General features: G+C 33.9%; 1 protein-coding gene across 2 annotated transcripts; it reads right to left on the reverse strand.

Annotated features, from left to right (window-relative positions):
• Positions 1 to 1,109: 1,109 nt before the first annotated feature.
• On the reverse strand, positions 1,110 to 28,425 carry APOH (apolipoprotein H). Of its 2 annotated transcripts, none has more exons than XM_051995252.1 (8): positions 28,331 to 28,425; positions 16,120 to 16,296; positions 15,323 to 15,419; positions 14,691 to 14,767; positions 10,642 to 10,830; positions 7,139 to 7,318; positions 4,697 to 4,894; positions 1,110 to 1,225 (listed from the first exon to the last, which is right to left on the reverse strand). In XM_051995252.1, the coding sequence occupies exons 1-8, from the start codon at positions 28,392 to 28,394 to the stop codon at positions 1,170 to 1,172; spliced, it is 1,038 nt and encodes a 345-aa protein (XP_051851212.1). In that variant the 5' UTR covers positions 28,395 to 28,425; the 3' UTR covers positions 1,110 to 1,169. The 2 variants fall into 2 exon arrangements, with proteins under 2 accessions (XP_051851212.1, XP_051851213.1); XM_051995253.1 differs by lacking the exon at positions 28,331 to 28,425 and adding an exon at positions 26,010 to 26,335.
• Between the last annotated feature and the right edge of the window lie 40,858 nt (positions 28,426 to 69,283).

Genomic DNA, 69,283 nt, shown 5'->3' on the forward strand with positions numbered 1-69,283 from the left:
GTCCACAGCATCTTACAAACCCAACTAACTCCCCCCTTCCCCCAACCTTTGCCTCCTCCTGGAACTATCCTGGAAGCTCTATTTACCTATTGAAGCACTTTTTTCCCATCAAAGAAGAGAGAAAGAGTTTCAAACCCACCCACTGAAGTCATCACAAGCAGCAAGTGAAAACCTGTATTTTAAATGCGTATTTGTATTCCTGTGTTGTTACAGCAACTCTTAAAGTATTTGGGCATTAACAATGATTTTAGTCCAAGGTGATAAGTGCTCTGAGATTGGAAGTGGGAAAACTAACCCAAAAAAGAAAAGAGAATTTCCTTGGATCAGGCAGAAGTGATGATGAGTTAAATAGAAAATTTCTTCAATTTTACTCATCTCTGAGCCTAGCCATATGCCTGACTACTCTTTAACCTGGAGAAAAACTTAACCTATAAACAAACCATCAGCAGTGACAGCATGGTGTTCTTTGTCCAATAACCACTCTGTACTTAGCAACCAACCATCTCCAACCTGGTTACATACAAAATAATCCCCAAATTTGTTCAATCTCATTATAGAGTAGGCCTTCTGTGAAGATGACAGAGTAGAGGACTATAACAAAGAATACAATTTAATTCTATTAAAAGTAACTCAAACACTGTCATTGTCCTTTTCAAGAACAAAAGACAAATAGTAACAACAAAGCCAGACTAACTTGTTTGGTTGGTTATAAGTTAATATATCTTAACGATAATTATTTCTATTACCTCATAGTAATTGAAATATAAACTCTACAAAAGAAAAGAATAATTCTTTCAATTTGGATTTAATCAAGGCCTAGCCATCCTATTTACTATTTACTAGATTCATAATCACACCAAAAAAATGAGAGCTAAGATAATTTCATAGATAATTCAAGTTCCAAGACATTTATGCTTTATTTATCTATGTTTTTGTGCAGTTATGGAATGGTGCTGAAGAATTAAATTGAACTGACAAATAGCTCCATACTTTACCACTATGAAAATGATGGTGTTTAAGATGTATGTATCACTTAATTATGAAAAGGACATTAAGTTATGAGAAGAAAAAATTTGAGAAAAGCTGAAAGAATGCAATGGAGACCTTAGTTTTCTTTCATCTTTAATTTTTAGAGACACAAATATTTCATTTTGAATTTATAAACAACTTCAGCATGGTTGTTTGCTTGCTGCATCTGTTTTCCAAAAAGCCCAAGAACTGTGTTCTGTTGAAAGAAAAGGAGAAAATGTGATCACCCTAAGTGACATTTGCAGTTCTTAAGAGAGCTTACTAACAAAATCAAACAAATATATAATATACGTAAATAAATCTATTAAATATATAGTTACATATGTTTAATTTACACAAAATGATTTTGATTCCTGAATGAAGCTACTTTGTTTGAAGTTTAAATAAAGAGAGAAAAAATATCACAAATGGTTCTATAGTTTCAGGATACAAAATAAGCAGATCTAGATAACTTTGAGAACTAGGATTTAAACATACACATATACACAGGTGTACACACACATACACATGTACATAGTGTCCCAACATTCTTAGTTCAATTTAAAGTTGTAGCTTGTCATAAGACTTTTGGGACATTTTGTGTGTACATAAACGTATGTGTACAAATATAACTATATATTCACAATTTAGATCTACAATTTCATCAGTGTAAAGAAGTCAAAGTGCATGAACTTCATCCACTAATGTAGATTCAGTATTTTTCTGTAATTTACTCTATTACAGAGTTGCCTTGATGCTCTGAGGAATGTCTGTGATCACACAGGGTGTATATAAAAGAGGAAAGACTTGAACCCATTTCTTCCTGATTGAAGGGCAACCTATTAGCTACTCCCACATGTTGTCTTTCATCCAGATACATGATCATCATTATAATGATCTGTCTGAAGGCTATGTTAGAAGCCTGAAAAAACTGCATCTATGTAAGCACTATGGATTATTTAAAATTTTTGTCCATTTCTTATTTTCTTCTTATTATTTCTATTTGGGCCCTTAAATGCCTTAGATTTGTCATTCTTAGTTAGATGTAACATCCCTCCCCATCCCACCTCCATCTTAAAGCCATATTATATAGTGAATAGTATCAATTCATTCCAAATTAGGCCCTAGATAGATTATTTGTTAATATGATGCTGGGGCTAGTTCTTTCTAGCTCAAGAGAGTTGATTGTTGACTGTCCAGACTTAAGAACATGAGGGAGAAAATGCTAATAATGCAGATTAAAATTAAAAGTGTGTCATGCATATATTTTCCCCCAGATAATTTTTTTTTACATTTCCCAGCATGCTCATAGTATATTCCAACCTCATGTCTATCTTTCAAGAAGATAATCAAGAAAATGTCCTTGAATAAAACTTTTTCCTCTTAGCTCTTCCCCTATGTCACTCCCTAGAAAGCAGATTCTAGTACAGAACCACAACAATAAGAAATTGGCAGAATCCTTTAAAAACCCAAATATGATTTTTTAAAAGATATGTTTGTCAAATTTCCAGAAGACATAAAGCTGGGAGAGATTCTGAATGACAAAATCCCAATGATGCTGATTGGCTACAACTTTGAGCAAACTTGGAACTAGTAAAATGAAATGTAATACAGATAAATGTATAATCTTGCTTTTTTTAAAAAATGGTTTCTTTATTAGAACATGGAGGTGATATGATGATACAGCAAATCAGAAAAAAAAAACCTGAGAATTTCACTACACTGAAAACTCAATAATAATTAATAGGATGATATGGCAGTAAAATGCAAATGTGATAGACATATTTCCCCCCAGATTTGTGGTTACATTTGTGAAGGGTATTTTTCAGCAAATGATTTGTAGGGGAGAGAAGATGTGAAGAGCATTCCTACAGCCAATGTGTTTTAGAGGCAAATCATAAAGACACTTCTGACTCGAAGCCCAGATTTCCCAACCATTTCAGCAAGCGGGTCTCACAGTATGAGGTTAAATCACATTAACAGAGTCATGTCTAGAACTAAAAAATGATAGTTTCTGTATTCTCTGCTCTATTCAGGTCACATTTGACCTATGGCATTCAGTTTTAGAGGTCACAATTTAGGAAAGATATTTATTTAAAAGTTAAAAAGATTCCAGAGGAAGACAAGATTGCAAAGGCGTATGTTGTGTTTAATCGAAGGAAAGGAGAACATTGAACCTAAAGAAGAGAAGATTTAGGAGGTGTACATGCATCTTCACATATATGAAAATCTATCCTGGATAGATTAAATTTATCTTTGTTCTTAGAGAGAAGAACTGGGAGTTTAGAGTAGAAGTTACAAAAAGTTTTTCTTTAAAAAAAAAGTTACAAAAAAGGCAAATGTAAGCTTGACAAAAGGAAAACTTTGTAACAGAGCTATCCAAAAATAAAATAAGCTGCCCTGGGAGGAGATGGATTGCCCCTCAATGGAAGTCTTCAAAAGGAGCTGATCATTTGGTAGGTATTTTAGAATCCTTTTTCAGGTATGATTTGGACTACATGACTTTTCGAATCTTTTTCAACTTTGAGATCCTAGGATTTTCCATCTTTGAAACAGAAACATGTGTTAACAGAAGAGATAGCTCTAAGTGAAGTTTATTTTGTACTTCCTAGGGTAAACAAGAGCAGCAGAGGTAAGAGGAAAGAAGCACTCACTTCTTTTTCCCTATCCAGCTGCTTCTCATCACCTGATCTCCCTTATTCCTGTCTTTTTACAAGTCCAGTGGCATATAGAAAACATTTAACAACCAACTCTTTTTTAAAAATTGTAAAAATATAATTTTGATACACTTTTAAGTTTAATATGGATAATTAACATTTTCTTCACTACTTTCTTAAGTCTAGATAAATCAACAAAATAAATTTGTAGCCCATTTCTGAAATATGCATGTTCACATTAAAACATTGACAATTTGCTTTGGTTTCAGCATTCATTCTCCTATCCAAAGTCCAAATTGCATTTGCTTCCATAAACATACATATTATGTACACTTTCTTAGAATTTGAATATAGGACTATTAACATGCCAAGGGTCCTTGTCATCCCTATGGAAGATATAAATAAAGTGCTATGGCTGAAATAACTTCTTATTCCCAAAGGACAAAACCACAAAACTGGATATTTCCCGTGTAAAAAACACATCTCCTTGGGACTCTAAAAATCATTCCCATTTTCCTTCTCTCTCCTTTTTCTAGCATGCTAAACATGCATTTGTGTGCATGTATACACACAAATATACAAGTAGTCATCTTTTTTAAAAGTCTTTTTTACTGCACCTTTTAAAGAATTTCAGAAAAGATAAATGATAGAAGATGAGACATTCGATTGATTTTGCTACTGATTCTTGAATAACTTCAATTAAAGGTATCTTTGAGACAGACTCAGAAAGTGCAAATTATTTTAGAGATTATCTTGGACCAACATGTTTAGAAATTGGTAGTGGAAAATGCAATGATAAACAGATGTTTCTGAAGATTAGCTTGTCTTAGGCTCAAGACCCCAAACATTTGCATCGTTTCTCCTTCCCCCCTCCCACTACATACTTACTCCCTTATCCCAAACATTGGATTACAATGAAAATAAGAAAAGAAATAATAAGTTATCACTAATGTACTATGGTTAGGGAAAAGAAGAAATGAACACTGAATAATTTGTGATTTCTTCCTTAAAGCTTAAATTTTTGAACTCACCTTTGAAGCACGTGGGAATTTCAATATTTCCATCTAGGCACTGAGCATCCTCAGTGTAACTGCATTTCCTTTCTTTATCTTTACAGAAGAAACTAATGACTTCACCATGCAGAAGTCCATTCTTAAGATTATCTTGGATGGTCACCTTCTGTCCTTTGTATAACACAGTAGCTTTTTTCACAGGAATTTTACAAGACGCTGGAAGAAATAATATTTGTGAATAATCCTCAGTCAAATTAAAGAAAGTTTGGTGAAAATTTCTCTTAGGGAGATCATATATTATGAGTCAATCCATGAAGTACATTGGAGAAAGTATTGAATTCAGTGTCATTAAGAATTTCAGTAATATTCTTATTATTTTCCTCAATGAATTTAACCTTTAGGAAGGCATAACACCAGAAATACAAAAATTAAAATGGACATAGTGTCTGCATTCAAAGAGCTTATTTACATTTTAGTAGAGAGGTAAGATGTACTAAATAATGATAAGACAAGTTAGAACGTATCTCATATATAATAAAATACTCATTCATGGATCAACTATTCGATATGAAAGATTCTTCCAATGATTAAATTGTAACTCATAAACACCTTTTTTTTCTGCTGAAAATAAATGCTCAAGGCCTTTCTTCATTTCCCTTGTCATAATGAACACAAGGCTAGAATACTTTAATTGGCCACTTCCTATCATAAATTTCCTATGGTTTTGTTTAGTAAAAATGCCAAAATTTTATCTCTGCCAATAGTATATACATTAACTGGTCATTTGACAAGAATCTAACATTTAGAGTAAAAATAATTTAAATGAAAAATTCCTTTATTTTTTAGTCATTTCAGTAGTGTTTGACTCTCCATGACTTCATTTGGGGATTTTCTTGGCAGAGATACTAGAGTGGTCTGCCTTTTTCTTCTTCCATTCATTTTGCAAAAGAGTAACTGAAGCAAATAGCTAATAAATGTCTGAGGCTAGACTCATAAAGATGAATCTTACTGATTTTAAGCCTAATGCTCTATCCATTTTGCTACCTATCTGCCCTTAAAATGTATAGAGGGTCTAAAAATTATCTTATTCTTAATACCTTCTGGATCTTCCCTATCATCCTGCTACCATTATTGCTGATGAGGAAGGATGGAGACATAAAAAATTAAAATCCAGTTTTAATTTTTGTTTTTATAGGTTGCGATAGCTGACAAAAATTCATCAGTCACCAAACAGCTGGTTTCTTTGTGTTGTGCTCCTTCATAATTAGTTTTATTTTGTTATCAGAGGGATAATTGAAGACTTTTTTAGCATGGAATAACCTCTCAACCCTTATATGAAGCCATAACCTCCAAGACCCATAGTTGTAATTTAGTCATTTTTCAACTCATTATGCATCCTTTTGGGTTTTCTTGGCAAAAAATATTAATTAGAGTGATCTGCCATTTTCTTTTCCAGCTCATGTTACAGATTAGGAAACTGAGACAAGCAGAGTTAAGTGACTTCTCAGGGTCACATAACTAGAAAGTGTCTGATGCCAATTTTGAACACAGGAAAAGTAGTTTTTTTGACTATAGGTTTGACACTCTAAGCACTGTAATATCTAGCTATCCCTGTCTCATAGTACATACAAATGGAGATGAACCTATTGAAAAAGTTATGTGACCATTGTAGGAAACTATTACCAATACCTTCAGGAAAGAGAGGGATCTTAAGTTCATGCTATATATAGATCAATGAAAGGTACTGAGGTCCTTAATATGGAGGAAAGATTTTTAGGAAAAATAACTATTTTCAGATATTTTTTTTAAAAAACACATAGAAAAAGGAACAAAAAATATTGGCCCCAAGAAGAGAATGAGAAAATCCACCTTCGTTTCATTAAATAGGTAGAGATTGAGTACAGAACATATAAGACACAGTCACCATAGCAGTTGGTTTTGTGTAACTATTATTCTTTGTTTTAAGGGAAGGCTCTGTGAGGGAAGAGAGAGTGAATGAAAGGAACATCTGGAAATGACTGTGATATAAAAACAAAGTATATATATATAAAAATAGGGATTAGTCTTGTTCTACTTGGCTTAAGAGAGAAAAGACTTCATAACAATTTGTATGAATTGGGGGGAAAAAGGCAAATTTAAAGTTGATATAAGGAAAAACTTTTTCTCTAAGCAAAAGTGAGATGATCACCTGCTGGGAAAGTTTCTTGTTCAATTGTAGGTTGAATAAGTTGAGCTCTGAGGTTCCTACCAACTCTGAGTTTTAATGACTCTGTGTTTATGCTACCAACTCTTATTCCAAGCAAATTTCCTAAATATGAGGCTATCTCATACACATGTGAAATTTGAATACTTGTGCATAGGATAGTAACTTCTATGACATGATTATGGTATGGGTCATAGTACCAAAAATCCCTCAGATAAATTCAAAGAATTCCCATAATGTAAAATACATTTTCATACCTTTACATGTTGGTGATGCAGACCAGGTTCCAAATTTTCCACATTCTACTTCTTCTGGTCCATCTAGAACATACGTTTCATGGCAGCCATAAATGGCTTTGTCCTTATAAAAAAGAGCATGACTTGCAGGATAATTTACAAATCCATTATCTGGTCTTGTTGGAAAAGGACATTTTACTTCTGAAAACATATACCCAGAAAGATTTGTCAAAGAGAAAGAAATAACAAAGCAATTGTGGTTTATAATGAATGATCAGTAGCATGAGTTTTAAATTTAATTCCTTTCTATACTTAGCACTATTCTGGCAAATGTTTAACAATCAGCTCTGTGAGAGAGAAAAATTAAGCATGGAACAATTTTACATTTCATCTGCATTATTAGCATTTTTTCCATCATTTTCTTATGAATAGCCAATCAACAAGACAATAAATGAAAGCCTAATTTGCTGACTTATGAAGTGTGAATGCTTGTATTAGAAATTTGATAATTGACCCTCATGAACCCATATGAACTGATTCCAGCATAGTGCTGACTACATAGCATTGACTTTGTTGTATATTTCTGAAAAAGTAATTTAATTTCTTAGTCTCAGTCTGCCAAATTTAAAAGCAAAAAATAATTTATTTTCTTTCCTCTTCAGGGCCCCTAATGATTTTATTTTAAAAACATTTAAAAATCTGTGATGATTATTAACCATCTGTCAAACCAGTTGAACTTTGAGATAATTACAAGTAATTTTTACAAATTATATATAGCTCCTAACAATCATTGTGGCACTTTTTTTTTCAAAAGAAAATAATCCCATCCTGCCTCTCTTGAATGTGAAAATAAAAAATAAAATAGATATAAACATATCCCCCCAATATACCCACAACATCATTAGTTAATTTAGAAATAACAGGACAAGAGCTTGCTGGTGCTAGACTCATTCTAAGAATCCTTAGAACTCTTGTGAATTGCCCTGCTTCCATCAAGATCAGCCTTCAGCAACATCTGATATACATTTAGCCAATTGGTTTCACTTACTGTCTTTATTGGCCTTGGTCCTTATAAACACAAGTGTCATATCTAAAGCTATTTTTGGTCTGAAATCATTAAGTGAGGTTTTTTTTTTTTTCACAATAAATCATTACAAAATAGTTTAACTTTTCTTAAACATAAAAACATGTACTTCAAAGTTCCACCAAGACTTTACTCCATTTCAGTCATACATAGAAATGAACTTAGATAAGATCTCTTCATTTTGTACAAACATTTCACTTCCATAATTAAAAATTCTGACATTCCCTTAACCATAATCTCCTCTCACTCCACCTCTTTCCACTTCATTCCTCCTCCAGCTGTTCTTAACCCTAATTGAGACATCTAACCCCTTTACCCCTTAATAATTTCTGAGGCCATCACCCCAATCTGACTTTACGTCCATCTTGCTCTAACTGAAAATCAATAATTAGTCATTTCAGTTCTACATTGTCCTCTCCTCTTAAATTCTTTGATCCCCTTCTGTTCTGTTCTTGCTATGGATTTACTCTCATTTTATGTCTTCTCTACTCCTGTTCAAGAGCAACTTAACACTGATGAAGAAGGCCTTATGTATTGATTAGCTTACCCGATCTCAACTGGCCCTCACTACAGCAATATAATCCTTTATTCCTCCTAAATTGATTCATGGTTCACTCTCCATTGAAGAGTGAACTTTTCCTTCCCCAAGCTTCTGGCATTTCCCCCTACCCTCTCAGTTGAGAACCTTATTTATTACTTAACTGAGAAAAAAATTTTTTTTCCATGAGCTCCATCTTCCATTCTTACTTCCCAACTTCTTGATATCATCTCCCATTTTTTCCTCCTTTTTTCTATTCTCTGAGAGTTAGTCCTTCCCTTTTCTAAGGTAAATCTCTGTCTATACTTGATCCTGTTCTCTCCCTTCTCTACAGATTGTATCTTCAGTTACTAACTATCCCCACATACTTTGAATCTTCCCCTATCAATTAATTATTTCCCTCCTACTTTCAAACTTGCACAAGCATCCCTTATTCTTAAGAACAAAACAAAACAAAAACATTTCAGTTTAAAAACAAACTCTGCTAAATGAAGCTAACTATATTCCCTGCCTCCATTTTCTCTCCTTCTATTTCTCAACTCCTTACATCTGATTTCCAAACTCATCAACTCAACTGAAACTGCTCTCTTCAAAATTATCAATGACTCTTAATTATCAGTCTTCCTCCTTCCTCCTTCATTAACTATCTGCCATATTTAACATTGTTAAACACATTTTTTTTTCCTGTACACTACTATCTTCTCTCTGAGTTTTTCTGATTCTACTTTCTTCTGGTTTGCCTCTTACCTAATTGATTATTCTTTTTCAGTCTTCTTTACTCATTTCTAACTGCATTACTCAAGTTTTTGTCTGGAGCCCCTTTTTCTTCTTCCTCTTTACTCTATCTCAGCCACTTCATTAGTTGTCAAGGGTTTAAATATCCTCTCTATGGGGCAGCTAGTTGGTAGTGGATAGAGCACCAGTCCTGAAGTCAGACAGACCTGAGTTCAAATCTGATCTCAGATACTTAACACTTCCTGGCTGTGTGATCCTGGCAAGTCACTTAACCCTAACTGCCTCAGCAAAAAAAAAAAAAAAAAAAAAAAAAAAAAATCTATCTATCTATCTCTATCTATCTATCTATTTATCTATCTATCTCTCTCTCTCTCTATATATATATATATGCAAATTACTAAATTACTTCCAAATATACAAATAACTCTATGCAAATTACTTCTAAATCTATATATCCTGCCTCAATCTCTTTCCTCAGCTTCAGTCCTATCAATTGTACATTGGACATTTCAAAAGAATGCCTGGAGATGTAATGACCGTGTATTTTAAAATCAGTAGGAGTCAGGAATTCAGGTTAAGGGAAAATTCTAGATCTTTATTTTGCAGAGGTGAAGGGAAATGGCAATAGGAAGTATTAGCGACACTAACCTGGCCAGCCTCTCTGCCTCTCTCTCCCCACCCACCAAAATCGTCTCTATGTCATTTCCTATACAATACATCACAACTTACACAAAGAGTGGGCAGGGCCATTCTTTCTCCAAGCATATATTATTAATAGAGTATTGTCCAATTGCTATTTAGCCTCATGTGCTTGGGGCCTCAGTGCATCAACTCTAGCCCATTACATGAAGACATCTTAAACTCAAAAATGTTTTAAATTCCATTGTTTTCCTGATTAAAACCCCTCTCATATATATTAGATGATACCATCATCCTTCTAGGAACTCAAATTCAAATTCTGGATTATCCTGGATTCCTCAACTTCTGTCACTATACATGTCCTACCATGATATACGTCTCTTGCAACTGTTCAGGTAGGTGGTGGTGAATGTTGACAATTAGTTCTCTTAAAATGTATGATATACATTTTATGTATGATGTATAATGCCCTAAAATATTAAAAAATTTTAATATTTTAATTGTGTTAAAATTAATTATTGCACTTACCTCGGCATTCTGGTAGTTCAGTCCAATTCCCATGTTCTGTGCATCTGATCGTGTCATTCCCAAACATTGCATAATGGGGCAAACAGTCAAAGACTGCTGTGTCTTGATAGGAGGAACTGTTTTCAACTGATGACTTATGCAGTTTAAGTGTTGCAAAATTAGGTATGGATGGTGGAGGACAAGTTATAGCTGAAAAAAGAAAGTATAACAATTTTTAAATGACTAATTGAATCTTAAAACCTTAATCCTTTCAAAAAAGCAAAACTAGAAATAAAGTGAAAAAAGTAACATGCTGATATTGAGAGAGAAAAATTTCAAACTGCAAGCTAAAGTTGGTTTTTAAAGTACTATAAAATTTTTAAGATTCATTAAGAGAAATTTTAAAAATATAAACTAGGTTTAATATTGTCCACTGGACAGCAACCCTAGCGCCTTAATTTCCTCATCTGTAAAGTGAGCTGGAGAAGGAAATGACAAGCTACTCTAGCAGTTTTGCCAAGAAAACCCCAAATGGAGTCAGGAAGAATCAGACATAATTGAAACCACCAAACAAATGAGACCTGTCTGTCATGAGCTTTAGTGGAATCAATATAGCAACATTTACCAAATGAAAAAAAAATTGAGGACATCATTTAGATACTTTAAAAGAAAAAGCATGTGAGTTTGATGTATTTATGTTAAAACTGAAAGAGCTTTTTCCCCCTTAAAAATCTGAATATTGTATTTCACTTTATACAATTTCCAAAACATGTTTTCTTCAAATCACATTATTTCAAAACCATAAAATCTAAGAGTTGGATGAAATTCTATCATCCAATATTTTACCTACTCCTCCAACCTCATGCCATCTACAAAACTTATAAGAATACTATCTATGCTTTCAACAAAGTCAGTAATAAAAATGTTGAGTACTACAAAATCAGGAATGATCCCAGGACATTCCTTAAGATTTCCTCCAAGAAGACATATGAATTCACTGTGTCTTAAAGATCTAGTCATTTAACCAATTCCCAATTCATGTTAAGTGTATTATTACATAGTCCATATATCTACATCTTATTCACAAAGATTAATGTGAATAAAATCCTTGAAAAAGCTATGAACAATAGAAACTTTCAGGTCTTTTCTCCTCTTCTTTAGTTGCTATATTTGGCTGCTGATTTCAACATTTAAATGAAACTGTTCTCTCCAACATTAATGATCTCTTAATTGCCTAATCAGATGGCCTTTTCTCAGTTCTCATTCTCCTTGACCTCTCCATCTTCTAACATGGATTGGATGATCACCTTCTTCTCTTTGATATTCTCTTTAGGTTTGGGAGGATGCTTTGTTGTTATTCAATCATTTTTCAATTGTCATTTAAGGTTTTCCTGGCAAAGATATTGGAGTGGTTTGTCATTTCCTTCTCTATTCATTTTACAGATGAAGAAACTAAGGTAAATAGGGTTCAGGGTCACACAATTAATAAGTGCCTGAGGCCAAATTTGAACTCAGGTCCTCCTGATTGAAGGGTCATTGCAGTAACCTCTGTATCACCTAACTACATGTTAGGAACACTACTCTTTCCTACTTCTCCACCTAACTATATGACTGTCCCTTCTTAATTTCTTTTATTGTATCTTCAATCAAATCATGTCCGTTAAATGTGGTGTCCTGAATCCTGAGTCCTCTTTTCATTTTCCTCTATACTGTTTCATTTGGTGATCTCATCAGCTCCCATGGAATCAATTATCATTTCTGATGATTCTCATATAACCTCTCTGCTAATTTTCATTCTCACCTTTCCACCTGCTTATTGCATATCTCTACCTGGATGTCCTGTAGACATTTTAAACTTAATATGTCCAAAACTGAATTCATTATTTTTCCCTGAAACTTTCCTCTCTTTCTAACTTCCTTACTATCTTTGAGAATACCACCCTCCTGAGTCACCCAGGAGCAAAACCTAGATATCATCTTCAACTCCTCCCTCTCTTACCCATCATAGCCAATATTTCCAAGGACTGTCAATTTCACCTTTATAATATCTTTCAAATCCATCCTCATCTCTCTGACACTGCCACCAATCTGATGCAGTACCTCATCATTCCACACCTGGATTGCTGCAAAGCCTTCTAATTACTCTCTCTGCCCCAAATCCATTCTTCATTCAGTTGCCAACATGATTTTCCTAAAGTCCGAGTCTGATCAAGTCACACTCTCTCTTCCTTGTCCTCCCCTCCATCAACTCCCATAGCTACCTAGCACTTTCAGGATCAAATAAGAAAACATCTCTTACATTCAAAGTCCTTTAAAATTTGCCCTCCATATCTTTCCAGTCTCCTTCTATCTTTTAACACCCACACCACATACACTTTGATCTAGTGTTACAGACCTTGTTATTCTTCAAACAAAAACATTTCCTCTGCTGCCTTAAGGCATTTTCCACTGAGTTTTCCCCCCCATACCTAAAACCTTCTTTCCTTATCTCCTCTTGATTTCAAGTCTCACCTAAATCCTATCTTCTACAGAAAGCCTTGGCTGATTCTCTCTTAATTCTACTGTCTTCTTTTTGTTGCTTATTTCTAATTCATTCTGTATATAGTTTGTTTGTATATAGATAATGCCCTCTTCTCCATTAGAGATCCTAGAGATAGGGACTCTTTTGCCTTTCTCTGTATCCACATCACTTAGCACAGTGCTTGGCACATGGCAAGCATACCAATGCCTACTATATGCTAGGGTCAGGGTTAGAATGATTACTTAATGTAACTGACAATGTATGAATGAGAGACTTTGTCAAATGTTTTGATTGAAATTAAAATATAGACAGTCTCTTGATTTATGCAACTGTTTCCCCAAAAAAGGAAATGTTTTCATACAATCTTTTTATCACATATATATTGATCCTTAGGAGTTATAGCTTACCTTTCTAAATTCTCACTAATTATCCCATTAGAACTACATTCTAAAATTTTGCCAGGAATCAAAATTCAGGCCTGTTGACAACTGACCAAAGTTTACCAATTTGAGTTGGCTTAGGGGAGTTAGTCATTTTAAAAATTCAAATGCAGATCATTTTGAAAAGTGAATAGTAAAACTCTAATTAATCTATTTTATAAGTTTGAAATTTAGTATATCAGGTTTTTTGGGTTTTTTAAAAACTCCTGAAATTAATGCAGCTTTCTACTTCCTTTAGTTGAGATAGACTTCATCTAACAGAGAATAATAATAATAGTAATGAAGATGGATTTATATAGTGCTTAAGTTTGCAAAGCACTTTACATGTGTTATTTGCTTTCCCATGGTAGCCCTATGAATTAGGTGCTTTTATTATCATCTTTTTACAAATGAGGATCTTTAGACTGAAAGGAGTTGGATGTTTTGTTTGGAATCACACAAGAAATGTTTAAGGAACCAGGGGAAATTAGTTCTTTCTGACTCCAAATCAACTCTACTACACCAGTGGTTCTCAAATTTTTGTTCTCAGCATCTTTATACTATTAAAATTTATTGGGGTAGCTAGGTGGTACAGTGTATAGAGCACCAGCCCCGAAGTCAGGAGGACCTGAGTTCAAATCTGACCTCAGACACTTAACACTCCTAGCTGTGTGACGCTGGGCAAATCAGTTAACCCCAATTGCCTCAGTTATCTACAGTTTTTAATGTTGTTATATTTATAGATATTTATCATATTAAAATTAAAAACTAATTTTGAATTTGTAAACCTTCTAAAAGGGTTTCAGAGACCCCTCAGAATTCTCTGGACCACACTTTGAGAATTCCTGTACTCTATCACCTAAATACTTGAAATGTTCCTCACATCCTAATTTTCCTAATTATATAGCATCAATTCCTGTAAAAAAAAAAAACTGTAAAAAAATTGTAGGAATATTGAAAGTATCAGCCACAGTAGTTACCAATTCTAACCAAGAATTTCTCTATTCCACACTAAGTAAAAATCCAGATGTACAGAATGTTTTCATTGATGGCTCCAAAAGGATGGTTTTACACTCTTCTGAGCCATGAAGGGAGAATTCAGGAGAACTTTCCCAAAAATAAGTGCTTACGAGAGCAGGTTGGTAGGGGATGGCTCCACTTTCCATCTTCCATGCACTTAACAGAATCAGTTCCATTGAGATAAAACCTAAAAAGGGAGAAATTATTGTATTGTTGATTGAAATAACTTATTATGGAGCATAAATGTTACTGAGACTTCAGAATTAAATTCTTATGTTGTTTCAAGGTTTTAATTCTATCTCTTCCAGAAAGTAGTAAGTAAATCAGAAATGGGAAAAATTGAGCAATTATGCTTAGATTTGGTCAATCTTCCTATCTCTATTCTGTAGTACAGTAGAGAAACTACAATTTATTTGCATTCAGCAAAGAATCTGTAATCATTATTATCCTGTTTTTAAAAAACACAACAACAACAAAAAAAAAAGGCAAAAAGGATGATTAACCAAAACTAGATGAGTCAGAAGAAATTTAATTCAGAACACTTGATATGTTTTGTTCTCTAGTTGAAGGATACAGAAATGAACTTTTTAGCTAATTAATTCCACAAGATTCAAATACTGCCTCTGCTACTTGTCATTTCTGTGTCTATGAACCTCAGTTTCCCCATCTTTAAAATAAAGGAATTGGATAAGATAACCTCTAATGCCCCTTTCAACAAATCTCTCTAGATGAAAAGTCTTACCCTTTATTGCAAGTAAAGTTGATAGAATTAGGGTATTGAAAGGTTGTATAGCTCACAGCTCCATTTTCTAAAATTCCAGCAAAAGGACATATTCTGGCTATAATTTGAAAGATGACAAAAATTAATATATTTTCATGGAATTTTCCCATGAAACAAAGCTAATATGTATGTAATTTTTCAAGTTATTACAAGGTAGATTCAACTGATAGACAAAAGATCATATAATCAAAATATCTGATCACAGAACAATTTATATTATAACTTATGAGTTCTTAAGTTATTGATCTAGATAAACTATACACATTATCCAAAATACTGGACTTTCTCAACTGTCTAATATTTCTGCATTGCATAGACAACCTAAGGAATTATTTTTAGCTCTTAGAAGTAATAAGGATGAACAACAATTCAAAAGTTGCAGTCTTGTTTCAAGTATATAAACTCTCATTTTATAAGCAAAATGGTACATTATTGCCTCAGTAACTTTCTGTCTTTTACTCATTTAACATTTAGTTGAATTTTAGGTACTATTTTTTTTAAAGTTCTTATTTGTGTTTTCCCCTCCTGTTATTTTGTGTAACAAAATCTTGTCTCTAAGTCAACTCTACCCCCATTGTTTCCAAATAAGCCCTTGTTTCTTTCTTCTAAAATTTTCCTCTAGTTCTTGTTTATTGTCACTCTTTCAACATATGTAACATTAATTATGTCCTAACATTCCCATAGAAGCCTTTATTATTACTATAAATTCCCCTACATTCCAGTTGGGGAAAGATGATATAACTAAAGAGTTGACTTACGTTTACATTTCAGGGTGTTGATGGGCCAAAGTCCAGTGAGAGGGCATGTAAATCTTCTCATTCCTGTTTGTGCCACATAGCCAGGTTTGCAAGAATACACAATAGTTTCCCCTGGCTCATAGCTGAATTTCAATGGAACAACTATGGAAAATGGTATCTCCTGTGGCCTGGGACAAGCTGAAACAAAGTAAGGAAAGAGGATTTTCCTTAAATACTTTTGTGTGCTCTCTAAAAGCAATGTATAGTGATAGGAACAATTCTGACAGGTTTGGAAAGACATACAAATTGATACATAGTGAAGTAAATAGAAACAAGAAAATAATATATGTGGCTGTTGTTTTTTGTCCTTCATTCTCAAAGAAGTTGAAGATGATAGTGGTCAGATACAGATCAGAATGCCTGGAGATGGTTCTGGATGCAATAGGAGAGCTTGGTCTTTTTAACTAAAGTCTTCAACAGATCTCCCTTTGACTGAGGCTGTACCTGTTCAGTCAAGAATAGGTAGCAATTGAGGCAGAGTCTCCTCTTTAACCTAGACTAACTGAATCTAAATGAATGTATATATATAACTAAGAAACTTTTCTCAGTCATTTTTGTTGTGTCCAATTCTTTGTGACCCCATTTGGGATTTTCTTGGCAAACATACTAGAGTGATTTGCCATTTCCTTTTTCAGATGATGAAACTGAGACAAATAGGCTTAAATGACTTGCCCAGGATTACTCAACTAATAACTATCTGAGGCTAGATTGGAACACAGAAAGATGACTTCTCTTGACTCCAGGCCCACCACTCTAACCATTACACTAGCACCCATTTGCCCTTATTTTCCTAGGAAACTAGGAACATTAAAATGAAAGTAAAATGTGAGTAATTCAAATGAATAATCTTGATTCTAGAGAAAAGATGAGAAAATACACCTCCATTCTTTTGATAGAAAGGACTATGGAAATTGAATGTGTGCTATAAGCAGTGAAGAAATAGATGATTTATTTTTAAAAATGGATATGGAAAGATTTAGAACTGATACAGAATGAAGCAAGCAGAACCAAGAGAATACTTTTTTAACATCATTATAAAAATGAACACAATTAAGGATGTTTATAAATGGTGAAGAATGAAGTAAGCAGAACTAGAAAAATTTATACAATAACAACAATTATGGTATTGAACAAACTGTAAATCCATATGATCAACATAATGACCTGAAAAAGAAATATATTATGTCCATTACATAGAAATAAAAAATTTAGAATACAGATCGAGATACACATGTTTTTGTAAACAATCATTAAGGGATTTATTTTGCTTGATTATTTCTTACAAAAATTCATCTTGTTTTTCCCAAATGGGGTTGGAGAAAGAGAAAAATAGAATTCTGCATAAAAAAATTATAAACGAGAGATGGTACCACAATTGTTAAGTGTTGAATGTACTTTCAAATAAGATCAATGTATTATTAGTTTTACTTAATTGTTTTATTTTGTTACAAAAAACAAAGAAAGTAATCTCTAAGTGTAATGTAAAAACAAAACACAGGAAAACAATTAAACAAAAAAGGTGATGGAATATTGCAACACATTGAAAAGCTTAATCATGATGTTAGATTGTTGTTCTTTTTAAATTTCTTTCTTTGTTATTAGGATAGGGTTAATACAGAAAAAGACATATAGAAATGACTAATCTAAAATACATATTATAGTATATAAATACCAATCTTCACAGTCATTCTATAGCTTTCTTTTACCCAAAGCTCAAAGTTGGAGAGGAAAAAAGAAAAGGGGATGTGAGTTTTTGTTTGCAGCTAAATAATTGAGATATGGAATGGTTTCCCCATAGGTACAGTGCTTTTAGGGAAGATTTAAAAGTTCTGAGAAACATTCATACCTCCCTTGGAGAAAAAAAAAAAGAATGTATCCTTCAAACATTAAATGAACATTCTTAATTACATCTTTATGTTGTAGTAAGGTCCAAATCCATGATTAGTAAAACAAATCTCACAATATAATAAGTTTAGGAAAGAAAAACAAACTTAATTTAGGAAAAATATCTTAGAAAGTACTATGTTTATTTTAACTTATCAATCATTTACCAAGTACCTAGTCTGTGCAAAGTGCTGGGATACTAAGAAAAATTCGTTTCTGTCCTCCAAAAGCTTACAATCTAGTACAGGAGAAAAATAAATGATTAGAGAATCCATCTTCCAATCAACTGAGAAATAATAATGTATACTTAAGTCACATGACACTATGTAAAATTAATGTAACATGGCTATCAGTAAGGAAATGATTTCCTTTTGGGGGATTTATTAATTTAAGACAATTTCAAATGCCTTCATCTCAGTTGACCAAAGCAACTGTTTAAGACTGTAAGTTGCAAAATAGTTGCTATTCTGCATTGGTGGAAGCAATCTTTTCTATGGGAATTCCCTAGATCAATGAAATCACAGATCCAGGCCTATCTTTCCTCCCCTATTCCCCAAAAGTAGATATTTGATATTTAAATCTATGTTGTTCTTGAAAATAGGGACTTATAAAGATATTTAAAGATGCTTCCAACTAAGCTTAACTACTAACAGAGATCTGGAGACGTTAGAGAGTGAGTTCAGGTACAAGAAAAGCAATTATTAATCTGAGAACCGTTAAAAACCTTCCCTTTGTCCACATAGGTATAGAGGATATTTGGGAACTTCTATTCAATGGAACCTGGTAGGAGCCAAGGTTTTATAGCTACATAACTGAAAGCACCTTAACAATATTCATTTAGCTTTTGATAGTAAAATTTCCAGAAAACTAAAAAAAAAAAAAAAAAAAGATAGCAAAATTTAATAAAATCTGCTTTAAGACTCTAAAAGAATTTACTTTTGGATATCAGTGCCAAAGTGAAGGAGATAGAGAATGATAAGAGAAGTGGTCTTTTAGAATTCGGAACATGGAAGCAACCAGATTAGAAAGGGAAGAGAGAAACATGAAGGCTTGAACCAAAGATGTGCTGAAACCAGCTCAAACCAGACAGAATAGTCAATTATAGCAATCTAGTGTTTGACAAACCCAAAGATTCTAACTTTTGGGATAAGAATTCATTATTTGATAAAAACTGCTGGGATAACTGGAAATTAGTATAGCAGAAATTAGGCAAGGACCCACACTTAACACCATATACCAAGATAAGATCAAAATAGGTCCATGACCTAGGCATAAAGAATGAGATTATAAATAAATTAGAGTAACATAGGATAGTTTATCTCTCAGACTTGTGGAGGAGAAAGAAATTTGTGACCAAAGATGAACTAGAGACCATTACTGATCACAAAATAGAAAATTTTGATTATATCAAATTAAAAAGCCTTTGTACAAACAGAATGAATGCAGACAAGATTAGTAGGAAAGCAACAAACTGGGAAAACATTTTCACAGTTAAAGGTTCTGATAAAGGCCTCATTTCCAAAATATATAGAGTACTGACTCAAATTTATAAGAAATCAAGCCATTCTCCAATTGATAAATGGTCAAAGGATATGAACAGACAATTTTCAGATGATGAAATTGAAACTATTACCACTCACATGAAAGAGTGTTCCAAATCACTATTAATCAGAGAAATGCAAATTAAGACAACTCTGAGATACCACTACACACCTGTCAGATTAGCTAAGATGACAGGAAAAAATAATGATGAATGTTGGAGGGGATGCAGGAAAACTGGAACACTGATGCATTGTTGGTGGAGTCGTGAACGAACCCAACCATTCTGGAGAACAATCTGGAATTATGCCCAAAAAGTTATCAAAATGTGCATACCCTTTGATCCAGCAGTGTTTCTATTGGGCTTATACCCCAAAGAGATACTAAAAAAGGGAAAGGGACCTGTATGTGCCAAAGTTTGCAGCAGCCCTGTTTGTAGTGGCTAGAAACTGGAAAATGAATGGATGCCCATCAATTGGAGAATGGCTGGGCAAATTGTGGTATATGAATGTTATGGAATATTATTGTTCTGTAAGGAATGACCAGCAGGATGAATACAGAGAGGCTTGGAGAGACCTACATGGACTGATGCTAAGTGAGATGAGCAGAACCAGGAGATCATTATACACTTTGACAACGATACTGTATGAGGATGTATTCTGATGGAAGTTGATTTCTATGACAAAGAGACCTAACTGAGTTTCAATGGATAAATGATGGACAGAAACAGCTATACCCAAAGAAGGAACACTGGGAAACGAATGTGAACTATTTGCATTTTTTATTTTCTTCCCGAGTTATTTTTACCTTCTGAATCCAATTCTTCCTGTGCAACAGGAGAACTGTTCGGTTCTGCAAATATGTATTGTATCTAGGATATACTGTAACATATTTAACATTTATAGGACTGCTTGCCATCTAGGGGAGGGGGTGGAGGGAGGGAGGGGAAAAAATGGAAACATAAGCGAGTGCAAGGGATAATGCTGTAAAAAATTACCCTGGCATGGATTCTGTCAATACAAAGTTATTATTAAATAAAATAAAATTTAAATAAAAAAAAAAAAGAAAAGAAAGTGTGTCCTGTTTACATTTTTCTGGCCAGACTATCAATAGTTGAATATCTGAAACCCAGGGGGAATAACTGATGAAAATTCCTTTCTTACTGAGAATTTGTAGGAGACAATCTCCCAGCTTATAACCAGGAGAAAAGAGAGAAGGGAAGGGAAAATGAAGAAAGAAAAGGGAGAATTATTAAACTCCTGATATATGCCCAATATTGTGCTAAGTACCTTAAAATATTATTTTCTTTGATCCTCACAACAGTCCTGAGAAGTAGGCAATATTATTATCACCATTTTACATTTCAAGAATCTGAGGCAGACAGTTTTGCCCAAGTTTACACAACTTGTAACTGTCTAAGTAAATTGAATTTAAATGAGGTAGAGCTGTGTAAAGTCTCCATATTCACTTTCTCTTCTGGAGCTACTTGGGCCCACTGGCAAGATATAGATCAGGGTGACTAGAAATGGCCCCAATGAAGTGGGAAATCTTGGCCTTTTTAAGTTAATATCTTTAACAGATCTCAGTTTGACTGAAGAAATATCCATTTAGTGATTAAGGCTAGGTAAGAAATGAGAGAATGGTCTTTTTTACATAGTTAAAAAAAAAAAAACAATCTGACAGGGAAGACCCTCAGAATTTCTGGACAAAACAGAAAAAAAATGGCTACTTACATGCACTTCAAGCTAATCAGGGCCCAAACAATTGACCAAGTAGGGCTTGGTCTAGGATCTGTTGCTTGCCAAACAATGAGAGCCAGAATCATTTGAATTTAAGGCATGGGTTTAAGAAAGTAATCATGGTCAGCTTTCAGAATTAAAGACAAATAACTTTTGTGAGAGTAGTAGGTCACTGGTCAATCAGGCAATATAGCTCCTCAATCCTTCCCTTTTCCCCTCCCGCTCTCCTTCCTTTTCTCCCTTTCTAATTTCCTTCCTACTTCCTTCCTTCCTTCTCTTCCTTTCTTTTTATGTTTTCTTTTCTTTCTTCTTTCCTTTCTCTTCCCTCTGTCTATTTAGGGTATTATACCCTTACCTGATGGTCCCCTGCCCAAAGCAAAATAAATTTTAATCACTGAAACCTTGAAAGATATCAGGGTTTAAGGGTTAGGACATGTCTTAAACCTAAATCATTTTGGTTTTCATTGACCAACAACAAGTCCCAGGACACACCCTACTTGATCATTGTTTGGGCTCTGATTGACTTAGAATGAATGTAAATAGCAATTTATTTTATTTTTTTTTTTGTCCAGAAACTCTGAGGATTTTTCCCTCCCAAATTGATTTTTTTGACTAGATAAAATAGATCATTCTCTGCCTCATTTCTTATCTATGCTTAATCACTGAATGGGCATTGCCTCAATCAAACTGAGGACTGTTAAAGATCTTAGTTTAAAAAGCCCAAGGTCTCCCTCTGCATCCAGGGCTTTCTTTAGTCATTCTGATCTATATTTTGCCGTTGGACTCAGATGGTTCCAGAGGAGAAAGTGAGGATGATAACCTTACACAGCCCCTCCTCACTTCAATTCACTTGTATATCATGGTTATGGGATAAACCCTGAAACTGTCATTAACTTTTGGGGTGAGCCCTGAAATTCTCCTGACAGGGACCCACCCTTTGGGGCAGTTAAGTAGTTTCATTAAGGTTGGCCCAGGACCACTCCCTACTTAGGTCAAACTTAAGTAGTCTCATTCTACTGGAAATCTAGGCCTGGGGGCAGTGACAATATTGAAGTAATTTCATTCAATTGAAACTTCAGTTTCATATTCCCTATTTAAAGAGCAATTTGGGGGCTCCTTTCTTTGCAGAGGCCCAAAGTAAGACCATGCTATGCCAAGGAACCTCTCTTTGGCATAGATGCCTGTCAGACCCTGCCCGCTGTGAAGACATTTTCTTCTCAGTGCTAACCCCTCTTTATCTCTCTGCCAGGATTTCTCTGCTAGGACCTATATCTCTCTGTCAGGACCTTGCCACTGAAAAAATCAGTCTCCTAGCAAAAACTGACTTCTCAGTGCCAATAAACTTCCTTTTGCTAGTCTAATATTTTGGGTTTGTGAATTCTTTCAAGTTGGACCTGAGCCAACTAAAGAAGGGTTCCCATTACTCTCTGCACTGCTACTAACCTCATCATTTGGTTCTCTGACCAGGAATGACCTCATCAATGACAACACCTTCATGATATCATGTCCTTTTTGAGAATGAAAGACAAACAATTTTCTGAGGAAGAACTTAAATTCTTCCTGACTCTCAGCCCAACCCATTATGATATCTAAATGCCACTAGGTATATAAGGTGTACAGAATGAAGGGAGTTTATTCAGGGTTACACTTTAAAGGTCTTGCCTAAATCCTAGCCTCTCATACCCCATAATTCAGAGCTCAGTGTTGTAGAGTAGGAAAACACACCCTGACAACTCTAAATCCTGTGTAAGTAGATTTCAGAGGATCAAACCCAAACAGCTATGGCCAGCAAATTCACAACAACAGAGCTAGAATTCATATTCATCAGTTAAAATCAGGCAGAAATTAAACAGAGGGAAACCCAAATAAAGAATATTTACTCACTTTTACAAAGTGTTAAAATTTACAAAAGACTTTTCCCATATCAACTTTGTGAGTTTGAAGGAGTATAGTTTCTAGGGGAGATAACACTAGGGAGCTTCCCCTGACCTTAGAGTGCTTCTGTTCTAATAATTTGTCAAAGATGGTTTTGGAATCTGTGATCCCAAGACCCATCCCTACCCCTTACCCCTCAACTTTGAAATGCTAGTATTCTGGCAATCTGTTTGTCAATGATTGTAATAGTTCTCTGGCCTAGGAGTATAATAATATTTCTTTCTTTAGATGTTAGGGAAGATTTATCAGAGATCCTGAGGCCCTCTGACCTTAGAATGCTATTATTCTAACCATCTGTCTATCAATGATTTTAAAGTCTTCTGGTTTCAGGATAGTTATAGATCTCCTAGTCAGTGATAACCAAATTCCTGAAACCTCAATTCTACCTCTAGGCCATAAAATTAGCATATCAATGACATGAAGAACTGGATAAATATGACTCCTTTTTCTTGCTTCTTTGCTACTTTCTTTTGGAACTTAGCCCATTTCAATTGGCATTACATTTCCAATAAATTTTGCCCCTGACTTGGATATGGGTTCAAGCTTGCAAATTTTTTTGAGACACCTGATGACACCAGAATGCAGCCCCCAACCTCTTTAGATCCCTTCTCAATCTCAACAAGTTGAGCAGTAAAAGTATGAGAATTTTACAAATAAGGAAACTAAAGTCCAAATAGGTTATGTGACCTATTCTTGATCATATACTAGTGCTTAAACACAGGCCTTCTACTCCAAGATCAGTGCAGACCCAGTGTTCCATAGTTAATATGAAGAACTAAGATTAAATTAATAGAATTTGATTTACTCTAACTGACGTAGCTATTCTCAGCAGTACAGTGATGCAATACCAAACTTACGATGAAAAATGCTATCCATCTCCAGAGAAAGAACTGGTGTTGTCCGAATATAGATTTAAGCATGTTTTTTTCTTAACTTTATTTTTCTTGAGGCTTGTTGTTTTTTTTTTTTTTTAAGTCTGTTTTATTTCACATCATGACTAATATAGCAATGACTCCATTATGTATAACCTGTATTGAATTGTTTACCTTCTCAATGGAAGAAGGGGGAGAGGAAAGAGGAAAGGAGAGATAGAATTTAGAATTCAAAGTTTTAAAAACAAATGTTAAAATTTGTTTTTATGTGTAATTAGGGGAAAATAAAATGCCAAATAAACTCACTCCATCACCTCCAAAAAAGAATTTGGTTGTGGAAGGCAACTTAAAGGTTATCTAGTTTAATACTTTCATTTTATAAAAGAGAAAAAAGTTAGCCAGAGAAGTTAAATTGATATGACTTACTCTCTTCTCCCATTTGTAAGAATCTATTATCAGATAATTCTATTGTTAGATAATTTCCAGAGTATATAGAAAAGAACTCTTTAGCAGCCCCCATTACTCATCCTGGAGCCTGTGGATATCTTAACCTTTTGAGATTTTTATTAGCATATCTTTAGTGAGTATTTAGACCAAGTATGTCAGGTCAGGCTCCTAATTTCTCCTCTGAGTTTCTGTTTTTATTTTTCTGGACTCCCTGAGAAACCTTTAAGGATAAATTTCCCCTATAAAAGATTTGCTTATAATGAAGATCTTTGCTAAGTTTTGTTCAAGAGTAAGTCCACTATGATGTACTCTCTTTCTCTCCCTCATAGTGCCTTCCTTTTTAATGGTGCCATTCTCCTTACCCTAGCTAATGCTGGACAATCTAACTTGCCAGACAATGGCTTTCTTCCACCTCATGAAGTATTTCTTTTCTCTCAGTTAATTGTGATTTCCTCAGAGAAACTTGTCTTTTCACTTAGTCTAACTATATGCTTTCTATTTCATATTTACCATTCCTGGTGTCTATTGTATGCCTTTATTTTGTTTGTAACCCCTTCCCTTAAATAAATGTACCTTTTGTCAAGAGAATGGCCATTGTGAATTTGTCACATGTTCATTTCAAACTAGGTATTGAAGCTATCCAAGCCACATCAAAATGATTTGCCCACAGTCATATAGTAAAAGGGACAAAATGGGAATTCAACTCAAAAATTCAAAATTTAGCTGACTTATGGTACTTTTCTATCTGTTATTGATAATCTTTCCCTTATGCATATCTTGTACTGATTTTACATCTTCTTGAAATATTTTTAAAGTTACTATTCTATTATAAGGAAGCAAGAGAATACTATAATAGAATAATATTCTATTATGAGGTGGGGGTAGGGCACTAAGGATGCGCCTCTGTGCTCTTCTTCTTATTGGTTAACTGGTGTTTAGGAAATCTCAGAAATCTAAAGAAATGTGAAATTAGCAGCAGTGACCAAGAAACCCATCATACCACACACCTCCAAAACTATCCTCATTTTACGATCACAGGAGCCTGAAATTCCCTAAGAATTCATTGCTTTAGTTTGAGGGCATGTTCCCAAAATAATCCCTCATAAAAATGCATGCATACCTTGGAAGTGTCCCATACTATTCCTTTATCAGCTATAAGTACCTCAGCTTGAATTAATTATTTATAAGAGAGAGGAAAACCTTAAAAGGATGGAATAAACTTTGGCTAGAGACAAAGAAGGAAACAAACATCTACAGTATGTAGTTATTGAAAAGAGAGGACAAGCTAAGTGACACAGGAATGAGCTATCATCAGGACTTAAGGGGAAAAAACAAGGGAACCGAGTAAGTCACAGTGGAAAATGAGAGAAGAGCCTAAAATCTGTTCTCTATAATTATAGCATTGCCTAGAGCAACTTAAGTCCAGTTTACTTACATATCATGACATCACATGGTCATCTTGGAGAACAAAGGACAAACAACTTCTTGAGTATGAAATGCACCATTGACAAGAAACATAACTTTCTCCCTCCCTTCTTCCCTCTCTCCTTCTCTCCCCATTCCCTTCTCTTCTATTCCTTCCATTCCTTCCTTTTCATCCTCCCTCCTCCTTTCCTTTCCTTTCTCCTTTCCTTTCCTTTCTCCTTTCCTTTCCTTTCTCCTTTCCTTTCCTTTCTCCTTTCCTTTCCTTTCTCCTTTCCTTTCCTTTCTCCTTTCCTTTCCTTTCTCCTTTCCTTTCCTTTCTCCTTCCTTTTCCTTTCTCCTTTCCTTTCCTTTCTCCTTTCCTTTCCTTTCTCCTTTCCTTTCCTTTCTCCTTTCCTTTCCTTTCTTTCCTTTCCTTTTCCTTTCCTTTCCTTTCCTTTCCTTTCCTTTCCTTTCCTTTCCTTTCCTTTCCTTTCCTTTCCTTTCCTTTCCTTTCCTTTCCTTTCCTTTCCTTTCCTTTCCTTTCCTTTTTCCTTTCCTTTCTGCAGATTCTTTGTCCAAAGGAACATAAATTTTGATTTCTGAAACCTTCCAAGATATCTTGGGATTTATAGTCTAGATTTCTTTCTTAAAGACCATGCCTTAAACTCAAATCACTCAGTTCTTATTTATTGGCCAGCAAACAGTCCCAGGCCAAGCCCCACTTGGTCATTTTTTGGGTCCTGATTGGCTCAGAGTAAATGTAAATAACCATTGTTTCTGTTTTGGACAAACTCTGAGAGTCCTTCTCAGATTGATTTTTTTTTTTTTTTTTTTTTTTTTTAGCTAGGCATAAAAGGTCCATTCTTTGCTTCATTACTTTCTTATCTAGTTTTAATCACTGAATGGATCTTGCCTCAACCTAACTGAGATCTGTTGAAGACTGTAACTTTAAAAAAATCAACATCTTTCACTGTATCCACGGTCATTTCTAGTCCTTTTGATCTTTATCTGGCACTGGACCCAGATGACTTTGGAGGAGAAAGTGAGGCAGGTGATCTTGCACAATTGTCCCTCACTTAAATCCCAATTTAATTGCATGTCAAGGCATCATCTCCCTGATATCATGTTCCTCTTCAAGAATGAAAGACAAACAATAACAACAGGGCCAGCCTTATCATTAGCTCTTTCATCAGTCTCTCTAATACTTTTTACAATAATATCAATAGAAAACAATCTAAAGATTGAAAGAAAGCTGATTTGGACATCAGAGGTTGTTGTTGTTCAGTAATCTCTGTCTTTGTATGACCCTATGTACTTTGTCCATGATATGTTCTTGGCAAAGATACTGGAGTGATTTGTCATTTCTTTCTCAGTGTGTCCCCATTTTAAGACAAATAAGAGATTAAGTGACTTATCCAGGGTCACACAGCTGGTAACTGACTGAGGTCATATTTGAACTCAGATATTCCTTACTTTAGGTCCAGTGCTCTATCTATTACACTTGGCTAGATATCAGAAGAGCTCAGTTCAAATCTTCAGTCTTGACACTTACCTCTGTTAACTTTAACAAATAACAACCTCTCTAGTTTTCCTTATTTGTAAAAGAAGGATATTGGACTAGATAGCCTTTAAATACATTTCCAGCTCTAAAATTAGGATGCTATGAATTTTATAGAGAGAGGTAAGAACATCTTCTTTAACACTAGAAGCCACCTTCCTAAAAATGAGGAATTATTGATGATGTAAAGGTAAATAAGGTCCTAAGTTTGTATTATCAAAAGAAAGCCTTCATCAGAGAGGACAGATTTGGAATGCAATCACTAAGTGTAATAATAACAATAAATCATTTGTATAAGTACTTTTAGAGTTTGTATTTTACAAATATTATCTCATTTTATACTCACAACAATCTTGGAAGGTAAATGCTGTTATCACGCTCATTTTGCAAATGAGAAAACTGAGGCAGAGAGAAGTTAAAAGACTTGCACAGGATCATACAACCAATAATTTTCTGAGACTGAATTTAAATTATCATTAGTTTTCAATTCTAGCATGTCTGTAAATATTTTCTTAAAAATACTAGTGTTCTAAGGGCTTATTAACTCATTAATGTAGTGAATTTCCACTAGAAAACATGTTTGTTATTATATAAATCTGTATATAACAATTCTCAAATTATATTTACAGCTATATGTTATAAAATCCTAATGTTGCATGGAATTCTATGACATGAATACTAGATATATCTCCTAACACCAGTATTATAAAGGGACTTATCAGTTTTCTTGAACCTTTTCAAGTACTAAATGGTTGTATGTATTATTTTGCAAATGAAAAAAAAGAAATACTTACTCCGTCCTGCAATCACACAATGGAAAAGAAAGCTCACTAACAGGGTTGACACAGGAGAAATCATGATGACAGATTCTCACACAAGCAATCAAAATGACTTCTCTCTGTTAAAAAGAAAGATACAAACCAGAAATGCTTAAATATTAACTATTTTCATTTACTTTGTTCTTTGTAAATAGAAGATAAAGTATCAAGATTTGGAACCAACTCAAATATCTAGTATTCTCCAATGATTTACAGTAGTTTCATTGTGAAATCTTTGTTACTATTTTTTCTGTTTTGGTGACATCTTTGATTTTGACATTACTTATTCTACATATATTCTGATAATTCTCAAATATGCTTATTTAGGACAGATGTTTCATTCTATTTTTATTTTCATGTTTCTCAGGTTCATGCAAAAGCATCATGATAGTGTGACAAAAATATATATTGGTTTGGTAGTTGAGATCCAATTTCTAGTTTAGGTTCTACTTCTGACTAACTAGGTCATCTTGATTAAATCACAAAATTTCTCATTTCTCTAATCGATTAAATGAGAATTGAACTGAATGATCTTCAAAGTCCATAAGATCCTACAGGATATCTCTACTTAAACATCTAACTGCCACTTGAAACTTTACATAATAATTACTAATATTTATATATTAACACATACATTTATATATAACTTGTTTTATGGACATCATCTCATCCTAAACTGATCTTTTTTCCCCACTAAATGATCAACCCTTCCCAATTTTTTTTTCCATTTTTGTCAATATATACCCTAGTCTTTCAGGTCCCTTTGGCTTAAAACTCTGGAGTCATCCTTAACTCCTCTTCCTCCACATATCCATCATTAAATCTTGACAAATTCCTACTGGTCTCTCTCTTCAACATTTTTGAGAATAAAGTTCTGTCTTTTCCTTATTGTTATTTAATAATAATTTTATAATTGATTGTATATGTGATTATAAATAATAACTTAATAATAAGAGAGAGGAGGAAAAAAAAAACCATATGTTTAACTGAGGTTTGAGTAGAGTATTTGCAGTTGGCTCTGCCTGATTCCTTTTCTGAGCACTTTGAGGGATGTAAGAGAATCCTTTTATTAGTCACTGAGCAGGAGTTGTGCACTTTAAAAAGAGAGAGATTCTATCCCTATTACTTTATTCCTTTGGCCTTACAAGCAGCTTTATGTAGCTCAGAAGCTTCCTTAGAAAATTAGATTAAGAAGAGCTCTCCTTTTGCCCCACTTTGGCCACCCCTAGCTGTGAGAATTTGGCAGCAAAAAGACATCTACCTACATGAACTTGAGTCCACTTCTCAAAGCCCTAACTACCTCTGTTTTTGTTTCTTTCTTGAGTGTAACTAAACATAGTTCTTGAGATGGATGTGAATAGGCTTGGAGTTGGCTTTGGAAGCTTGAGAACCCAAGGGTTCCAGATTCCATGTTAGAGCCACTTGGAGGGAGAAGGAATTTTGTATCAAAGAAGACTACAATCACCACCACCACCACCACCACCACCACCCCCCCCCCAAAAAAAAAAAAGGAAGAACCTAACCTCTGACCTGACTGACCAGGAGACATGAACATTAAAGACAATGAGATGAAATCTAACAATGTTACTACGCTCCCCCAAAGTGCTTCATGATTTTTAAATTGTATTTATTTTATTCTGAACTTAAGAAATAAATCAAGCATTTCCATAACATAGTAGAATTTTTTAGGAAAAAAGATAATTGCACATGAAACTGCAAATCCACTTGCCTTTCTTTTTAAATATAAAATAAAGTTATCATGTAACATTTTTCTTCTACCCCCACCATGGAGATGGCTACCATCAGACATAAATATGTGTATATATGTATACACACACATATGCATACACGAACATATATATAATTATTGTATACATAGTTCTATTTATCAGTTCTTTCTTTGAATGCAGATAGCATCTTCCTTCATAGGTTCTTTGTACTTAATTTGTATTTATAATTCTTGAAATGACTTATTTGCTCAGAATTCTTCCTAAAACAATACTGCTATTACTGTATACAATATTCTCTTGGTTCTGCTCATTATTTCATGCAAGTATATCCATGTTTTTCTAAGATCATTGAATTTATCATTTCTTATAGGGCAGTAGTATTGTATCATGATCATATACCACAACTTGTTCAGCAATTCTCTAGTTAATGGACATTGTGATGAGAAGTTTCAACCTCCTGGGAGAATATAACAGTAATTTTTCATGAACCCTGATTTTCTATCTTTTCTGCCAAAGTATGCTTATGAGCATTTTGCATTTATCATTTTCTTTTTGAGTAGCAAATAAATAGCTGTTCCACACTCAATTCAGTCTTTTGTTCCTAAGAGCAATTATCATTAGATATAGCTAGACAGTGACTTGGAGGAGAAATTGGATGAATTGATAGTGTTGTCTGATAGGGGAATGGTGCTAATGAACCATGCCTAATTCTATCCATTACTCCATGCTTGGACCTCCTCAAAACTTCCTTAAGAAATAGTTGTGCTTATACCCCAAAGAGATACTAAAGAAGGGAAAGGGACCTGTATGTGCCAAAATGTTTGTGGCAGCCTGTTTGTAGTGGCTAGAAGCTGGAAAATGAATGGATGCCCATCAATTGGAGAATGGTTGAGTAAATTGTGGTATATGAACGTTATGGAATATTATTGTTCTGTAAGGAAAGACCAGCAGGATGAATACAGAGAGGACTGGCGAGACTTACATGAACTGATGCTAAGTGAAATGAGCAGAACCAGGAGATCATTATATACCTCAACAACGATACTGTTTGAGGATGTATTCTGATGGAAGTGGATCTCTTTGATAAAGAGAGCTAATTCATTTTCAATTGATCAAGGATGGACAGAAGCAGCTACATCCAAAGAAAGAACACTGGGAAATGAATATAAACTGCTTGCATTTTTGTTTTTCTTCCCAGGTTATTTATACTTTCTGAATCCAATTCTCCCTGTGCAACAAGAAAACTGTTCGGTTCTGCACACGTATATTGTATCCAGAATATACTGTAACCTATTCTACATGTAAAGGACTGCTTGCCATCTTGGGGAGGGGGTGGAAGAAGGGAGGGGAAAAATCGGAACAGAAGTGAGTGCAAGGGATAATGCTGTAAAAAATTACCCTGGCATAGGTTCTATCAATAAAAAGTTATTAAAAAAAAGAAATAGTTGTGGAGAGATCAGTATTAAAATTCAAGTGGATATCCCTAGATAAATGTTTTTCTTATTAGACTTTTTTTTTGAAGAGTATCATCCAAACATTATAAGGAATTCTAATAATTTTTTTTTACATTGAGCTTGGGATGCATTATTAAATGTAATTTGAATGGTAGATACATATTTTATTTTTAGTGTGCAACAATGAATTAATGCCAACATTAACCTGAAAGAAAGTCTTCTGATTCTCCTGACCAGTCAGGAAATGTAAAAATACTAAATTGAAAAATACTGTGAAGGTATATTCACAGCTAAATAGCTACATTCTGATGTTAAAGATATTGATTCCAAAAATCTAGCATGAATTGCAATATAGACAATTAATGAAATGTGTATTATATACATATATATGTGTGTGTATCTGTTTATATATATGTGTATATAGATACACACACATTATATGTATATATGTTTAGCTCTCCATAAAATTTCTCTTCCCAGTGCATTTTATGAGAGGTTTTACAAGTATTTCCTTGTCCTAATTTCTGGATGAAATATTGATTATGGGTTCAAGGTCTCTATCTGATTTGTATGTTAGATATCCTATTTCTAAAACCATGTAAGGTCATTAACTTTCTTATTTACTTTACAAGCAAAGACTTTGACCACAAAATTAAACATTTAGTAACATTTTAGATTGTTTAAAAAGTAGGTTCATGCTTGTTGGGAACTAGATCAGTATCTACAGGTATTAAAAGAAGAATATATCTACTTTTCTGCCTATAATAGCAAAGTCTGACAATCGAAAACTATTTGCACATTTATAATTAGATCAAAAAATGGACCTATTTAAATGTGCTACCTTTATAGAAATCCACAGGTGACCTTGTCATCACTAATGATATTTTACTGAGCTCCATTGCTTAAAACTATGGCATCTTCTATCAAAGACATTGAGGATGTATATTATGATGTAGTATTTTTCTAAAAAGGACTCCCACAAATTCTTTATGTCCATCTACCTTTTCATTAGAAAGGACACATATCTCTTAAATGTCTTCATCTCTCCATTCACACAGCCTTGGCACAGGTCCTTATCATTGCCTCTTTCTTGGATTATAACAATATTTTTACAATAATTACTAACTAATTCATTATTGATAATTATTACAAAAGCCTTCTGGTTTGTCTCCTTATCTCAAGTCCTTTATTCCTCCAGATCATCTTCCACTTTACTGACAAAGTTATTTTCCTAAAGTTACTCACAATTTGGTCTCTTTCTATCTTTACAATCTTCTTATGCTTTAACTCTTATCCCTATACTATATGTTCTTTGAACTTGGCACTCCATCTTCAGACTCCAAACCCTTTCTCTGGCTTTGTCTCATGCCTGGAATAGCTTCTCTGCTCACTTCTACTTACTAGCTTCCCTAGCTTCTTTCAAAATTCAGTCCAAATCCCAGTTCCTGCAGAAGAGCCTTCTCAGAGGCAGTCTCCTTCACCTCCAACTGTTAATACTATCTCTCAGATTACCCTGTATTTACATAATTTACCTCTGTACTTAACTTATATATAACTAATGACCTGCATGTTATATACTTATTAGAATGTAAGCTTCTTGAGGGCTGGGACTATGTTTCTTAATCTACAATGCTTTTTTTAAAAAAATGTTTTATTTCTTTCTGGTTATACAAGTACATTAATTTTTAAATACACATTTCTTAATGAATTATGTTGGGAGAGAAAAATCAGAACAAAAGAGAAAAACCATAAGAGAAAAACAGAAAAAAAAAGTGATGTGTTGATTTACATTCATTATCCATAGTTCTTTCTCTGGATGCAGATGGCATTTTCTGTCCGTAGTTTGTTGGAATTGCCTTAGATCACTGAACCACTAAGAAGAACCAAGTCTTTCATAGTTGATCACTACACAATCTTGCTGTTACTGTGTACAATGTATTCTTGGTTTTGTTTGTTTTGCTCAGCAAATCAGTTCTTGTAAATCTTTCCAGGCCTTGCTAAAATTGGCTTGCTAATCAATTTTTTATAGAACAATAGTATTCTATTCCTTTCATAAACTGTAAATTATGCAGCCATTCCCCAATTGATGGTCATCTATTCATTTTTTAATTCTTAGCCACCACAAAAAAGAGCTGCTCCAAACATTTTTGCATATATGAGTACTTTTCCCTCCTTTATGATTTCCTTGGAATACAGATCCAGTAATCTCACTGCTGCATCAAAACTGATGTACAGTTTTATAGTCCTTTGGGAATAGTTCCAAATCACTCTCCAAACTAGTTGGATCATTCTACAGTGCTTAACACAGTCCCCGGCACATAGCAAGTGCTAAATATATGCTTATTGACTGAGTGCCTCACAAAGAGAAGCTTTCCTCTCTCCCAATTCCAGACACTTGACTTTTTTGGTTTTAACATGCTTTCTCCTTAAGCTTCCCCTCTGCATGGAATGGGGTTAATTCCTCAGTCAAAATATCCTTTGTAAAGCCAAGATGATGTTACTCCTCAAATTGGGTGCTCTTTTAAAAAAATTTCCTAAGTGATGTCATTCCAGCTTGTCAGTTACATTCTGTTTTCCTGAATGGTATCACACATCAGGACACTAAGATAAGTGTAATGGTACATCTTGCTTATGTATTAAAATATAACAATGTTATTTAAAATAACTGTTGATATTTTAATATTTGGGAATCTATCTGCCAAGGGAAAGTCAGGAACTATATAAGCAAAACTACAAAACACTTTCCACACAAAGTCTCATCTAAGCAATTGGAAAAATATCAAGTGCTCTTAGATAGGTCTAACAAATATAATAAAGATGAAAATACTATCTAAACCAATCTATTTATTTAGTGCTATACCAATCAAACTCCCAAGAAACTATTTTACTGACCTAGGAAAAATAACAACAAAATTCATCATGGAATAACAAAAAGTCAAGAATTTCAAAAGAATTAATGAAGAGAAAAGCAAATGAAGGTGGCCTAATTGTACCAGATCTAAAACTATATTATAAACCAGCAGTCATCAAAACCATTTGGTACTGGTTAAGAGAATTTCTAAGTTTCAGGAGGCCATCTAGGGGAAGAAAATTTCCTTAACAGTGTATACATTGGAAAAGAAGAGCATCCTCATTAGAGAATTTCCCTACAGGACAAAAGCTATGCTGTAAAGGTCCAGGAACTCTGGATCTCATTAATCTTCCATGAAAGATGCTATAAATTTCTCAGACAGCATAGTCTAAAGTTAATGGCAACTATTTACTCAAAAAGTCTCACACAGTGTCTTTAGTTTTTTAGGGTACCCTAATGAGGCTAATCGACTATATTGCCTTCAGTTTCTGTATTTGCTCTGGGATATGTGTGATTCCTCAGAGCAGCTAGGTTAGTCAGATAGTGACTAGCATGGCCTTCAGGAACTCACCAAGTTGAAGAGGCTTTACCTGTACTTGGATGACACTTTTTAATGCCCTTAGATGACTAGGAAACTGTGTCAGGGAAACCGGAGCCAACTGGGTCCTGTTTCTTTGTTAGGGAAAACTTATCCCTGACACCAAAGAGAAGCAGGAAGGATGGCCCTAACCCAGTTTGCAGGAAAAAGCTAGGAGATAATAGTTCTATCACAATTTGGGGAGAAACCCGAATATAAGCCACACCCAAACTTTATTCATATTTCTCAATGTTATCTTCCATTAAAATGTGAGCTCCTTAAGAGGAAGGAAATTTTTGCCTTTCTTTTTATCCCTAATCCTTGGCAGAATGCCAAAAACAAGTATATAATAAATGTTTGTTGATTTGACTTGACTTGGAATAGGGATAGTGAATAAAAGATATCTGATCCTTTGGAGTTGAGCCCAGTATTAATTCTAGTCTTCCTGTCTTTGGAGGAAAGCTGACCTTAAGCAATGGGCAACTATTGAAATAGGCAAAAAAAAAAAAAAAAAAGATATGAAATATAACAACAATAATAAAATTGTTATATAAATTTATAAGCTACCATTGAAGTAGCAAATTTATTTTCCTGAATGCTAATATTAACAAGAGTAAAATTAATGACTTATAGAAATCACACGAAGAAAATTGGGAATTATGTTTAATTGTATTGTTATATTTAAAGTTCAATTTGTAATAAAATCAATTGCAAGATACAAAGTGAGGAGATTTGGCTGGAAGGCAATTTGTTTGAAAAATAGCTGAAGGCTTTTTTGCTGAACACAAGCTAACTATGAGGTAACAATGTGATGTGTTCTTAAAATGTTAATATAATTTTGAGCCAAATTAATGGAAATATAACTTCCTAGGCATTAAACAGTGCTGCTCTAATTCTGTGAGAAATAATTCACTTAGACCCCTATTCTATTCCAATCATTATTAATCAATTTCATATGATTCCACAGGGGTAGTAATTATAAATTTTGCATGTTAGACCCTAGAGCTGTGATCAGCAAATTTTAAGTTCGCTTAGCCTCTAGCTAACTGGAGGGGCTCCACCCTTGTTTTTCTTATCATGATGACTAAGTCCAGTGTGGAAGAGTATATTCAATTATATGGGAAAAAAATGCTTTTAAGAGCATCTATAAGTAAGGGTATGATACCCTATATGGAGGGAGGGAGGGAAGAAAGGAGGGAGGGAGGAAATCTTCCAATTGACCAATTCCAGTTTGTGGGCCAGCTTACTCACAGAGGTTGTTGTTTTTCTTCATTCTCAAAGAGGATGAAGACATCAGGGAGCTGATGCCATAACATGCAACTGAATTGGATGTAAGTGAGGGAGCCTTTTCAAGGTCACCTGCCTCACTTTCCCCTCCAGAGCCATCTGAGTCCAGTAGCAAGATATAGATCAAGACAACTAGAAATGGTCTGGATGCAGTGGGTGACCTTGGCCTTTTTAAGCTCAGATCAAATGTAATTAGCAGTCCCTTCTGTTTTGACCAGAAACCCTAAGGATCTTCCCTAACTAGATTTATTTATTTATTTAGAATTTTTTTCTTTTTGGACTAGGTGAAAGAGGAGATTCTTTGCCTCAATTGTTACCCAGCCTTCATCATTGAATGGATGCAGCCTTAGTCAAAATGAATACTGTTGAAGACTTTAGCTAAGATTGTTATTAAAGCAGATCAGGAACCCTCTAATGAAATACAATTGGCTGAGATCTGCCTCAGTCTCTTCTACTTTAGTTTGAACAATTTTAATATCCACAATATGTTATTATGATATAGAAGCGATGCTGAGTTATATACTAAAGAAAGCAAATAAATACTGGTTCTACCAAAAGATTCAACTATGAACCCAGGGATAGAGAAAATATGCCTTCTAAAGACTAAGTTCAGAGAGACTTATCCTCAGATTGTTTTCAGGGTAACGACTTTTTCAGCAACAACATTTTTCAGAGACCTATTGCTAATATAAATATTAATCTGTTGATGAAGAGAAAAAGAAAAATGATAACTATTATATATTTAAGAGGAATACAAGTTGTGCATAATAGATAAGCAATTTCATTTGCAATTATCTTTTTATTATGCTATGTTATGGAAATGCTTGTTTTATCCCATAAATTAAAAAAAATATATATATGGGGGAAAAGATAAACTAGACTGCATCTGAAAGAAGGTGGCTAATTTTGTATTTATTATCCTATGAGAAGAAAGAGGACCATGTTATATGATTCCTGGCTGCTTTCTTGGAAAATGGCAGTAATTGTTGCCTCTACCTAACCTGGTACAAGATTTTTCATTCTTAAAGGTCATTTAGTGGGACACATAGCTCATCATAAGTAGAAATAAAATTAATCTTAATGTTGATGGTTATTTTCCCTTACCCACTGTCAGTCTGTTAATCAAAAAACATTTATTAAGCAACTACTGTGTTCCAGATACTTTGCTACAAATGTTGGGGATACAAAGAAAAATAAAAGATGGTCTTTACTGTCAAGAAAGTCAGTCTAATGGGGAAGACAACATGTAAACAGCTATGTATAAATAAGTTATGTACAGAATAAAATGGGAATAATCACTAGAGGAAAAAATTAAGAGGGATCAAGCAAAGCTTCCTGTAGAATATGGGTTAGCTGGATCAATAGAGCCATGTCTTTTTCAATTTTTGCCTCTTCTACTACACACAAGAGAGCCTGTCAAATATGGGACTATGTACTAAACTAAGAACACGTTTCATCATTGTTTACTCATGCTTAGTAAATTCAAGAGTTCAATACCTATCTCTGGAAAGGTATGTTCAAATCAACAAAAACTAGAAAAAGTAATCAACTTTCTCATAGGTACTAGAGACCACACTTATAGCCATAGACGTGAATTCAAATGCTGGCTTTGCTTTCTAGTAGTTTTGCAATCTTGGATAAGTCATTTCTTTCTGGGTGCCATTTTCTTTTTCAGTCTATTTAAAATGAATTTTGAAACTGAATAGATGAAAAATTAGTGGAATAGAACTGTATATTGAGAAGATGTACTTTTACAAGTTAACCTAAGAAGGAGAGTGAGACATGAAATAACTTGAGTGAGAATCAATGGAGAAATAAAAAGAAACAATGTTTTCAGGAAAATATATTTCAGACCACTTTGGCAGGAGGAATTATACAAGGTGTTCTGGGAAACAATCACAAATGTGGTAATGACTAGTGATATTTCAGTAATGAGCAACTTCAACAATTTGGACATCTGCCTAAACTCTTTCTCTGCCAACAGCTGTATTATGAATACATGTGACTTGCTTTAATGGTTAGTTTAAACTTTAAAAGATAGAGGAAGTTACAAAGGCAATTGTTATTCTGAAGTTAATGCTGACCAACAAGCAGGGCCTAAAATAGAAATCGTGGGAAATTTGGGAGCAAGTGAATACTCCATAATAGATTCAGGAAAGAAATGGAGAAAAAAAAAAAGTGTTTATAAATCTGGTGTATGCTCTTGATTTGAAAGAACATATTCTATAGTATTCAGATAATAAATAGGAAGAAATCTATGGCTTAATTTTTTCAGGATAAGCCAGGGTGCATTTTTCTAAAAAAAAAAAACAAAAAAAAAAAAAGGCAAACATTCCCCTGATTTTCTAAAATAGGGAAGAAGGTAGAGTCTGCAAATGAGCCAATAAGCTTGACTTTTATTCCTTGGCAAAACTCCAGAACATGGCAATTATTTCAGTAATGATCTGTGAACACTTAAAAATGGAAAACAGACCAAAAGTAACATGGATTCCTCAAGAAGAGATCATGTCCTTTCTGAGAACCTTTACCTGTTCTTTCCAGTCTTTCTTTTTCATTTTCTAAGCCATTATGGCATATGTTTTCCGACTACTTTTATCCCCTTAAGACTTACAGGATCAAAGTATTCCTTGTCAAGAAGCAGAAGGGAAAATGTTCCATCACATCAGTGAATTTGTAGGACAACTGTCAAGAATATCAAGAACAACTTAAAAAGACATTAGAAGGTTGATAAAGAATAGTGGGCATAAGGATATATGTATTATCCTGTACCAAATCCAAATTTTTTACTGTGCCATCCCTGATAAGTAAATGATTCTCTACTCCCTGTATAGAAACTATTTACTTAGGTGCAGAAATAAAGAAAAACCTGTCATTAAAGAGAATGATCTTACCGTTTTATTGTCATATGTTATACTAAAAAGTTCACTAATGAATAAGTACTTGACTTCCTTTTTTTTTTTTTTTTTTTTAAAGAACAATCCAAGTAAGATGAAACTAAAGATGAACTAGATTGGTACACCAGGGGAGTCAATTTTTCCGTGTTTCATGAATTGTTTGGTAGCTTGGTGAAACTTATATACCTCTTTTCAAAAAATTGCTTTTTAAATGCATTAAATGAAATACATAAGTTGCAAAGAAAACCAATCATATTGAAGTATGGTTTTGAAATATATATATTTAAAAGTTCATGGCCCTCTGGCCAAACACTCCTATTAGATATTTAGTGTTCCCAAGTTTCTTCAAAGTGTTAGAAAGGTCTGTCATCTATTTTTATGGATCAGATGAAATAATGTGTGCTACATCATAGTAGAATTAGATTAACACAAAATTGGTTGAATTGTCTAATCTCTAATAATAGGTCAAGGTTTAAAAATGAAGTCAATTCCAGCTATGTAGTCAAAGGAAAGAGGTTACTCCCAACCAATAAGTAAAATAATGCTTCCAAAAAAAAAAAAAGTTTCAAGCCTATACTTTCTTCAGAAAAAGAAAAGCCAGTTTCCCCAATCCAGCTTATCCAGTTTACTTGATTATCTCTCTTTCTAATCTTGTCCTTCCCCTGATGAGAAGAAATTGAGAAACAAGGAGTAGGCAGAGAAAAACACTACATACTTACAGATACACAACTATCCTTTTATCACTCTTTATTAGCAGTATTAAATTTGAGTACTTCAGAGCAATTCTAATGTTATTAGAGTGAGCATGCACTTCACCAGCATAGATCATGATCTCTCCACACTTTCTCAAAATGGGTCATTCTTGCCCATATTTATACATAAATCCTTCATACAAGGTCCACCCAAAGCAAAGGAAATTCCTCTTCTCTCAATAAAATCAGCAATACTATCACATTATGAGGGCTGTTTTTGGATCTTATTTCTTACTACCTGATCAGAATCACAGTGTCTGTCTACCAGATGCAGGAATGACTGAACAAAATATGACATGATAGAGTACTATTGTGTGATCTGAAATGATGAAAGAGATGGAAAGACTTGTATGAACTGATGCTAAGAGAGAAGAGCAGATCCAGGAGAACAATTCATAGAGTAGCAGTAATATTGTAAACGCAAATAACTTCTAAAAAATCTGGAGCTTTGATAACACAAATGAACAATTCAAATTTCAGAGTATTCAAGATAAACAGACTGCCCACCTATTAATAGAGAGCTCATAAGCTCAAAGTAAAAATTGAGACTTTTTTTTGGAACCCGGCCAATGTGGGAACTTGTGGACTATACATGTTTGTAACAGAGATTTTTGTATTTCTTGCTTTTTCAATGGAAGAAACATTGAGAAGGAAGAAATTGGACCCTAAAATAAAATAAAATTGATTTTTAAAAAGAATCACATCTTCTGTGCTTTTGATTCTAGTAGACCTAACTCCTTTTTTGGTCATATGTGTTCTTGATGATTCATATAAGTACAATAAAGATATAAAATATAGATATAAGTACTTATAATGATATAAATATAAACATAAATACTTATACAATATAACAATACTAAAAGTGAGCCGATTTTAGAGTCAGAAAAGTATGCATCCTGCCTCTGAGGCATATTGACTGTGTGACTCGAGGCAAGTTACATAAACTCCCAGTGCCCCAGGCAACTCTCTAAGATTCTTAGTTTCCTCATTTCTATTATGAGAGTGTCAAGCAGTGGAATATAGAGGAAAGAATATTAATTTTAGAGTCAGAAGCTCTAGATTCAAATCCTCTCTTCTTTCTATTATATAATATCCCAAAAACCGTAATGCTCTTTGAAGCTATTAAAGCATAAAAATGTGCTAAAACTTATATTCTGTATAGTTTTGGGTAAATTACTTAGCTTTTATGGACCTCAGTTAGTTCATATAAAACAAGAATATTAGACTGCATAGCCTTTCTCAACTCTCAGTTCTAATGCCTTTCCTCTCCTATTTACATTATATATGTCATGTTATATATAACATGACATATATAGGTATATATTCATGTGTATATATGTATATGATACATGTGTGTTATACACATACATATATATACACACACATAATGTTGTTTGCATATATTTATTTGTTTGTTGTCTCCTTCATTAGACTGAAAGGTCTTGAGAACATGAATTTTCTTTTGCCTTTTTTTAATATCACCACCACAGTGTAGCACATAGTAGGCATTAGCTAAATGTTTATTGACTGGCTTACTGATTGGTTAAGTCCTAAAGGTAACAGTCTGTATGGAGTTCTGATTTAGAACCAGGAAAACCTACATTCAAATTTTATTTCAGACTCTTACTAGCTGTATGATCCCGAAGAAGTCACTTAATTTCAGTCTATCTTAATTTTTGCATCTATAAAATGAGGATAATAGTAGCATATACTTCCCGTGGTTTTTCTGATTATAAAATGAGATAATAAGAACTTTGCAAAATTTAAAGCACTAAATAAATATCATCATCATTATTTCTTTTTATAATATACCTTCTCATATCTATCATTACCTACCAACCCACTAAACCCACACTGAATAGAAACAGATGACAGAGATATACATACATGTACATACATTATATATATATATATATGTATTGGTGTGTATGTGTATATGTATATATCTATATCTATATACACAAGCAAAGCCAATCAACATTTCTAAGAATACATGTCTATTTTTTGTACTTCAAATTCACCACTTTTCTTTGAAGAAGATAAAATTTCTTATCCATTTTTTTGAAGTCATGATTAAGTACTGCCGTGGTCACTTTTGAGGTATTTCAGAGTTTTTTCTCCTCTACTTCTGATCATATAAATTATTATCTTTCTCTGTTTAGTTCAATCTGTATTAGTTCCCTCCAAAATTATATTTCTTTGAATCTATCATATCTTCACTTTTTATGGTACAATAAAATTCCATGATATATATATATATATATATATATGTATATATATATATAATATATATATATATATATATTTGTTCAGCCATTCTTCTGTGCTACAATAAGTGCTACAATATTTATTTTATGCATATAGATTCTTTCCTTCTGTCCCTGATCTCCTTGAACTATATGCCTAACAGTATCAGCATATATAGTTTAGTGACTTTTTTGGGTATGATTCCATCTTGTTTCAAGAATGGTTGAACCAACTCACACACAACTTTGTCCCTGTCTTCCCATAGCCTCTCCAATTATTGATATTTTCCTCTTTTTTTTCATCTTTTCACACTTTTTCCAGTGTGATGGAGGATGGGTTGGAATCTCAGGTTTGTTTTAATTTAGATTTCTCTTAGTGAAATTAGAACATTTGTTCATATAGTTGTTGATAGCTTAAATTTCTTCTTCTGAAAATGGTCAGTTCATATCCTTTGATGGCTGATTTATTGAAGATGACTTCACTATATGTGTGTACTAAATCTTATCTTGTATGTTAGATCTTTAAAGACTTTTTAGATCACATTCCCTTGAATGGGTAGGAACTTCTACGGGGTAGTCAGTTACACTCAGATACAACAGAACATTCCTATTTAATCTGTGTCTCTGAATGTTTCCTTCCATGAACACCAGATGGCAGAAGAGACCCTTCAATATATGTCTTCGTTAGACAATCTCTAAACAGACAAACTTAACTAAATTCTTAAAGGTTAATTATCAGGTCATTTCTAGGTGATTCAATTGTTAGCAGTTTTAACTCTCAAAGTCTACACTATCACAAGAGCTTGCAATATTAATTGGTGGAAACAACATCCATGCCATTTATATTTATAAGATAAGCATAAAGTACTATTCTAGATTTTGGGATACAAAGAGAAATATAAAATGCTCTAAAGCAATTTGCAATCAATTGGGATTAGGGGGAGGGAAGACAGCATACAAATAACTAATATGTAAGAAAGAATGATATAATGTCAAAGAAGTACAAGAAAAATATTGAGAAAAAGATGAAAGGGGAAAGACTACTTTTATTAGGGTTAAAGGGGTCATGGAAAACTTTATGGAAGAAATGACATCTGAGTTGGGCTTTGAAAGAAAGAAAGGACATCAACAAATGGAATTGTAGTTGAGAGACTCAGGCTTAGCACAATGACTATTCATGCCCCACTAGGTAAAGCCTATAGGGCTGCTGATCTTTTCCAATTTCTGTCCTGTACAGGACGTACATAGTTGACTCTGGATGTATTGCTGTCTTCTCAGTGGGGGGACTATGTACTCTGTGCTTTAATTCTACCCCACATCTTGGACTCCTGAGTCAACAATTCTATTTTCAGCTCTAGCTTAAGAGTTCCTTTCCCTATGGGGGAGAGGAGGAAGTAAAAAAGTTACAGTACAAACAGAAATCAGATATCAAACATGCAATTTTATTTCTTTACAGAAAGAGAATTGCTGAATAATAAAGAATCATAATCCTTTGATTAACCTTTGAAGAATTGTAAAATAATTACAACTTCTGGACAACCTTCATCAAGACATTTTTTAAAATCAGCCTATTCATTAGTTTGTTTATAATTTGCTTTCATTGAGCATACTCTGAAAGGTCTCTATTGACACCGCTTTGCTTTCTGATGGTTTTTCTCTTTGTGGGTCACTTTTCTCTTCATAGACTGTCCACTGATATCTTTGCCAGTGTTGCTAATAATGTTGCAAGTGCTCCAATAGCTAATACTTTGCTACTTAACCCAATTATTAGTGGGGGGGGGGAGAGGAGAGAAAGGAGAGAGAGAGAGAAAGATTGAGAGAGAAGGAAATGGTACTGCCAGTTGCCTTTGGAGATCTTTTGTTATTTTCCCTTTCTTTTTATCTCTAGAATTTAACATAGTGTTGGACACTCAGTAGTTGACTTGATAAAATATTACCTTATCTACACTTTTTCAATCAAGCATCTTCCATCCATACTTCCAAATTGTTTAATGTGCCTTGAAAGATGTAATTATAGAAATAATCTTGTTTGATGACCTCTAGATTAAACATCAGTTCAAGTGCAAAAAAAAGGGAAATATAGACTTGCCAGTATTGATCACCACCATTACAGTGAAGATCCAGGAAGAATCCAAGTTGAAGAAAGATTGTCTGTGAATAGTTAGGCCCTTCAAATGCTCCTGTTTGCTGATGAGATTATGGAGGTTGCATTAAGATCTATGTCATGGCAGAGCTCCTGAAAAAATATTGTAACTAACCAGAAGAGTTTGGCCTGACTATCTCTACAGGAAAATTCAAGTAGATGAAGGATGTCATGTTGCCTAAATTATGACACACAATTGGATAAACAAACTATAGAATTCATTCATCATTGTTTATACATATAGAATAGATTAACAACAAGATGAACCTAGAATTGAACAGGAAAAAGAATAAATGAAAAACAAAACAAAACATAGTTCTTTGCCTTTTTCCAAAAACTGTACAAAATTCTGGGGGTACAAAAAAAATGAGATAGTCCCTTACCTCAAGTAGTTTACATTCTAATGAAGAAAGATGACACATATAAAAGAATACTAGTCAGAGAAGGGAGCTTTGGTCCAGGGAATAAAAGTGATGGGTGTGGATTCAAAATACATTCTTTTTTTTCAGTTCATAAGGAACTGCTAGTGACTTATGATATCTAAGTTTTTAAATTTTTTATTTAAGTCCTTCACTTCTTGTTTATCTTATTGTTAAATTTGCTAGTTTTAAGAGGGTCTCATTGAATTATTACATTATATTTTTCTTTGTATTTATCCCTATAAATTCATTAACTTTTTCTTTAAATATTAGACACTATGCCATTCAGTGCATATATGTTAAGTATTGCTATTAATTAATTGTCTATAATGCCTTTTAGCATAATATGATTGCCCTATCTATTAAAATTGTTTATTTTTACTGAGAGAAGAATTCAGGCTTCTTAGTACATTTATAGCACACAGAATTCCTACCTGTTGTGCTTTCCTGCTATGGATTTATTCTAGTAGATTATCAGAGTGCTGTAGTGGTGCTATCTCCTTTTCTAGTTCTAGTCTATAGTGTCACTGTGCTAGGGTGCCAGATCTATTGTTTAGTCTTTTTAGAAGCTAAGCATTCATTTCCTGGTTCTATCTCCTTGTGCAGTGAGCTGTAGGGCCTCATGCTGTCCCATTACCTGAAAGAATAGTGCTAAAGATCCTATTGATTTTAGGTCTCAGCTTGAAGCATTAGCTTTTTCCTTCTCTGCCTTATCTATGCTCAAAATGCTCACAGGCAATCTTTTTTGTGAATGAATGAATTAACAAATGAAAAAGACATTTATTAAATTCTCACTATGGGACCAAGCACTGTACCAAATACTGAAGATATAATGGAAAATGAGATAGACCCTGCTCTGAAGAAGCTTACACATTGATTAAAGGAGATAACACATAAAATAGAATATAGAAAATAATAGATAGAAAGGCCTGGAAATCCTAAGGGCACAGCAGCAGATTAAATAGCTAGGCCAAGAGTAATTAGAGTGCTAGATGGGTTAGATGAGATGGTTTAGTAGTCTGGGAAGATGGTAAATTCCAGAAGACTTTGAAATGAAATGACAAGATCAGATTTGGTGGTACATCCCAGTAATCTCTAGAAAGATTAAAGTTAATGGATCACTGGGGCTTAAGAATTCTAAGCTACAGTGATTTAATTTGATTGGGTATCCATACTGGGATCAGCATCAGTATGGTAAGCTTCTAGGAGAGGGGTCCACCAACCTGCTTAAGAAGAAAGGAGCCCATTAAGGTTAAAAAAAAAAATAGAGGATGAAATAGAAAGATGCTTCTTCCTAAATTCACATCTGGCCTCAGGCACTTGCGTGACCGTGGGCAAGTCACTTAACCATATTTACCTGTTTCCTCATCTGTAATGGAGAAGGAAATTGCAAACCACTCCATTAGCTTTGTCAAGAAAATCCCTAATGGGGATAGGAAGAGTCAGACACTATTAAATGACTGAGCAACAACACGGAGGCACTAGGGAAATAGAAAATTTCACTAAAAGGAAACTAATTACTGAGAAACTTAAAAAGCAATGAATGTCCCTTAGGACAAATGAACAAAAGAAACTTATTCTCCATGTCAGATTGGTAGAGAACTACAATGGAATATTGTATACACTGTCAGACAGGATTGCTCTTTTGGATGTTTGCTCAATTATTTTTACTTTATCACAAGGAGATATTTAAAATAAAAATTAAAAGCATCATTAAGTCATATTTTTTAAAAAAATAAAGTCTCTGCTAAAAGAGCTCTACTTAATCTTTTAAATTATTGTAAGTGAAAAAATAAATAAATAAATAAATTGTGGTAAGTGATATGTAGGCATTTTAAGTATTGAATTTCATGATTCTGGGAGTCTTGGTTATTTAAATCATAGTTTTGCTGTTGTTGTTTTCTTTTTTTGGTAAGACCATCAGGGTTGAATGACTTGTCCAAGGTCACACAGCTAGTACATGTCAGGTGTCTGAGTTTGAATTTGAACTCAGGTCCTCCTAACTACAGTCCTAGCGTTCTATCCACTGTACCACTTAGCTGCCTCACCGAACTTATTTAAGCTAATGTTTAAAGTTTCCTGCTTAAAATTTTTTTAAACTAATTTTGGATAGAGTCATAGATTTAGAGTTAAAAAAGCTGTTCATAAGCATCTAGACTGCCTAAATCATAGTATTTATTGTAATCTATTTGCCCATGATTGAGATGTCAGAGTTGTAATTGGCAATTTTTGCCATAAGATAAAAGCAGTAATCACATCCTGAATTCATAAAGGTTATAAGGAAAGAGCATTGCAGAAACCTTGGGTCAGTGGGGAGTCTGCTATCTCTAGGAGGTGGAGAAGTGGCAGAGCAGAGTTGGCATATGTAGGAACTCATCTGAGATACTACCATGGAGGGAGTATAGAAAAGGGGAGAATTCTTCTGCCTTTCTGTTTCTTCTAGTGCTTAGAATAGTGCCTAACACACAGTAGGAGCTTAATAAAAATATATTGACTAATTAATACCTTAACTAATTATTGCTAATGAAAAGATTTCTGGCATGGTGAATAGAGAGGAGCCTTGGCTTTAACACACATCAGATATATGAACTTAGGAAAATCATTTAATTTCTCAGTGTCCTGAATGATTTTCTGATATTATTAATTACAAAACAAATGTACATCTGCTTTGATGGAAAGAATTTTTTCTCTGAGAATTTCACCAATAAAATCACTGATAAAGACACTGACATTTCTAAGTAAATGCTAAGTTTAGGAGTTACTGAAAAACTGGAAGTGCTATGCTATTAGCAACCCTTGCAAATATTGGTGCCTTTGGGAAAAACTTGTTTTGAATTGATGCTGTGATTCATTTCTGTGGCCATGTCAAATAGGACACCTGGACGAACTGAATAAATAAAGTTCCAATCTTTAAGGGAGAGAACTGGTGAATAGAATTTACAGGATTGAGCAGGAACACAGCATAAGGAAAAAAAAAAAAAGACAATGTTAGAAACTCTATGGTCAATGTGGTCTAAGGCAACACAGTATCTTCTATTTCATCTCATATCATTGGGGAATAGGGTGTTCCACATAAATTAATTATACTGATAATTGAAAATCAGTGCTTTAAACAGCAATTAAAAATTTAAAAACCAATTGTGCATAGGTTCTTAGATTTAGAGCTGGGAGAGCTCTGAGATCATTTAGCCCAATATGAAATGTTTCTAAAATGTATCACATACCTCCTTGCCTTATTTATGCTGAACACACCTTTTCTCAAGGTTATCATGACTCAAAGTCACAATTACACATATCAATTGTTATATTATGCTGCAAAACAGTGCTGGCCTTTAGAACTATGGAGATGTAAAGAAATGTTTGTCTCTACACTAAATATTCCCCCAATTTCTATGATTTGGGGTGTTACCATTTTTTAACAATCCATCACCTTACCCATAGGTTGTTAACTGTCACTTTTCATTATCAATGTCTCTGCTTCTAGAACTTCTTGCAATTTGTTATTTTAATTTACTGTGGTCTAAGAAGCCACTTTATCCAGTTTGTCTAAATTGTGTATAAAATACAAATAAATAAGTACCAAGTAAGAAGATGGGTTTCTATATGAATAAAGTAAAAGAACTTTGTGATATCCAGTTTGATGACTCAGAAGTCTTTTTTTTTTTTTGCCTGATTGCAAAGCCTTAGCTATGTTCCAAATAGGTAAGGTTGTCTGATGAGTGTTATGGACAAATGGGATGCTATTGTAGGCAAATGGCAGTCTGGACATTCAAAACCAGCAAAATGCTGGACAATGGCATGAGTCCAGACAAAAGATGATATCACTGAGGTCAGCATCATTAAAGATCAAGTAAAAGGTAAAGCCAGGCAGGACAAAATCAAAGTTAAACTCAAACAAGAAGTTATAATAAAAGTATATTTCTATATTACACACATGTGTGTTTACATATAACTACAAATCAGGTTGATATTTGTTGTTGTTATTTACTCATGTCTGACTCTTTGTAATCCCATTTGAAGTTTTCTTTACAAAGATACTAGAGTAGTTTGCCATTTCTTTTTTCAGATCATTTACACATAAGGAAACTGGAGTAAGTAGGTTAAGTGACTTGCCCAAGATCACAGCTAGTAAGTGTCTGAGGCCAGATTTGAAGTCAGGAACATGAGTTTTCCTGTTTTAGGCCCAAAACTCTAACCACTTCATCATCTAGTTGCCCATCAAATTGGCATACTCAGTTTTAAGTAGATTTTAATCAATTAAAGTGCAGACTTATCTTGTTGATATGGAAAGCTTTCTTCATTAGGTGAAAAAACTTCAGCATCCAGGATTGTTGGCACTGGTATGTCCTCAGATTGGAATGTGAATATCAGATCTGAATTCATATTTTAAAATATTCTTACTTACATGAACTGATACTAAGTGAAGTGAGTAGAACCAAGAGAACATTGTACACAGCAACAACAAAATTATGTGATGAGCAACTATGATGGTCTTGGCTCTTTTCAACAATGAGGTGATTCAAGCCAATTCTTATAATCATGATGGAAAGAGTCATCCACATCTAGAGAGAGGCCTATGGAGACTGAATGTGAATAAAAACACCTTTGTTGTTGTTGTTATTGTTTCTTTGCTTGTGTGTGTGTTTTCTTCTTTTGATTTGATTTTTCTTGTGTAACATGACAAATGTGGAAATATGTTTAGAAGAATTGAACATGTTTAATCTATATTGGATCACATGCTATCTTGGAGAGGGGGAAAGGTGGAAGGGAAGGAGAAAAATTTTGAACACAAAGTTTTGCAAGAGTGAATATTGAAAACTTTGCATGTATTTTCAAAAATAAAAAGCTATTTTTATTATTAAAAAAATAAATATAAAAATGCTTTTGACAAAAAGTCTTCCTCACTTTTTAGTGCTATCCTACAAAACATTATTCTATGTTTTCTTTCTATATACTTGTGACAGTCATCATGGAAGAGTAGCCTTGTTGTCAGAAATATTTGAATTCAGGTCCTGCCTCTAATCCATACTGGCTGTGTAATGACTATGCTGTTTACTTAACCTCTTAGTATCCCAGGCAAATAAAACAAACTTAAAATGAATACTGACCTACATTGATACAGATAGTCTCCTGATGGGGAGATTCTGTGCCAATGAAATTTACCTGTATTTTAATTTATTTGTGCATATGTTGTTTCCTACCAACAAAATATAATCTCTTTGAAGTGAGAGACTGTTTTCATTTTTTTGTTTTAATATACCAGTCACTTACCATAGTGTCTGGCACATAGTAAATGCTTAACAAATACTTGTGGAATTAAATTAAAATGAATTGAATTGAATTGATGGAGCATTTTCTGAGGTTAGTAATTCAGGCCCTTGCCTACTTGTCACTGATAGTCTAAATTCTCTTAGTGGCAGGAGGAATCCTGAGATAAGCCTGGAAAACAAAGGGGATGATGAACTAGACTGTGAAATCTGCCACTGATGTGTTTCCACCAACAATATAAGCAGACATCTGTTTCTGCTATGTCTTCCCCCTTCTCTTATGACTAATTCATCCCTCCAGCTCATTTCCCATAGTCCTACTAGCCTAATCCTAGCCATATATGTGTACCTTCATACATAATAAACTCTGTTATCCAGCTACTTCCCTTTACACTTTCATCTCTATTCATCTCCGTTTCATATCCTGTAGTCTCTCCTCTCCTCTGTCCACTCATTCTACTATGCTTTGGAAACTGTCTGATTGGTAACAAATTCCTTTTCATTCTGATTTTTTTTCTTCCTGTACACCTTTCATCTACTAATATGACGTGATATTCAACCTTCCCCTGAAGACTACATATCTTAGCTGCCTTTTTAATTGTAGGCCTGATCTTGCCTTTCTAATACCACCACACAGAACTAGCATATAGAAGCACTTGATTTCAAAGTTGAAAGAGATCTCTCAGTCCATCTTGTCCAACTTGTGACTGAAAATGTAGTCTTTTAACAACCTATTCCTTGCTTCTCACTGTCACTCTCAGACTCTTGTCCCAATACCATCCTTTAACAATCCTTCTTTTTAATTTATTTATTCATTCATTTATTTTTCAATTTATTGGTTTGTTTGTTTATTTTTAGCATTTGTTAAAAATAATTTGAGTTCCAAATTTTTCTTCCCCCTTCCCCACCACTGAGAAGGCAAGCAATATCATATTAATTATACATTAAAGTCATGCAAAATATATTTTCATATTAACCATGTTGCAAAAAAAACAATAAAAAATTAAGAAACATAAAGTAAAATGAAAAATATATGCTTCAATCTGCACTCAGAATTCCCTCTCTGACCATAGGTAGCATTTTTCATCAAAGGTTCTTTGGAATTGTCTAGGATCATTATTTTGATCAAAGTAGCTAAGTCTTTCACAGTTGATTATTATTATAATATTACTATTACTCTGTTCTCCTGCTTCTACTCATTTCATTTTGCATCAGTTCATATAAGTCTTTCTAGGTTTTTCTGAAATCATCTTGCTTGGTCATTTCTTATAGTGCAATGATATTCTATCATAATCATACACTACCACAGCAATACATTCTTTGAAATCCATACTCTGGTGCTGTATTATCCCTCCCAATCTTTGTTACTGTCATCTGCTGATTACTTTCTTAGTCATTCTTTTACCTTTCTTTATTTTACTGATTGACTCAGTTTTGCTCATCTTCCCATGTCTTCCCTTTCAGAGACTTTGATTCACTCACACCCATCTTTTCAGTATGTTAACCTCATATTTTATTGGACTTCTTGACTCCTATGACCTCTGCTATCATCATAGTTCAGTCACTAACCAATCACTTGAAATTACTTCACTTGAACTCTGAAATTCCTAAATCACCTACTCCTTTATTTCTTACGTATATTCTTTATTCTAATCATAATCCTTGGTGTCTTGATTCTTCCCTACTCTCCTAAATCTTCAATGCTCTCTGACCTCATTTTCTTCCTTCTCCAGTCTTGAGTCTATGATCAGACATTTCAGTAATACCTTTTTCCCTCCTCTTGAATCCCTTATCCAGTCAACATCTCATCATTTTTCCATTGCACTAACTCTCAATCCTAGCTAATTCCTTCCACTTGCCTCCTCTAATCCTGCACATGAGTTGCCAAGTGCCATTCAAAGAAATCATGAAATTATACTAACAGGGTCAATTAGAAATTTATATTATCTAGCTTTAGTGAACTTTCAATGATGGACAGCAATTTTTTTTCTGTCTTTCATTGATATTTTACTGTGCTTTCAAAATGACTATTGAAACCTTCCTTTCTCTTCCTCTAATTCCCAGCTTTACCCATAGTTATTATTATTAGCAGAAAACTTCATCTCCTGTTTGACTAAAATGATTGTGGTCTTGCAACTTGAACTCTCTGAACTTCCACTTTTTATTCTTTTAAAGGTCTCGATGCTTTGGCTAATCCAGAAATTTGCTCTTCATGTCCATGTATATATTTACTTATTTTTCTTGCCTATTCAATGGGTAGGAGAGGATGAAGGGGGAGGGAGAGAATTTGGAACAGAAAAAAAATTGAATAAAATTAAAAACACTACAAATTTTTTAATGTTTTCAAAAGCACAAGTCTGCTCATGTCACTTCCTATTTAATACCTTCAAGATCAAATATAAAATCCTCTGTCTGGTTTTTGAAATTCTTCATAATCAAACTCCTTCCTACCTTTCCAGTTTTCTACTTTAGTCTCTTCCCTGTACTCAATATGGAGTGTCACTGGAATCCTTACTGTTCCTTTAACAACTCCCTATCTCTTGATTCTGTGAATTTTCACCAACTATGCCCATACTGAAAATTCTCTTTCTCCTTGTCTCTGCTTCTTGGTTTCTGTGGTTTTCTTCTTAATGTTAGTGTCTTCCTTCTATTGATTATCACCAATTTATGCTGTGTGTATACACACATACATACAACTGTGTGTATATATACATATGTGTATACATATTTTATACATAAATCTGTGTGTATATATGTACATATACACATACATATACATGTGTGTATGTGTATTCTTTCTTTGTATCCCTAGTGCAGGGGTAGAGCCATGATTTCATAAAAGAAGAAAACTATGCGATTGAACTCATCTTTGTACTCATAAGATAGCTTAATAATTTCATAACATAATAGACTTATAAAATGCTAAATCCTGGACTTAATTCATAAAAAGCCATAAGGACTCTTTTGTTCAGTATAAAGAGACTGACCACGAGGTCTACAGAAACTAGGATTGGGCAGTGACATTAAAAAGTAGAGCATTATAGTACTAAGGGAGAAGTTACACCCCAGCTCAAAGGAAGCCTCAGACTTACACTGGAGTGCCATCAGATCCATACCTGCGTATTGCAATGGGGACAAGTGCTAACTGGCAGCTTTGTTGTCTACTATCCAATTCTAAGAACACATACTTAGAGCAAAGTAGGAAGGGGACCTGTGCATGGTGAAATGAGGGATTGTTTTTCCTAGGTATGGAGGCCTTGGGCAATAAACCAAGAAAAGAGAAAGTTAGGAAACTAGAAACAGCAATGGTATGGGTCAGACCCTAAGCAGGAGTTCACTTCCAGCAGCTAGTCCAGTCTGCAGAAGAATAAGCAAGGCAAGAAACCAAAACCAAAGGGGAACCTAATAGTTCTACCTCTTTGAACCAACAGAGCTTTCCATCTGGATGATAAAGGTAAAGTCTACTTTTGCACAAACTCAGGCCAGTTTAGGAACTTGTATCTTGGTGCTTAATATAGTGCCTGGAACATAGTGAGAACTTAATAAATGCTTATTGATTTGATGCTTTCTCCTTCCCTCTAATCCCAACAGTCCAGATGAAGAAGTTTCACAACTTCTTGCTAAAGTTAATGACTCTAAAGTGAAGTGAGCAGAACCTGAACAACATTGTACAAAATAAGAACATTGTAATGATCAACTGTGAAAGATTTAATTACTTTAATCAATAAAAGGATCCAAGACAGTTTCAAAGGATTCATCATGAAAAATGCTATTTCTAGAAAAAGAACTAGTGAACTCCAAGCATACTTTTTTCACTTTATTTTTCTTGTTTTTTTTTTTTTTCAGTGTTTCTAATATGGAATGTTTTGTATATCATCTCAAGCAGGGAGAAGATACTGAGGGCATGGAGAGAATTTGGAATTAAATGAATGTTAAAATAAGTAAAGTATAACTATTTTAAAAATAAAATAAAAATGAATGCTTCTACATATATACCTTTAATTGCATTTTGTTCAGGTTTCTCCATTAACCTATCTCAGATATCTTCATTATTTAATTTTCTCTCTCTACTAGCCACTTTTTAGGATATAGTTTTGGAATAGGAAGGGATCTTAGTAGTAACATAACCCATGGCTACCATTTTACAAACTGAAAACTAGGGAGGCTAAATGTTTTACTCAATGTTACATACTATATTACATATTATAAATAAGCAGAGCCTGGATTCAAATTCAGTTCCTTTGACTCCAGATCCAAGGAATTTTCCTGATCTCTCCTTGGCATTTGACACATTGGATCATCACTCTTTCTTTAATAATACCCCAATGGATCTGACCTCATCAGTCATTATGTTGTCTTGAATGGTGCAGATCACATCACATTCAGATTTATTCCCATCCAATCTGTAGGAGTCTTGTCCATGTCTTCACATGCGCTTACCACAGGCAATCCACCTAACATGTTGGAAGCCTTCCTTTTTCTTTCTGGGAGAAGCTTGGAGTCATTAAAGAGGCATTACAATTTCTGAAAAATAACAGCTGGTTATCCTTAACAACACCTGAGTACAACAGGCTTCACATTTTAGTAAGTATTCTTCCTAGGTTATTTTACTATCTGTCCTAACATATCTTAACAATCCTCATTCCCTTACTTTCAACTTCTTGCTCTAAAGCAAAAACCAAAAATGCCCCCCCAAAAAAAAACAATGTAAAAAGCTATTATTATTTCTGAAAGGGCACCTCAATCATCAAGTACTCAGCTATACTTGGAACCTCTATAAAAATTGACCATATTTTAGTATATAAAAATTTCACAAATACATAAAAAGAGAAACATTACATAAATACTACACTGATTACAATACCTTGAAAATTTAACCAATAAAGATCATGGTGGGGGGAGATTAAAAGTAATACTAAATTATTGGTGGGTCAAAGATTGGTAATTTTATAAAAGAAAATTAATGAGATATGCCAACAATTTTGAGATATAGTTAAAAAAACACACATGAAGAATTTTTTAAATAACTTTAAACACTTTTATCAACAGAAAAAAAGAAACTAAAAAGGAAAAAGGAAAAAAAAGAAAAAATACAGATAAAAAGCCAAAATAGAAATTTGAAAATCAAAGAAGATATCAATAAAATTTAAAGTAGAAAAAAATATTGAATTAGCAAAAAGAAAACAAAAAAGCTAGGAATCTAGCTATTTTTTTAATTAATTTTTTTTAAATAGAGAAAAACATTTTTTAAAGTGAGAAAATAAAAATTTTGGAGCAAAAATAAAAAGAATTCAGAAAATGTGAAGAAAAATGATTTTATTACAAACTATTATGCCCAATTATATGACAATCAATTAACAACTTAAGCGATAAAAGAGATTGATTCTTTAAAACCTAGGAACATCTTTATGAACTGATGTAAAATGAAGGGACTAGAACCAGAAGGATCATTTTTTTAGAAGTAGATTACTATTGATATCTCATATTTTTCACACATTTCTTCTGTAAACCTTTCTCTTACCCATAGAGTGGCATACCTTATAACAATGAATAAAAGAAAAAAAAGTATTAGAAAAGATTCAGCAAAACCAGCATACACATTATGGAAAAAAAATCATCTGATGCCATATGCAATGTTCCACATCAATAAGAGTTCCTCTTCCATAAAAGATCTGGGGGAAGTGTCCATACATCTATCTATCTCTCTTAGTGCATCAATCAAAGTATGTGTGTGTTGTGTGTGTGTGTATCTTTTTGGAGGCCAAGCTTGGCTTTTACAATTTCACAACACTGTTTCAATTCTTTTGTGGGTATTATATCCATTTATATTATTGTTTTCATTTATTATAGTTAAGCCTTTCTCAGATTCTCTGTAACCATCATGTTTATACTTTCTTAAAACAGAGTAAAATTCCATTATGTTTATATACCACAATGTATTTAGTTTTTCTGTTTCCATTTCTTTGCAACTGTAATAAGTGCTGCTATAAATATTTTTGTATACATAGAGTCTTTTCCACTACCCTCCATGATCTCTGTGGGACAAATTTCTAAGAGTATTTTCTCTAGGTTTAAGGATATGAATGCTTTAGTCACTTTCTTTGCATAATTATAAATTGCTTTACAAAATGGTTATACAAATTCATAGCTCTACTAATGATGAAGAAATACTCTTTTCCTCCTACAATTTTTCTAAAATTGACTATTCTTATGGGTGAAGAGTGTGATTTCTAGAGTTAAGTATCTTAGATATAAAATTCTTATAAGTAATATTTGATATAAAGATTTTCCCCAATAGACTGCTTATATTCTTATACTAGATCCCTTAATTTTTTGTTTTTCAATTTCATACAACAAAAATGAATATTTCTTGTTATTTAATATCACATTATGACATATTACATCATATTTTCATATAATATTTATGTTATTTTGAGAAAAAATGCCCCATTATTTTTGCCAAGAAAAAATCCTAAACAGGATCATAAAGAGTTAAACATGATTGAAATGACATGAAACATGAACATCAACAAAAACAACATTCATTTGAATTTATTGTAGAATATAGTTTAAAATATTGGTCTAAACCTAATTTCTGCCAAACTATTTTCCAGTTTCCAAATAGATCTTATTAGTCAGCCAATAAACATTAATTAAGCACCTATTGTTGCCAAAGAGAGAGCTCTTTCCAGATAATTTGTTTTTAAAAATATATTATTGAGTTTAAATATTTGTTTCTTCCATTCCTAGTCTGTTCTATTGATCTACTTTTAAATTCTTTAACCAGTACCAAATGATTTTGATGATTGTTGTTTTATAATATACTTTGAAGTCTGGAAGTGTGTGTCTGTCTTTCCACAGCATGATTATTCCTTTTCTAATTTCAAAATTATAATTTTTTTCTAATTTGTGCAAAGTAAGGTGACAATTATTTTCCTCGGTATTCTTTTGTTCCCAGGAAAAGCATATTTACAATGAGAATAACAAATAAAATCAAATTTGAAAGAAGAAAGAAAGAAAGAGCAGAAAAGAGAACAAGAAAGAAAAAGAAAGGGAAAAAAAGGAAGGAAAGGGAGAAGGGAGGAAGGGAGGAAGGGAGGAAGGGAGGAAGGGAGGAAGGGAAGAAGGGAAGGAGGAAAGAATGGAGGAAGGGAGGAAAGGAGGGAGAGAAGAAAGGAGGAAGGGAGGGAGGGAGAAACAGAGACAGAAGCAGAGAAAGAAAGAGGGAGGGAGGGAGGAAACAAAAAGAAGGAAGGAACAAGCATTTACTAAGATTTTACTATATGCTAGACATAGTGCTAAATGCTAGAAAGATAAATAAAGAAATAAAAACAAAAAAAAAGTGTATGCTTCTGAAGAGTTTATATTGTAATAGAGACAATAAGACATTAAAAGGAACAGAAAAGTGAAGAGATAATAGAACAAAGAGATACTCCTGTGAAGCTAAAACTGCTGGGAAGGAGATAGAAAAGTCTAGACAGTGAAATAAATCCAGGAGTGAAATGAAAATGACTTGGGCACCTCATGAAATTGTACTGAGACCTAGGACACACCAAAAGGAAAGATCACTGGAGAAAGGCATCTCCACTGTGAAAAAGGCTGCTGGTAAGTGGGAAAATATGTATAAAGAAAAGATAAGTAGGAAGGAGAATGAATTCAAGATGTCCTAGATAAATTGGATTGGGCTGGTTAGAGGCAAAGTGTAGTTTCTTTATGAAAGAAAATGACAGTCAACAGAAGATAAGGTCACACATTTATTTGCTACATACATAAAATTGTTGTTGTTTCTTCTTTATCCTTGAAGACCACCAATGACATCAGGAAGGTCATGAGTTGCAAAGGAATTGGATTTAAGTGAGGGAAGACTGTGCAAAGTTATCAGCCTCACTCTTTCCTCTGGAGCCATGTGTGTTCAGTGGCAAGATATAGATCTGGATGACTGGAGATGGACCTAGACACCTTAGTCTTTTTAAGCTAAAGTTTTTTACACACAAGAAATAATTAACACAAAGGCTTGCAAGAAACAAACATTTACAAATTACATTTGCCAGAAACAAACTTAATAAAAGCATCAATTACTATTATTATTCTGTCCCAGAAAGTTAATGTGTAAAACTTCATCAGAACATAAAAAGTTCTGGAATTTGCAGTGTAACCATGACTATTTTCATTTTGATTCTACACTCTCCAAACAATTTCAGGTCCATTTCTTCTGGTAAAATTGAACAAATTTGGGTTTAACTTCTTGTTGATGATTGTCTTATCTAAATACTCTAGAAGAGTTAATGAGGACTCCTGCCCTTTCCAAGCAGCCAACTCCAAATAGAAGGATTCAGGAGCTCCTGATCTCTCAACTGACAACATCTTCAACCTAGACAAGTCCTTATCAGAAAAGATATTTCCCTAAAATCAGAAAAGAGAACAAAACAGCAACCTTAAACTTGGGCTCAAGTATTTCTGAAGGAACCCGTGCCTTACATGCTCACAGTTACATGGACATCGTGGTGGAGAAAAGGACAAGTCCTTTCTCCCCAGTCCTTTATAGGAAGCAATTCCAAGTAGGCCTGACCCAGTCCACCTTGTTCAGGAGATAATAATGAAGGTAGGCTCATTCTTTTAAATATTCATTGAATTGCCACTTCTTCCTGATCAGTGGTTAATAAGGAGATTTTTCATAACCCCAAATTAACAAGTCCTCTCACCTCTGTGTCACATGTTAATTCAGGAGTAAAAATGACAACTTTTTTGAATATCCAGACATGACTCCAATTTTATTTGCATTAGGTAAATGGACAACCAGAGTGAAAGTCTTACTATCCTTAGAGAAGAACAATTGACAGCATACTGCCCTGTAACACATTGCTAGATATGTTTAATTTTGCTCATAAGAAAAACCAATTCTCATCTAAAATTGTTTAGTCTAATCTTCTGAGAAATTCATTATTGCTTCAGGCTTTGTTTATTGTTATTGTTTTAATCTCTAGTCTAATATGCTTGTTCCCTTAATTATATTATGTCTTCCCTTGAAGGAAGGTTTTAAAAAAATGTTATCTAGTGTCTCTACTGAATCTGTATCCCAAGAAGATCATAAAAAAAAGGAAGATGACCCACATGGGCAAAAATATTTATAGCAACCCTTTCTGTAGTGGCAAGGAACTGGATGACAAGTGAATGCACATCCGTTGGGAAATCGCTAAATAAGTTATAGTATATGAATGTAATGGAATATTATTGTTCTATGAGAAATGATGAGCAAACTGACTCCGGAAAAGCTGGGAAAGACTTAGATGAACTGATGCTGAGCAAGTGAGTAAAATCAAGGGAACACGGTGTAATGCCAGAGAAACTGAGGCAGGAGAGAGATTAGAGAGTTTTTAATATTTTATTAATGGGAGAGTAAGATTGACTGGACAGGACTCTCGTCTCAAATTATCCAGTCAGACAGAGATAAAGATATACTGGGACCAAGGAATTCATGTTGGTCCCAGGTCTGGAGGAGACTATCATCTCAAAGAATCCAGCGTCCAGCATCCACCGCCAGCCGCCATTCTCCAGCAATGAATGGAGAATCTCTAACCTTTATATACCTTTTGGAGACAAAGAAGAGGGAAAGAGCCAGCTGGAAAAGGCTATGAATCAAAAAATTTTAGAACCCAGAGACAGGATGTCTGAATACCCAGAGATAAAGATGTTAGTGAACTATCTTGGAATATTTTAGAGGGATGTTGTAACTTTTCAAGGACAGAAGATAATCAGGAAGTCTACTCTCTTGTTTATCTTGCTTGGGCTAACAATTTATAACCTTAGACTAATTGGTCCTCAGCCTTCATGGACCAGAGGGAGATTTACAGCTTAGGGGAGTAATTAGGGAGATTGAGACAAGGGAAACTTGTACAAGGAAACTGAGTCAGGACAGTTAAAGAAAACTGTGGCATAACATTGGGACCCAGCAACAGAATTATGTGATGATTAGCTGTGAGAGACTTGGATCTTTTCAACAATGAGGTGATTCAAGGCAATTCAAATAGGCTTGGGATGAAAAGAGCCATCTGCATTCATCTTTTGGTTTTGGTTTTTGTTTGTTTGCTTGGTTTATTTTTCTTTCTCATGTTTCTTTTTTTTTACCTTTTTGATCTGATTTTTCTTGTGCAGCACGACAAATATGAAATATGTTTAGAAGAACTGCACATTTAATTTATGTAGGATTGCTTATTGTCTAGAGGAAGGAGAGAAGGAGGAAGAGAGAAAAATTTAAAACACAAGGTTTTACAAAAGTGAATGCTAAAAACTCTTTGCATGTTTTGGGAAAAATAAAATGTGATTAAATAAAAAAGAAAGAATGCTATTTGTAATCTTTCCATAAAAATAGAGAAATAAGAGATTTCTCTTGGTTCTATATCCTTTTGAAAATGAGGTCGCACACTGCTTAATCTTTGCAGGGCCCTCTATTTTCCTGAAATTCAAATAACTCAGTCCTTATTCTTCTTGGTTACAAGATAATTTGTTTTTTCTTTTGATATTTTTTACTTAAATGATTTTTTTCCAGTTTGAACAGTACAATTTTATTTATAGTATCCAGTTTCACTTTAGCCTGGATAAAAGGGAATTCATGATCTAAAAAAATGCTCAAACCATAATAGCCTTCATTTTGCAATGTAACGTTCTAGCTATTTGCCTTACATTAAAAGCAAATTTTCCTGGAAAATGGAAAAATGAATAAAATAATTCAAGATACGACCTATACCTACCCCTGGAAAGCATCTTGTATATATTTATTGGGTTTGTATGCTATTCAGTGAAGCCCTAACACCTTCACAAGTTTTTCACAATGGTAAATTTGGTAGGGAAGACTATCCTTTTATCATTTATAGAATCACAAATTTAGAGTTAGTAGAAGCATTACAAGCCACCTAATTCAACTCCATCACCTTATTGATGATAAAATGGAGGTCCAGAATGGGGTGTTGACTTGTCCATGTTCACACAGGTAATAAACAGCATTCAAGTTTTATGTTCTTTTAAAATATATATATTTCATTCTCTCCCCAATAACATGTTAGAATATCACCCTTTATAAAAAGTTTTGAGTTCCAAATTTTACTTTTTCTCCCCTCTTCATTCCCTAAAACAGTAAATTGTCAATCACATATGGTTTATACATGTGCAACCATATAAAACATTTCCATATTAGTCATTTTGTACAAGAGAACTCACATAAAAGAAAAAGAATGAAAGAAAGAAGATGAAAAATAATAGATTACAATCTGTATTCAAACAATATCAGTTCTTTCTGTGGAGGCAGATAGTATGCTTCATCATTATTTTGGGGGGATTGTCTTGTATAATTGCATTGATGAGAATTGCTAAGTTATTCATGGTTCTTCATCAGTCCCAGTTTGAAAGGGATATCAGAAGTCATCTATTTCAAATTGTAGTTGGATATGAATACCCTCAACAGCATACCAGAAAAGAATTCATCCAGCTTTGACTCAAAGACTTCCTGTGAGAGAAAACCCATTACTTCCCAAAGTTGCCCATTCCATATTTAGGCTGATTAGTTTTTTATTATACCAAGCCTAAATTCTTTCCTCCAACTTCTATTTATTGCTTGTGGTTGTGCTCTGTGGACATAAGAAGAACAAATCTAATCGGTCTAATAGCCTTTCAAATATTAGAGACACCACATCTCATTCCCCTAACTCCCTCAATCCTCTATTATATGGGCTAAGCAACCACAATTCTTTTTTTAAAAAAAATCCATTTTATTTATGTATTTTTATTATTAAAGCTTTTTATTGTCAAAACTTATGCATGGATATTTTTTCAACATTAACCCTTGCAAAACCTTGTGTTCCAATTTTCCCTCTTCTTCCCCCACCTCCTCCCCTAGATGGCAAGTAATCCAATATGTTAAACTGGATAGAAGTATATGTTAAATTCAATATATGTATACATATTTATATAATTATCTTGCTGCACAAGGAAAACCAAATCAAACAGGAAAAAAATGAGAAAGAAAATAAAATACAAGAAAATAATAAAAAGAGTGAAAATGTTATGTTGTGAATCACACTCAATTACTACACTCCTCTCTCTGGGTATAGATGGCTCTCTTCATCACAAGATCATTGGAACTTGTCTGAATCATCTCATTGTTAAAGAGAGCCATGTCCATTAGAATTGATCATCATATAATCTTCTTGTTGCCATTGTACAATGATCTCCTGGTTCTGTTCATTTCATTTAGCATCAATTCATGTAAGTCTCTCCAGGTCTCTCTGAAATCATTCTGCTGGTCATTTCTTACAGAACAATAATAATTCCATAACATTCATATACCAGAACTTATTCAATCATTCTCCAACTGATGGGCATCTACTCAGTTTCCAGTTTCTTGCCATTACAAAAAGGGCTGCCACAAACATTTTTGCACATGCAACCACAATTATTTTACCTAATTAATCCTCATATGGCATGAATTCAAGGTCTCAATGGTCAAGGTTCCCCATTCTTGAACAGCAAAAAAAATTTCAAAAAAGTGATGCTGAATTGCTATTTTTCATATGAAAGCTATACTCTAAAATGATAAATAAAACTGATAAATAGAAAAAAATTTATATGTACTATACAGCATAGTATCTAAATACTTCAAAGAGAAAAAAGATACCAAAATTGATATACATAAGAAACTAGAAAGGATCTTCCTCTGAGACTAATAGATTGTTTATCTAAATCAATTAGAGACAAGACAGAAAAAGAAAACTTTAAGACTAATATCCCATTTGATGTGAAAATGTTAAATAAAATATAAGCCAAAAAGGTACAACAGCATATCAAAATGGTTGTTCACTGAGACCACACTATAGCATGAAATCAGGGGTTAGTTCAATATTAGGTAAACATAATGTAGCCCCATTATTAAAAAATTAAAATTACATGATTATATCAAAAGGTGCAGAAAAATCTTTTGACAAAGTGCAACACCTGTTCTTGTTAAAAAAAATTATTGAAATAAAGAAACTTTTCCTTATCAGGGTAATTGATATCCATCAAAAACCAAGAGTCAGTTTATATATAATGGAGAAATGTTGGATGTCTTTCTATAAAATCAAGGGACAGAGCAAGGATGGCCATGATGATCACAAGTGTGTGATATATTACTAGAAATGCTCATTATGGCATTAATGCAAAAAAAAAATTGAAGAAATAATCATAGGTTAAAAAAAAAGAATTTTTTTTTTTTTGCAGAAGATATAGTAATCTGCTTAGAAAACTCAAAACATGAAGTAAATCCATACCAATCAGGAGTTTTTCCTGGATATTTTGAATGAAACTCAGTTGGAAGAAATAGAAAGAGGAATTCAATTTAAAATAATAACCATATATAAAATATTTGCAAGTTTACCAACTAAGGCACAAATAATGAATATATGAATACAACTATATGACGTTCTTTACAGAAATAAAAATATACCTAAATAATTGGAGAGATATTCATTGTTCACAGTTAGGCCATGCCAATATAAGAAAATTTACTTTACTGAAATTTATCCATTTGGTGTCATATTAATTTATCAAAGATCTCTTTGTTTGTTGAGCTAAAAAATATAATAGCAAAATTAATAGGAGCAATAAAAGAACAAGAATCTTACGGGCAATGATGGGGTTAAAAATCAGAAGAAAAAAGGTCTAACACTACCAGATCTCAAACTATATTACATCACAGTAATTATCAAATCTATTTGATTTTTTCTTAAGAAGAAGAAATCATTGGAATAGATTAGGTCCACAATATGCAAAAAATAAACATAATAGAATTTGAGGAAAGTCTCATATTCAACAAAATTTCCTGGGAAGATTGTAGAATAATATGTCACAAAATAGGTTCAGGCCAACATGTCACATCACATACTACAATAAGATCCAAATGGACATATGACCTGCTTATGAAAAGTCACATCATGGACACATTAGCGGAACAAATGAAAGAAATATTTTTGTAACTAGAAAGAAGAAATAGCTCTTGAACAAACAAAAGAGAAAAGACTGGAGGGGATAAAATTGATACTTTTGAGTACATAAAACTAAAAGGTTTTGTACAAATAAAATTAATGTAGTTAAAATCCGAAGGGAAATGGTTAACTGGGGGAAATTATTTGTAGTAAGTTTCTCTGATAAATGCCTAATATCCAAGATACATTGAGGATTGACTTAAATATATAAGAACAAGAACCAAAAAGATAAATAGTCAAAAGAGATGAATAGGCAATTCTCAAAGGAAGAATTCCAAGCTATCAACAGTCATATAAAAATGCTTCAAATTACAATACCGGGAGAAATACAAATTAAAACAAATTCTGAGGTCCCATCTCACACCCATGAGATTGGGAAAAATGACCAAAAAAAAAAAAAAGGAATATAACAATTATTAAAGAGATTGTGAGGGTACAGGCACACTAATGCATTAGTGGAGCTATGAAGTAGATGGAATCATTCTGGAAAATAACTTGAAACTACATTCAGAAAGTCTCTAGACTGTTTATATTTAACCCATAGATATTGCTACTAAGCACTATGATGAATCAGTACCATACTAGGAAGAAGAAAGCCTTTCCATCCAGCTATTTCCTAGATTCAGATCCTAGGAAGATTTACTTCATAGACTAAATTATTTTAGACTTAATTCCAACTGACTCTTTCTGGCTTTCAGTCAACCTAGAGTCTCAAAGCCCTTGTCTCCTCAAAGGATATTCTCCAGATAGTCCAAAGAAATAGATTAGGGCCCTTCAATAGAGAATCACGTCTAATAAAGTTCAGATTATATTTTTAAAGTCAAGATACAAAGGTGTGGTATTTTAGGTTGTAGTTTGTTTTCTGAGGATCCAAGGATATTGAAATTTTCTGTATAATTTGGTTTTACTTGTATAAAGAAGATGATTTACCAGAGTAAGGCTAAATCCCTAAATGAAAATGGGAGCTGGTCCTGACCCAAGTCACGTGGAAGAAAGGGTTATCCCTGAAGCAGAGGATTCTAAAAGGGCAAAAAAAAAAAAATTGGCATCATCCTTCTTATTGGATTCTTTAATAGTGGGGGTTGTTCTGGTTATTGGGCCTCAGAATAATCAAAATGATGTGGAATGAGACAAGTCTTGGTATTAACTCAGTCTCCAGAATAGGTTGTATGCAATGGGCATATGACTTCTTAGTTACTTTGCTATAGATTGCCTTGAACCATAATAAGGATTGGCAATTATACCAGAAGTGTCATAATCTCTTCTGTGACTCTGATGCTCTTGGCACTGCTCCTGATCATTATCAGCATTTACATTGGAAAATCAACTGTGAACTGCCCCGACATCCCTCACCAGATGTCCAGATGGTTAAAATGCTTCCAAAGGTGGGGGTGGGTGAGAAGGAAGTGGAGGGAGAGGCTGGATTTATGGCCTTACCTCTCCTCTCTATTTGTTCACTTTAGTACCGAATTCCTTCATGGACAATTTCATTCCTTGAGGGCTTTTCTTTCTGCTTTTATTTTTTAACATGAACTAAGTTCATTTTTCTATGGAGTCTATACTGGACATCTTTTTCCCCAATATCAAGGTTGTCCAATAAGTCTTAATACCATTTAAGAGGAAGAAAACCTCCCAGAAAACTTCCTGGGCCTTACCATTAAAGACCAGGTGAAATATCTACTAAGTCACATATATTAGGCTAGTTTTCCCCTAAAGAGTCACTGAAATCATTTTTTGAGACTTCATTGGTCCAGGGAGTAAAGGTTTAAGCCACTGAGATAGCTTCCTAATTATAAAACCATAGGTTAAGTGAAATCTCCTATTTTGATTGCTCCTATACAATTGATTGAACCTCATTTCTTGGGAGTGTAGGAAGTAGAGGGAATAAGGACTTATGTTGTACCTACAATATACCAGGTATTGTAAGTTTATTGTAGGCACCATGTTGAGTTTTGTGCTACAAATTTGTATTATATGTATATGCATTATACATATTTGTATTGTAAATATGTTTGACTCTCACAGCAACCTTGTGAAATAAGTGTTGTTATTTTTCTACATTTTACAGTTGAAGAAACTGAATCAAATAGAGGTTGTGTGATTTTTAGAGTCAACCTAGTATCTGAGGCCAAATTTGAACTCAAGTTCACCTGACTCCAACCCCACTACTTTATTTACTACTTCACCTGGATACCTGTGGTATAGTGTCATTTTCCCAACTTGGAGTCAGGAGAACTGTTATCTTGTCTACACTTACTAGTTGTGTAACATTGGCCAAATCATACAACATCCTTAGTTTCAATTTCCTATATGTATAGTTTCCCTGACCACTCTAGGGAATTGTTAAAAGGATTGAATTAGGTAATGTATTGTACTGGGCTCTTTTTATGGAATATATGAGGAAGGCACAAGATGTTAACTTTCTAATACTAAGGTTTATTCAAGGACATATCCAAAAGATACTCATAGCAAGAAGGAGTTTATGATCTCTCAGCAGCTCACTGAAGTCCAGCTTTCAGGTCTCACAGAGACAGCTTGTTGGAATCCTTACTAACTGCTAACTAATTAGAGTTGATCTAATCTTACAAGAAGATGTTTTGGGCAGAACCTGAAACAAGGTACTAAGTAGAACTAATTAATACAAGGCTTGTGTTCACACCTTTACTCATTGGAGTTCAATGAGTTCACACCTCCCTTGAAGCTCTTTGGGCCAGAGAGCACTATGGGAGAAAACCCACAATTCCTCTCTTGAAGGAGCATAAATAGAGCTTCAATGGGCCAGTCAAAGAAGTTCTTCAGAGTGAAGAAGCTACAAGTCGAGATTTCACTGGAATGACATGAAGAGTGGAGCTGGCTGGAGGCTGAAGAAAGCAGAGGCAGAGGCTGAAGGACCAGACCTTTGGATTTGGCAACATTCGGAGAGAGCTCTTGGGACCAAGCAGAGAGATAGGCCTCTAAGCTAACCGGGCTATATTGGAGATAATAAAAGATCTGAATTTTTATCACCTGGCTGTGTTTTGAGAAGAAAAAGCTCACCACATTTTGGCGCCCGAACAGGGACCGATTCAGATCCATCTGAACTAGATCACAACAACAGCTGATAGACTGAACCCCGGTAAAGCAACTTGTACAATATGGAAGTCTTTTTGAGTGTGAGAAGTCTCTGAATAGAAATTTTTAGTTTTATAATTCTTGTCCCCAAGCCACACCAGACCAACTAAATAGTTATAGTTATTTTTGAAGCTGTTTATATACTTTTATGATGTGGTAAATTCTGGATGTCTTCTGGGATATATAATGAGAGCAAATTTTTTGCAAATCTTTTGTAACTATAAAGTGCAATATCAATTAATCAATAAGTAATTACTAAACACCTGTTTTGTGTTAGGTACTTTGTCTGGCAGAAGACATTATGGGAAGTCCTCTTTCAAAATTGAAAGTGTCTCACCACATATATTCTTTATCCAAAAGCTCCAAATGCTTTGGTAATGCTTATTCTTTCCTATTATTGATTTGTATATTTGTGGGGCTCTATCCTACAATTGTGGGAATGGATGAATAATGTTCTATTACAAACCTTCTTTCTATGATGTTTTGTTGTATGATTTAACATTCAACTAGTTATATCTTCTGCCTGACTAGAGAAAAAGTAATCACATTGGTGTCAACTCATAAGATTTCTTTTTGGATTCATAGACTTGCCTGACAGAGGGATAGGTATTCTGAGGACTCCCACATTTGAGAAGAGGTACAAAATTGTTAGCCAAAAACCCAAATCAATTATTTTTTTTTGTTCCAGCATATAACAGTACCTCATACATATCATCTCTTACAAGTGTACTTCTTCCATATTTGACATTACTTTATCAAATTATAGCCCCCTATATCTCCATCCCTTCCACTGTCTCAGCTCTCCAAAACTTCTCTCTTCACTCAAAGCTCCCATTGCTCCATCTCTCCATGCTTTCCTAGATCATTACTTCTTCTCTGGACTTAATATCCTCCCTTGAAAATCTTGACTGTTTAGCCAATTCAACTTTATCCTTGCTTGATTTCTTTGTTTCCTTGTCCTATGGACACTTAAACCTTTTGCAGTAATCTTGGTTATCCCCATCATTCACCTTCTCTACTCTTCTTCTATTGCTTCAGGACAATGCTAGAGGAAATTATACAAGTATATTGATTAGGCATATCCTTAGTTATTTCATATGATTCTTTTTACTCTTCCCAGAATGATTTTCTACTGTGCTTCCTTCTGCAATCTTAAAAGACCTTTACTTGACCATATCATTCTCCCAAGCTATCAACATATCTTCGTCCATTCATAAGCAAATTCTTTGGTTGACTGTATATGGAAGACCTGTAATCCACATGACCTCCTAAGTATGTAGAAGAGAAGATGACTTAATCCTCTAAATTTAGCTTTGCCTCTATGGCTTTTGCCTACCCAATAAGCTATGTGGGAGAATAGAAAGGGTTTTGGAATAGAGAAAACTAGGGGACTTTGTAATTTCAAAATCCTTGACAGAATAGTTACATGGATGGTGACTAGCTATATGGTAACTCTTAAGACAACACAATCAGAAATGGTAGAGAATGCTCATGATTGGATCATAGCTAGAAAACCACTTATTCCTGTTATAACTCCTTCATCTTATACATGAGGAAAGTGAGGATCAGTGAGGTTAAATGAAGTGTCCAAGGTGACACAGATAATAAATATCAGAGGTCTGATTAGAACTCAGGTTTTCTGATTCAGAAGATTGTGCCATACTGCCTTTATAAACTAGAATGATATCTCTAATAAAGAGACTGGAGTTTAGAGACCATAAGGAAATTCAAAAAATAGAAGTGAGCCAGAAAGGCACTAGCTATTTAGTTAGCAATATTGGTGATCTTTGTCCTAAATAGCTTGGTGCTTGGAAAATAGAATGAGGCCTTGTAGCCAAGATTCTAAAACCAAGGATGAGAATCTCTGTAGCCAGGTCACTCTTTAATGGAAAAAGCAGAAAAGCCCTTTTCTCTGCTCTTTCTCTAGTCATGTAGGAAGTTTTTTTTCTGGTCCTGGTGCTGAAATAAAAGAAAGCCTTTTTTCTAAATAATTGAGGATGGCAGAGACTGCTTTTCTCTTGAGGAAGAGCTAACACTAGCCAAGAATTTTAGCTAAAGCCAGAAACTAGAAAAAGAGAGAGAAGCTTCACAGCCACCTGCCAAGTGGAGTCATGCCTGGCACCATCCAATGGAAACTATGAATTTAGTGGGACAGCAACTGGCAAAGACAATATGACCAATGGAAA

The sequence above is a fragment of the Antechinus flavipes genome, chromosome 4 (genome assembly GCF_016432865.1).
Source record: "Antechinus flavipes isolate AdamAnt ecotype Samford, QLD, Australia chromosome 4, AdamAnt_v2, whole genome shotgun sequence".
In the NCBI taxonomy this organism is placed as follows: Eukaryota; Metazoa; Chordata; class Mammalia; order Dasyuromorphia; family Dasyuridae; genus Antechinus; species Antechinus flavipes.

Bases quoted from the DNA above. Each gene is read 5' to 3' on its own strand.
- APOH (XM_051995252.1), bottom strand. From the start codon at position 28,394: ATGATTTCTCCTGTGTCAACCCTGTTAGTGAGCTTTCTTTTCCATTGT. The intron at 15,420-16,119 runs GTAAGTCAACTC...TTCAAATTATAG, and splicing joins CAACACCCTGAAATGTAAAC to CCAGAATATGTCCTTTTGCT. The intron at 1,226-4,696 runs GTGAGTTCAAAA...TTCTTTCAACAG, and splicing joins AATTCCCACGTGCTTCAAAG to AACACAGTTCTTGGGCTTTT.